We start from the raw sequence: 66,617 nt of genomic DNA, 5'->3' as shown, positions 1-66,617 counted from the left end.
CCGTGCCGAGCAGGAGGACGTTGAAGAGCGGGTTGCCGAAGCCCTTGAGGACATTGCGCTGCAATATGCCCTTCAGCAGCAGGGCGGTGGCCCCATAGAGCCCACACACCAGGATGACCAGCTCCAGAACGCCCGACACCACCAGCGCCCAGCGCCCCACCAGCCCCACGGCCTCGAACACCAGCGTCAAGGTGATGGCGCCAAACACGAAGGGCATGATGTAGTTGACCGTGGCGGAGCAGAAGGCCAGGATGAAGGAGATGAAGATGTAGGGGACCAGCCCGGAGATGGCGGATTCCTGGATGGCAGGAGCAGCCAAGCTGGAATTACTCAGCAAGGCGACTGAAGTGCTGGAATTAAGGCCAAGGCTGCCATTCGAGCTGTTAACTTTTAGGTCACTCAGCGGGGGGTTGGCACCCAGAACGATCCTGGTAGCACCATAGCTGGTCCAGAGAGCAGCGTAGGCAATGAATGATGTTCCACTCAAGTGGTCATACTTGCGAAAGGACAGCAGGCCAGCCAGCAGCTGAGTTACGCCTCCTATCACGATCAGGTGAACACCTGTGGAAATGACATGGGTCAGAGGTCAGGGGGTCAAGAGTCAGGGGTCAGAGATTGCTCTATTGCAATAATTCCTCCCGTTTTAAAGTAACAACATCAAGGGGGCATGCAGCGGAGCTGTGTAGCACAGAACTGTTAAATGTTTTAAATTTTTTGTTGAGATGACCCATAAAATACAGGAGTAAACTAAAGGTGCTTAAAAAAAACAACACGAGACACTTGAAATACAATTCTGATGGCCAGGCATAGTTTTGAAATCTTTTTGAGATACAGAACTAAAAAAGCCATTAAAGACACAGAACCAGCAGTATTCACGCAAGCGGCGGCTCGGGACGCGGTGTTTACCAGCTAGGATGTTCTCCACGCCCACAGCCGGGACGCCAGTGTGCGCTCCGTGGAAGTTCTGCAGAAGGACGAGGAAAGCGCTGATTCCATTCGCCAGGAGTCCCAAGACACCGGGCTCCCCGTAGAACACAGCAGCGAAGCCGTCTGTAGTCGCCATGTGGCCTGTTGTGTGTGCAGTATCTGTCCCTGGGAGAAACCGGAGAGCAGGATTCACGGTCAAGTCGCAAGCTTTCCTGGCTTTATATGCACTAGTTTCGTGATACCGAGCTCTACTTTGTGGATTAATTGCACTGTCTCAACAGAATAGATCTTTATTTTTCTAATTCACATTTCTGCGGGCAGAGCCAAAACCTACGGCACCGACTCTAAACAACAGAACAAAATCGCCCTTTGATTTTTATTTAATCACGTTGCCATCTAAAGTTGTGAATTGGCCATAGTTTAACGGACACATTTGAATGAGGACGGGGAAAAGGTTTAGCTCTAAGGTTTTTTTTTTGTTGTGAATTTACCGATACATGTATTGACCTAGAGAAAAGCGGTAAATTGCGACTATGCGCGCTCCACTAAAATAGCTGTACAGAACTGCGACTTCTGGAAGACAGCGCCCTCTGCGGACCCCCTGGAGAAAATTCTCTCTTCCTACCGCCGCTCAGATCACACCTGTCCCGTCAGCGGTTACACCTCCCTCTGAATAATTCTGTGCAGCTTTAAATCGAAGCATCATTTATTTATTATTTAATAATACACACTGCATGTTCAAGACTTTATTTCGACTGGTAAAACTTTGTCGGTGTAACAGTTCACTATATCGTTGCGTCAGTATTTATTACTCTGATCACACTGAAGAGGATTTTTTTTTGGTATGTGATGATACGGAGCGGCTTGTGTGACAATGTCCGCCAGACTTCACGAGTAAACGTGGCGCACGGCCTGGATTTGATCAGATGTGTAAAATACAACGCGTGTAAGATTACCATCGGTCTCCAAAACTGCAAAGGACCGGGCTCTACGGTTTGCCCTTGGACTGAGTCAACGGCTGAAGATGCCCGGACACAGACCCACGCTATTACTATTTAAACTTGAGCTCAGAAACAGCCGGATACTGGAATAAGACACCGTAGCTGGTAACTCATGGCGATTAAGAGTGTAGAGTGTAGTATTAATATTACAAAGCTTAAAATGTATCCAGCGGTCACTCGGTTCCTAATGACCACTAATTATTTACCATTAAACCTAAGACGTACTGCTTGGTGGACTATACAGAAGTTATCTATAACAATTGCACGGCTTCCAAAATGATCGAAAACTCGGCGATCTTGGGAAGAAAGTAATTTAAGACACTGTCTCTGTAAATACGCATCCATTAACCTCAGCGGATACAGTAGTATACAGTAGCACAACACATCGCATTTAGTTATTGCAGATGACGGGTTGGGGGAAATACTTATGTCAGTGAGCGTCAGTACTCCTTTCTGAAACTACATACTGCTGTATCTGTAATGTTCCCGCGGTTCAGAGCGCAATCAGAGTGGTTTTATCAGTCAGGTCTTCGCGCTCCCTGTTTCTCGCACCTTCGAGGCGAAAGCCTGACTTCTCTCCGAAAGGCGAGACTGGGCCCGAACTATCTTTAAGGGACAAATCTGTCCCCAACGCCGCCTGCAATGTCCGTTTTCCAGCAGGTAGCAGGTCCGAGCCTTTATTTGCTCCCGGGGATGCGGCGCACGCTGGCAACTACGGAGTTAAGCGGCTGGTGGCATCGATACAGAGCACCTGCTTGACCTGTGGACACCCGGGTCCCTGGCAGTCGCGTGGGAATGCTGTGCTCGACCTGTTTTGTAGGTTAGAATTCTAGCTTTCAAATCTCTCCATACCTCCTAACACAAAGAGATGGGAAGTTCTGGTCATAAAAAGTATGTAGTACTTTACCAAGCATGACCTGTTACTCAGAGTGGCTTTTCTCAGAACATGTAACGTGCTGTGTTCTTCTAGACTGAGACCTCTGATAAAAAAGCACACACTGGAAGTTAAAACACTACAGAGGCTATGGAGATATAGGAGAAGAATGGTATTTACCTGTCCAGAAGGCCCCGTTCCCAAAATTGCGAGCAGGCTGAGGGTGGTGTAAGTATATTCTTTATAAATGGAGGAGGGGGAGCAGGAGGAGTCTGTACAGTCCCTGCTTTTCTTGTTTCCTCCACCCTGCATTGATAACAGAAATGATATCACAGGCCCCCCACCTTCTTATGTAATACTTCCTTTTCAGATTCGGAGAAATCCCCCCCGAATACGTGCACGAAATACCTGTTTGGGTGGGGGGGGCAAGGGGTGTTTTTTGGAAGCCCCAGCCCAACCCACTCCCTTAGAATGGGGTGTATTGTTGTCTGCCGAGGGTCAGTGTGTATATAAGCAGTCAGCAGAGCCTCACCTGATTAACAGCTGCTCCTCACAGCAACACCAAGGCTCACAGAGACTCCTGAAGATCCTGCCAGCACAGCGGACACCATGCTCTCCACACTGCAGGTAAGCACAGCACCCAGGAGGGACTGCCACTCCTTGAGACTTTAATCACCGCTGGTGAAATGGAGCTATACTGTGATGTTCTGCTTTTGTGAAAGAGTCTGTTTAAGTGTTTTGTGATTTTTTTAAATCCTTTTCTTCAGTGTTTTGTGAAAATGTACAGAGTATGTCTTGCCAGAATGTCTCCCGAAACTGCAGTTAAATTATTTTTGTCAGTTTTTGCTTTTAGCATGTCTCTGTGAGGGTGTGTTATTTTTTATTTACTTTACCAAGGTTTTACTAGAAAGTCTAAAATGGCTTAAAGACTTGTCACTGCAGCATTAACGGCTGTGTTCATCATGCTGGCTCTTCTGTCTGAGTTTCTTCTGTGCCTGAGTTTCTTGTCGGCAAACTGAACAAGACGCTTTCTTTCAGCACCAGAGCAGGTCAAACAACTTTTAAAACTGAACTAGAAAAAAAGTGGTATGAACTGTAATTTTTTTTTTCAGTGTGTATCTTCTGAAAGTTCTTGCCTTTATTTTACCACTGGAGGGTCTTGTAAAAATATTTTGTCCTACTTTCCAGTATGCACAGGTAGTCTTCGCTTTACCAGACACCTGCAGGACCCCTAGTGGTTGGTTTGGTCAAACCGTCACTTTCCTCTGGCATATCAAAAGTTAAATCTTGTTGGGTTTTTTTTGCAGAGAACGTCAAGACGTGTTTGTGCCATCCGACAGCTTCACAAGCCTGCCCTGGAAGGTAAAGAGACTGTAAATTTCTCCAAAATCTGTCTCTTCATTTACTAGACCAGCAGTGAAAACTGATCAAGTCAATTCTATATTCCCAGGCTTTGCCCTTTTCCTATTTTTACCCTTTTACCAGTTTTAAGGGATTAATTAGGAAGGAGCTGTATGTTCTGTCGCTGCACAGGCTTCACTGCCCCAGCGGGTTTCTGCATGTTGCAAGTTCCTTGCGGATGTGCTCTCGCCATCTAATACTTAGTGATGGGTCCTGCGGGTTCAAGACCAGTTCCAGCTGAGGCAGAGTGGAGCAGCGGTCAGATTTCTGGACTTGTAACTGGAAGGTTGCAGGTTCAAATCTCACATAAGAGAGTGCTGGTGCACCCTTGAGCACGGTCAGGGTTCTGTATAAATGAAGGCAATGAAAGCCTCTTTAGGGGGGGAAAAAAGTCAAATATATAATATTGCCTGGAATATAGGTCCTTAACTCTATCTGGCCGGTAAAGAGTATGTCACCTCAGGACTGGTCAGCTGCTCATAAAAGCCTTAATGCAGGGCTGTAGGTCTTCTTTAGATACCTGGTCTGAAAAAGCCAGTCTCTTCTCTCTTCAGGTTCTCAGCCTCCACTCTCTGCAAGCGGCCGCAGTGAGAGCTGTGGCACCAGGCCAGCCCTGCTGTAGGGCGAGCCGGGTGTCAGCACCGTGTGTTCTGTGTGTCCTGCAGTGGCGGAGAGGCCTGCCCCAGAGGAGACGGTGACGGCCAGCTTCGGGGGCTTCATCCAGGCCGTGCAGCCGGAGCAGCTGACGCAGACGGTGCTGAGGCGCAGCAAGAGGATGGTGCTGGATAGTCTGGGCGTGGGGCTGCTGGGCAGCACCACCCAGGTGTTTGAGCTGGCGCTGCAGCACTGCCAGGTGAGCGGGCCGCACGAGGGGCACAGAACGACCGCTGATCAGGGCACGCTCCTTCACTTCAGCTGTCCTGATCGCCTTGGCGCCGATCTCATAATCAAGCATGGTCATGCCTTTCGGTAAACGTGATTGAAGCTTTGATTACCTTTCATACAGTACAGGCCATTGCTTCAGTCCTTATTTAAAATCCCACTGGCAAAATGGGGCTCTGGTCAGTGTCCAGTGGGGATGTGGCCCTAAGGCGTGAAAGTTTGCTGGTGGAGTTAGTGACCGACTGCTTCCTGTCTTTCCAGAACATGTACGCCCCCGATGACATCAGCTCCGTCTACGGCCGCAGCCAGACCAGGCTCTCCCCAACGCTGGCGGCCTTCGTCAATGGCGTGGCGGTAAGGTGGCGCTGTGGCGTGCCCGCTTTCTGTGATGAGCTGGGAGACGGATGGACAGAGGAATGCTCCTCTTCTCGTTACTCAGCCTTTCTCTCGCCTGCTACTCCAGGTCCACTCCATGGACTTCGATGACACCTGGCACCCTGCCACTCATCCCTCGGGGGCGGTCCTTCCTGCCCTCCTGGCTGTCAGTGACATGTTGCCTAGCAACAGCAAGCCCAGCGGGCTGGATTTCCTGTTGGCGTTCAACGTGGGCATCGAGGTCCAGGGCAGGCTGATGAGGTTCTCCAGTGAGGCGCACAACATCCCCAAGAGGTGAGACTCCAGCCCACCTTCTCTCGAGCCCGATCTGTCTCGGCTCAAAGTCTTCCCTCTGGCCTAACCCCAGCAGCTGCTGGGTTAATGGGTGTCTAGTGCCAACATGGGGATGGAAACAGGATTTAATCCGTGTAGAGAAGGAAACGGGGATAGTTATCTCATCATGTTGTAGAGCAGATAGTGAAGGCTCTATCAGCAGAAACACTTTCTATTATGTTTAGCCAGCGCAGGTAAAAATAACGCACAAATATTTCTTGGATAATGAAGGATGGTTTATTGGGTGAACTGGCCCATTAAAGAACATTCTGTGTTTTGGTTTGTTACTGTCAAAAAATAAATAAATAAAGGGCTATAAATGCATGAAAAGGACATCTACTCACTCACCAGCCAGTGAGTTGTTTCTTTTCTTTCATGGCTATTTGATGCAGACTGTGGTGTTAACCTCGCCCACATAACAATGTTCAAACGTGTCTTTCCATGAGGAAAGGACCAGAGCTTGAAGTCCTATTATTCCTTCAAGAAACTTGCTAAAATGAAAAATGCAATGAGCCATATTTGCATGCAGTGAGGATATTATTCATCGGATGCTTCACGTCATGCAAGTGATTTCTCATTAAAGAGAAATCAAGACGCATTATAATGTATCTCAGAATTCCTTCCCAATGCCAGCGTAAAGAGCCAGTATGGACTCATTTTGTTTTTAACACTACAGCTGTGCCTTTCCTCCTGCAGAACAACTGGCGGCCTTCTCATGGTGAATACTGGCCTTTCTGATGCCCCTCTCTCCTCTCCTTCTGCAGGTTCCACCCCCCCAGCGTGGTGGGCACCATGGGCAGTGCTGCCGCCTGCGCCAGGCTCCTGGCCCTGGAGCGCACCCAGTGCGCCCACGCCCTCGCCATCGCCGCCTCGCTGGCGGGCGCCCCCATGGCCAACGCCGCCACGGAGACCAAGCCCCTGCACATCGGCAACGCGGCGCGGCTGGGCCTGGAGGCGGCGCTGCTGGCCTCTCGCGGGCTGGAGGCCAGCCCGCTGGTGCTGGACGCCGTGCCAGGGGTGGCGGGCTTCAGCGCCTTCTACGAGGACTACGCGGCCCGGCCGCTGCCCTCGCCGGAGGAGGCCGAGCCCCGCTTCCTGCTGGAGGAGCAGGACGTGGCCTTCAAGCGGTTCCCGGCCCACCTGGGCATGCACTGGGTGGCGGACGCAGCGGCCCTGGTGCACGAGCAGCTGCCCGGCGCCCGCGGCGGCTCCTTCTCCCCGGGCCTGATCCGGGACATCCTGCTCCGCGTGCCCCGCTCCAAGTACATCAACCGGCCCTTCCCGGAGTCCGAGCACCAGGCCCGCCACTCCTTCCAGTTCAGCGCCTGCACGGCCCTGCTGGACGGGGAGGTGACGGTGCGCTCCTTCCTCCCCGCCGCCCGCCGCCGGCCCGAGCTGCAGGCCCTGCTGGCCCGGGTGCGAGTGGAGCACCCGGAGGACAACCCCGCCAACTTCGACCGCATGTACGGGGAGGTGCGAGTCACGCTGGCCGGCGGGGAGGAGCTGGGGGGCCGCTGCGACACCTTCTACGGGCACTGGCGCAACCCGCTGAGCGCCGAGGCCCTGCAGGGGAAGTTCCGGCACAACGCCGGCGCCGTGCTGCCCGGGGAGAAGGTGGAGGCGCTGATCGAGACGGTGGAGGGGCTGGACAGGCTGGGGGACTGCCGCCCCCTGCTGGAGCAGCTGCACTGAGCCGCGGCCCCCGGACCCCCGCCAGCATGTTGGTTTTAAGCTCTCTTCCCAGATTTACTGTCTATCCATCCTCTTCGGCGCTTTGCTTCGGGACGCGTGCACGGATCTGGGGCACTCACGCATCGGAGATTCTCGGGAGAGCGAGCTGCTCTTGCATTCTTGTCTGGGAGCTGAATCTCTTTGTTAAATAGTCATTTTTTAAAACCGATTACTGTACTTTCTGTTGAGGGCTTTATTTGAATGTCCGCGTGCCGGGAGCTGCGTGTGAATGAATGATACATGCCGAAGGTGAGCGAGGGGCTCCTGTCCCGGGGCCCACCTGTCCTGCGGTGATGACAAGGTCTCACCATGCCCGGTGCCGTTCTGATCCAAACTAGCCCGCTGGACTTGTCAGCTGCTGGCTGTGGAAGAACAATTCTGTAAATGCTGGAGAAAAAAAAATCAGGGTTTGTTGTTAATTTATTGCTACTTTTTATGTAAATGAATTAATAATTATGTATTTTTTAGCTTTTGATTATGACCTTTATGTGATGTAAAAATGGGCAATAAGAATTTTTGTTCTGACAAATAAATAAGATGAAATAAGCTCGGCTGCCTGTGTGTTTTCGCTCTGACACGTTGAGATCTTTGCATACTTGCATATAGTGCCTGCAGTTAGAGGACTGTAGCTGTTAAAAACAAAGTGCACCATTCAGTTTAAGTGTTCCCAATACTCAAAAATATTGTCAAAGTCCCTGCTAAGGACACAGCCTGGAACTGAAAGAAAATGCATTTTAAAACAGAAATCCAGAGGAGGCTACTTTACACAAAGGTGTGTGGGTGTTTGAAGCAAGGTGCCCAGTCATGCTCAGGTGAACGGACAAGGATTTTGGATTAGTTACTAGCAGCAGCTTGTACCCTACTAAGTACTCATAAAGCTACACATAGTTTTGAGCCCTGCATTTAAGTAGTTGTGCAAACACCTCCTCTTGTGGTGTTCAGCACCAATGCAATGGGCTTACCACGTTGAGCGATAACTTGGTCTTTAAATTTTTAGATGTTTGCTGTTGATATGCTATTAGGCCTAAAGAGTAATGCACTCTTTACACAATCTGCTTCTCAAACTTTCTTACCTCTTTATATCACAACCTCAATGATCGAGTCCAGCTTTAATCAGACTAGTAACCCTTAAACATCAGCACATCAGGTGCTATATAAACACAATCTGTAGTTTTAGTTCAGGTGGGTAGCTGCGTCACCTGAAGAAGGCTCCACAGCCAAAACGTGTTTGCTTTCTTCTCTTTTCAGCATGGAATAAACCTATGACTTGTTCATCTGTAGTTTTAGTTGCATACACATCTAACACAAAAACAAGCAACCTTATTTACTGTATCTCTTGCAGTAAATGCCCAGTCATCTACATTGGAGAAACAGGAAGGAGATTTGGAGACCGCTTCAGAGAACACGTCAGGGCTGTGAAGATTAAAGATCTCTCCAAGCCCATTGTTTCTCATTTCACCTCTGACGGCCACGACCACTTTAATCTCTCTGTGTTCTCAAAGACGGTTTTCCGAACTCATACATCAGAAAGACTACTGAAACCAAATTTATCCTGCAGCTAGGATCACACCCTTCACTTACCCCTTCTCTTAACGACAGACTACTCTTCTACTAAATTTTCTCCATTCATTGGAAGTTTCATTTCACACTTTTCTACACCTATCCTGATTCACACCTCTTGATTGGCCTCTCAATTCAATTCAATTCAATTCAAGGTGCTTTATTAGCATGACCGATGGGTACAATCAGTGTTGCCAAAGCAAATTAAAATAATAAAATTAACATGGAACAAAACAAAAAATAGAAGTAAAATAAAACCTACAGACATGTTACAGACATTTACAACAAAGACATATTATAAAATATTGAAATATACTGTAGGCGGCTGGAGCATTATTGGGAGACAGACTCACTGTTCCTCTGGCTGTGACAGGAGATCACATACTGGGCTGCCAGATCAACTGAGTTCCCTCCTCCCTCTCCCAGTAGGATTGGGACCCGTTGTGACTCTGGCAGGTGTGGGAACTCTGAGATTAGATTTCTGAATTTCGGGAAGAATGTTTCTCTAATCCCAGAGTATCTGTCACAGTGCAGTAGGAAGTGCACCTCTGTCTCTATTTCTCCCCGCTGGCAGTGGGAGCACAGCCTGTCCTCTCTGGGCAGCCAGGTCTGCCTGTGTCGCCCAGTTTCTATGGCCAGGCTCTGGTCACTGAGCCTGTACTTCGTCAGGGTCTGTTTTTGTTTGTTATTTTTTATTTGGTCAAATATTCAGCTAGTGTGTATTGTCTGTTTAGGGTTCTGTAGCATTCCAGTTTATGTTGTGTTTGTGTGTCCCAGTGTGTGAGATATTGCTGTTTGATCTGTGCTGTGATGTGGTTGAGTCTGGGTTGTGGTGCTCTAGCAGTGCTGTCCTGAGGCTGGTTAGTGTCGGTGTGGCTCAGGTCGGTGAGCCTCAGGACCAGCTGGCTCAGGGGGCTCTGTTTTGGGCTCAGCTCTTGGCTCAGCAGTGCTTTGTGGTGCTAGGAATTTTGGTCGCTGTTTTTTAGGTGTAGCCAATACTTTAATATTCTTTTCTGTATGTTTATCAATAGTGGGTACTGGCCTAATTCAGCCCTGCACCCTTGTTAGGAGTTTTCCTCTGCACACGGAGGATGTTTCTACAGATCTCCATGTGCAGAGTTTCTGTGGGGTGTTTGTCCCATTGGGTGTAATCCTGGTCTGTGAGGGGACCCCACACTTCACTGCCGTATAGGGCAATGGGTTGGATTACACTTTCAAATATTTGGAGCCAGATTCTTGTTGGTGGGTTGATGTTGTAGAGCTGCCTTCTTATTGCGTAGAAAGCCCTGAGTGCCTTCTCCCTCAGTGCCTTCACTGCCAGGTCAAAACTCCCGGAAGAGCTGATGGTGAGACCGAGATATGTGTAGCTGGATGTGTGCTCCAATGTGTTGTTGTTCAGTGTGAATTTGTACCTGTTTCTCTGAGGTCTGGCATTCTTCTGGAAAACCATATCTCTGGTCTTGTCCAGATTGACTGTCAGTGCCCAGGTCTGACAGTACTGCTCCAGCAGTGACAGGTTCTGCTGCAGCCCCTGTTCTGTGGGCGACAGCAGGACCAGGTCATCTGCGTAGAGGAGGAACTTGATTTCTGTGTCGTGTAGTGTGAGACCAGGAGCTGCAGACTGCTCCAACATTCCTGCTAATTCGTTGATATAGATATTGAACAGTGTTGGGCTCAGGCTTCAGCCCTGTCTCACCCCGTGGCCTTGGGTGAAGAATTTAGTCCTTTTGTTTCCAATTTTCACTGCACATTTGCTCTCTGAATACATTGATTTAATTATGTCATACACTTTGCCCCCTATGCCACTTTGGAGTAGTTTGTAAAACAATCGCTCATGCCAAATCGAGTCAAATGCTTTTTTGAGATCGACAAAGCAGGCAAAAATTTTTCCTTTGTGTTTTTGGTGGACGTGTTTGTCTATCAGTGTGTGTAGGGTGTAAATGTGATCAGATGTCCGGTGATCTGGCAAGAAGCCAATCTGACTCTTGCTCAGGACATTGTGTTCGGTAAGGAAGGCCTGTATTCGAAAGAGAGATCTCTCTACAGCTCAGTAGCTGTGGTCCTGCTATCTCTTTCTGTCCCCTGCTCCCACCTCTAACCCCTCCTCCCTCCCAGCCTTGTTCTCCCATTACATTACCTTTGCCTACTGCCTTGTCTCTCTCACACCTGAAGAAGGCTCCACGGCCGAAACGTTGTGTTCTCTTTCTTCTTCTTTTCAGCATGGAATAAACCTATTACTTGTTCCTTTGTAGACTACACCTAGTTTGCTAAGCTTCCCCTGCAATGGAGAGGTTGTCTGTATATTGCAGGCTGCAATTGCAGGAACAGTGAGTCTGTCTCCCAATAATGCTCCAGTCGCCTACAGTATATGTCAATATGTCTTTGTTGTAAATGTCTGTAACATGTCTGTAGGTTTTATTTTACTTCTATTTTTTGTTTTGTTCCATGTTAATTTTATTATTTTAATTTGCTTTGGCAACACTGATTGTACCCATCGGTCATGCTAATAAAGCACCTTGAATTGAATTGAATTGAATTGAGAGGCCAATCAAGAGGTGTGAAGTCAGGATAGGTGTAGAAAAGTGTGAAATGAAACTTCCAATGAATGGAGAAAATTTAGTAGAAGAGTAGTCTGTCGTTAAGAGAAGGGGTAAGTGAAGGGTGTGATCCTAGCTGCAGGATAAATTTGGTTTCAGTAGTCTTTCTGATGTATGAGTTCGGAAAACCGTCTTTGAGAACACAGAGAGATTAGAGTGGTCTTGGCCGTCAGAGGTGAAATGAGAAACAATGGGCTTGGAGAGATCTTTAATCTTCACAGCCCTGACGTGTTCTCTGAAGCGGTCTCCAAATCTCCTTCCTGTTTCTCCAATGTAGATGGCTGGGCATTTACTGCAAGAGATACAGTAAATAAGGTTGCTTGTTTTTGTGTTAGATGTGTATGCAACTAAAACTACAGATGAACAAGTCATAGGTTTATTCCATGCTGAAAAGAGAAGAAAGCAAACACGTTTTGGCTGTGGAGCCCTCTTCAGGTGACGCAGCTACCCACCTGAACTAAAACTACAGATTGTGTTTATATAGCATCTGATGTGCTGATGTTTAAGGGTTACTAGTCTGATTAAAGCTGGACTCGATCATTGAGGTTGTGATATAAAGAGGTAAGAAAGTTTGAGAAGCAGATTGTGTAAAGAGTGCATTACTCTTTAGGCCTAACAGCATATCAACAGCAAACATCTAAAAATATAAAGACCAAGTTATCGCTCAACGTGGTAAGCCATTGCATTGGTGCTGAACACCACAAGAGGAGGTGTTTGCACAACTACTTAAATGCAGGGCTCAAAACTATGTGTAGCTTAATGAGTACACAGTAGGGCACAAGTTGCTGCTAGTAACTAATCTAAAATCCTTGTCCGTTCACCTGAGCATGACTGGGCACCTTGCTTCAAACACCCACACACCTTTGTGTAAAGTAACCTCCTCTGGCTTTCTGTCCTTAGCAGAGGACTTTGACAATATTTTTTAGTATTGTGAACACTTCAACTAAATGGTGCACTTTGTTTTGAACAGCTACAGTCCTCTAACTGCAGGCACTATATGCAAGTATGCAAAGATCTCAACGTGTCAGAGCGAAAACACACAGGCAGCAGAGCTTATTTAATCTCATTTATTCGTCAGAACAAAAATTCTTATTGCTCATTTTTACATCACATTAAGGTCATAATCAAAAGCTAAAAAATACATCATTATTAATTCATTTACATAAAAAATAGCAATAAATTAACAACAAACCCTGATTTTTTTTTCTCCAGCATTTACAGAATTGGTCTTCCGCAGCCAGCAGCTGACAAGTCCAGCGGGCTAGTTTGGATCAGAACGGCACCGGGCATGGCGAGACCTTGTCATCACCGCAGGACAGGTGGGCCCCGGGACAGGAGCCCCTCGCTCACCTTCGGCATGTATCATTCATTCACACGCATCTCCCGGCACGCGGACATTCAAACAAAGCCCTCAACAGAAAGTACAGTAATCGGTTTTAAAAAATGACTATTTAACAAAGAGATTCAGCTCCCAGACAAGAATGTAAGAGCAGCTCGCTCTTCCGAGAATCTCCGATGCGTGAGTGCCCCAGATCCGTGCACGCGTCCCGAAGCAAAGCGCGGAAGAGGATGGATAGACAGTAAATCTGGGAAGAGAGCTTAAAACCAACATGCTGGCGGGGGTCCGGGGCCGCGGCTCAGTGCAGCTGCTCCAGCAGGGGGCGGCAGTCCCCCAGCCTGTCCAGCCCCTCCACCGTCTCGATCAGCGCCTCCATCTTCTCCCTGGGCAGCACGGCGCCGGCGTTGTGCCGGAACTTCCCTTGCAGGGCCTCGGCGCTCAGCGGGTTGCGCCAGTGCCCGTAGAAGGTGTCGCAGCGGCCCCCCAGCTCCTCCCCGCCGGCCAGCGTGACTCGCACCTCCCCGTACATGCGGTCGAAGTTGGTGGGGTTGTCCTCCGGGTGCTCCACTCGCACCCGGGCCAGCAGGGCCTGCAGCTCGGGCCGGCGGCGGGCGGCGTGGAGGAAGGAGCGCACCGTCACCTCCCCGTCCAGCAGGGCCGTGCAGGCGCTGAACTGGAAGGAGTGGCGGGCCTGGTGCTCGGACTCCGGGAAGGGCCGGTTGATGTACTTGGAGCGGGGCACGCGGAGCAGGATGTCCCGGATCAGGCCCGGGGAGAAGGAGCCGCCGCGGGCGCCGGGCAGCTGCTCGTGCACCAGGGCCGCTGCGTCCGCCACCCAGTGCATGCCCAGGTGGGCCGGGAACCGCTTGAAGGCCACGTCCTGCTCCTCCAGCAGGAAGCGGGGCTCGGCCTCCTCCGGCGAGGGCAGCGGCCGGGCCGCGTAGTCCTCGTAGAAGGCGCTGAAGCCCGCCACCCCTGGCACGGCGTCCAGCACCAGCGGGCTGGCCTCCAGCCCGCGAGAGGCCAGCAGCGCCGCCTCCAGGCCCAGCCGCGCCGCGTTGCCGATGTGCAGGGGCTTGGTCTCCGTGGCGGCGTTGGCCATGGGGGCGCCCGCCAGCGAGGCGGCGATGGCGAGGGCGTGGGCGCACTGGGTGCGCTCCAGGGCCAGGAGCCTGGCGCAGGCGGCAGCACTGCCCATGGTGCCCACCACGCTGGGGGGGTGGAACCTGCAGAAGGAGAGGAGAGAGGGGCATCAGAGAGGCCAGTATTCACCATGAGAAGGCCGCCAGTTGTTCTGCAGGAGGAAAAGCACAGCTGTAGTGTTAAAAACAAAATGAGTCCATACTGGCTCTTTACGCTGGCATTGGGAAGGAATTCTGAGATACATTATAATGCGTCTTGATTTCTCCTTAATGAGAAATCACTTGCATGACGTGAAGCATCCGATGAATAATATCCTCACTGCATGCAAATATGGCTCATTGCATTTTTCATTTTAGCAAGTTTCTTGAAGGAATAATAGGACTTCAAGCTCTGGTCCTTTCCTCATGGAAAGACACGTTTGAACATTGTTATGTGGGCGAGGTTAACACCACAGTCTGCATCAAATAGCCATGAAAGAAAAGAAACAACTCACTGGCTGGTGAGTGAGTAGATGTCCTTTTCATGCATTTATAGCCCTTTATTTATTTATTTATTTTTTGACAGTAACAAACCAAAACACAGAATGTTCTTTAATGGGCCAGTTCACCCAATAAACCATCCTTCATTATCCAAGAAATAATTGTGCGTTATTTTTACCTGCGCTGGCTAAACATAATAGAAAGTGTTTCTGCTGATAGAGCCTTCACTTTCTGCTCTACAACACGATGAGATAACTATCCCCGTTTCCTTCTAAATTAAATCCTGTTTCCATTCCCATGTTGGCACTAGACACCCATTAACCCAGCAGCTGCTGGGGTTAGGCCAGAGGGAAGACTTTGAGCCGAGACAGATCGGGCTCGAGAGAAGGTGGGCTGGAGTCTCACCTCTTGGGGATGTTGTGCGCCTCACTGGAGAACCTCATCAGCCTGCCCTGGACCTCGATGCCCACGTTGAACGCCAACAGGAAATCCAGCCCGCTGGGCTTGCTGTTGCTAGGCAACATGTCACTGACAGCCAGGAGGGCAGGAAGGACCGCCCCCGAGGGATGAGTGGCAGGGTGCCAGGTGTCATCGAAGTCCATGGAGTGGACCTGGAGTAGCAGGCGAGAGAAAGGCTGAGTAACGAGAAGAGGAGCATTCCTCTGTCCATCCGTCTCCCAGCTCATCACAGAAAGCGGGCACGCCACAGCGCCACCTTACCGCCACGCCATTGACGAAGGCCGCCAGCGTTGGGGAGAGCCTGGTCTGGCTGCGGCCGTAGACGGAGCTGATGTCATCGGGGGCGTACATGTGCTGGAAAGACAGGAAGCAGTCGGTCACTAACTCCACCAGCAAACTTTCACGCCTTAGGGCCACATCCCCACTGGACACTGACCAGAGCCCCATTTTGCCAGTGGGATTTTAAATAAGGACTGAAGCAATGGCCTGTACTGTATGAAAGGTAATCAAAGCTTCAATCACGTTTACCGAAAGGCATGACCATGCTTGATTATGAGATCGGCGCCAAGGCGATCAGGACAGCTGAAGTGAAGGAGCGTGCCCTGATCAGCGGTCGTTCTGTGCCCCTCGTGCGGCCCGCTCACCTGGCAGTGCTGCAGCGCCAGCTCAAACACCTGGGTGGTGCTGCCCAGCAGCCCCACGCCCAGGCTATCCAGCACCATCCTCTTGCTGCGCCTCAGCACCGTCTGCGTCAGCTGCTCCGGCTGCACGGCCTGGATGAAGCCCCCGAAGCTGGCCGTCACCGTCTCCTCTGGGGCAGGCCTCTCCGCCACTGCAGGACACACAGAACACACGGCGCTGACACCCGGCTCGCCCTACAGCAGGGCTGGCCTGGTGCCACAGCTCTCACTGCGGCCGCTTGCAGAGAGTGGAGGCTGAGAACCTGAAGAGAGAAGAGACTGGCTTTTCCAGACCAGGTATCTAAAGAAGACCTACAGCCCTGCATTAAGGCTTTTATGAGCAGCTGACCAGTCCTGAGGTGACATACTCTTTACCGGCCAGATAGAGTTAAGGACCTATATTCCAGGCAATATTATATATTTGACTTTTTTCCCCCCCTAAAGAGGCTTTCATTGCCCTGACCGTGCTCAAGGGTGCACCAGCACTCTCTTATGTGAAATTCGAACCTGCAACCTTCCAGTTACAAGTCCAGAAACCTGACCGCTGCTCCACACTGCCTCAGCTGAAACTGGTCTTGAACCCGCAGGACCCATCACTAAGTATTAGATGGCGAGAGCACATCCGCACGGAACTTGCAACATGCAGAAACCCGCTGGGGCAGTGAAGCCTGTGCAGCGACAGAACATACAGCTCCTACCTAATTAATCCCTTAAAACTGGTAAAAGGGTAAAAACAGGAAAAGGGCAAAGCCTGGGAATATAGAATTGACTTGATCAGTTTTCACTGCTGGTCTAGTAAAAGAGACAGATTTTGGAGAAATTTACAGTCTCTTTACCTTCCAGGGCAGGCTTGTGAAGCTGTCGGATGGCACAAACACGTCTTGACGTTCTCTGCAAAAAAAAACCCAACAAGATTTAACTTTTGATATGCCAGAGGAAAGTGACGGTTTGATCAAACCAACCACTAGGGGTCCTGCAGGTGTCTGGTAAAGCGAATACTAACTGTGCATACTGCAAAGTAGGACAAAATATTTTTACAAGACCCTCCAGTGGTAAAATGAAGGCAAGAACTTTCAGAAGATACACACTGAAAAAGAAAAAATTACAGTTCATACCACTTTTTTTCTAGTTCAGTTTTAAAAGTTGTTTGACCTGCTCTGGTGCTGAAAGAAAGCGTCTTGTTCAGTTTGCCGACAAGAAACTCAGGCACAGAAGAAACTCAGACAGAAGAGCCAGCATGATGAACACAACCATTAATTCTGCAGTGACAAGTCTTTAAGCCATGTTAGACTTTCTAGTAAAACCTTGGTAAAGTAAAAAAAAAAATAACACACCCTTACAGAGACATGCTAAAAGCAAAAACTGACAAAAATAATTTAACCGCAGTTTCGGGAGACATTCTGGCAAGACATACTCTGTACATTTTCACAAAACACTGAAGAAAAGGATTTAAAAAAAAATCACAAAACACTTAAACAGACTCTTTCACAAAAGCAGAACATCACAGTAAACCTCCATTTCACCAGCGGTGATTAAAGTCTCAAGGAGTGGCAGTCCCTCCTGGGTGTTGTGCTTACCTGCAGTGTGGAGAGCATGGTGTCCGCTGTGCTGGCAGGATCTTCAGGAGTCTCTGTGAGCCTTGGTGTTGCTGTGAGGAGCAGCTGTTAATCAGGTGAGGCTCTGCTGACTGCTTATATACACACTGACCCTCGGCAGACAACAATACACCCCATTCTAAGGGGGTGGGTTGGGCTGGGGCTTCCAAAATACACCCCTTGCCCCCCCCCACCCAAACAGGTATTTCGTGCCAGTATTCAGGGGTGGATTTCTCCGAATCTGAAAAGGAAGTATTATATAAGAAGGTGGGGGGCCTGTGATATCATTTCTGTTATCAATGCAGGGTGGAGGAAACAAGAAAAGCAGGGACTGTACAGACTCCTCCTGCTCCCCCTCCTCCATTTATAAAGAATATACTTACACCACCATCAGCCTGCTCACAATTTTGGGAACGGAGCCTTCTGGACAGGTAAATACCATTCTTCTCCTATATCTCCATAGCCTCTGTAGTGTTTTTTCCAGTGTGTGCTATTTTATCAGAGGTCTTAGTCTAGAAGAACACAGCACGTTACATGTTCTGAGAAAAGCCACTCTGAGTAACAGGTCATGCTTGGTAAAGTACTACATACTTTTTATGACCAGAACTTCCCATCTCTTTGTGTTAGGAGGTATGGAGAGATTTGAAAGCTAGAATTCTAACCTACAAAACAGGTCGAGCACAGCATTCCCACGCGACTGCCAGGGACCCGGGTGTCCACAGGTCAAGCAGGTGCTCTGGATCGATGCCACCAGCCGCTTAAATCCGTAGTTGCCAGCGTGCGCCGCATCCCCGGGAGCAAATAAAGGCTCGGACCTGCTACCTGCTGGAAAAGGGACATTGCAGGCGGCGTTGGGGACAGATTTGTTCCTTAAAGATAGTTCGGGCCCAGTCTCGCCTTTCGGAGAGAAGTCAGGCTTTCGCCTCGAAGGTGCGAGAAACAGGGAGCGCGAAGACCTGACTGATAAAACCACTCTGATTGCGCTCTGAACCGCGGGAACATTACAGATACAGCAGTATGTAGTTTCAGACAGGAGTACTGACGCTCACTGTCATAAGTATTTCCCCCAACCCGTCATCTGCAATAACTAAATGCGATGTGTTGTGCTACTGTATACTACTGTATCCGCTGAGGTTAATGGATGCGTATTTACAGAGACAGTGTCTTAAATTACTTTCTTCCCAAGATCGCCGAGTTTTCGATCATTTTGGAAGCCGTGCAATTGTTATAGATAACTTCTGTATAGTCCACCAAGCAGTACGTCTTAGGTTTAATGGTAAATAATTAGTGGTCATTAGGAACCGAGTGACCGCTGGATACATTTTAAGCTTTGTAATATTAAAACTACACTCTACACTCTTAATCGCCACGAGTTACCAGCTACGGTGTCTTATTCCAGTATCCGGCTGTTTCTGAGCTCAAGTTTAAATAGTAATAGCGTGGGTCTGTGTCCGGGCATCTTCAGCCGTTGACTCAGTCCAAGGGCAAACCGTAGAGCCCGGTCCTTTGCAGTTTTGGAGACCGATGGTAATCTTACACGCGTTGTATTTTACACATCTGATCAAATCCAGGCCGTGCGTCACGTTCACTCGTGAAGTCTGGCGGACATCGTCACACAAGCCGCTCCGTATCATCACATACTGTACCAAAAAAAAACCTCTTCAGTGTGATCAGAGTAATAACTTTAACTTTCAACTTTATTGTCATTAAACTTACACAGGTGCATAGTATAATGAAAAGTGTTTCTCATTAGTCACTCAGGTGCAGTACATAAATAGGACAGAAGATAAGACAATAGACAGTTACACAATAGCAATAACAGTAACATGTAATAACATAACATAAATAACACTGAGTAAATAACGAACAAAAAGCACCATTGTTTGAGAGCTAATGAAGCCGCTATAGATATAGTGAACTGTATAGTGAACTGTAACACCGACAAAGTTTTACCAGTCGAAATAAAGTCTTGAATATGCAATGTGTATTATTAAAAATTAAATAAATGATGCTTCGATTTAAAGCTGCACAGAATTATTCAGAGGGAGGTGTAACCGCTGACGGGACAGGTGTGATCTGAGCGGCGGTAGGAAGAGAGAATTTTCTCCAGGGGGTCCGCAGAGGGCGCTGTCTTCCAGAAGTCGCAGTTCTGTACAGCTATTTTAGTGGAGCGCGCATAGTCGCAATTTAACGCTTTTCTCTAGGTCAATACATGTATCGGTAAATTCACAACAAAAAAAAACCTTAGAGCTAAACCTTTTCCTCGTCCTCATTAAAATGTGCCCCTTAAAGTATGGCCAATTCGCAACTTTAGATGGCTACGTGATTAAATAAAAATCAAAGGGCGATTTTGTTCTGTTGTTTAGAGTCGGTGCCGTAGGTTTTGGCTTTGCCCGCAGAAATGTGACCAAATCTTAACAATACTTTCTTTTGGAATTGGTTTCACTTTCCTTTACTGCTTGGGACTAGATTTCACCCAGTGTTGAATTTTTCATGCAATATTTTTGGCTGCAGTATTGGTATTGTTCCCAAGTTTATTTTTTAGAAAGGCAAATGTCTCTGACAATCTATACAGTCTTGGTCCTGAAGGGCTGGTGTGTCTACAGGATTGCTAGATCACTTAAAAGTAGCAGATCAAGTGACCTAATCATGCCAATAATGAACTATTGGGGTAGTTAAGAGCTAAGATGTTCCTGAAAGACCAGGGATGATCAGAGCCATGTCTCTAAAATGGTGACTTAGGAGGTTGATTGCCAGTGATGTAGTAGGTTATACAGGTTCAAGTGCTCTCTTCATTCTCCTTCCACAGCCGGCTACAAGAACCTGGTGCTCCTGGCACTGACTACTGTGATGGAAGTCATCTTGGTCTGTTTCCTCCTCTCCACCTTGGACAGGCTGCCCTACAAACTTGAAAGTAAGACATTCCCCAGCTTTGTGAAATAAGCGCATCAACAGTCCTCTTTCCTTTCTCATTTGCCATAGTTCATTGCTGTCAGCAGTTAAATGCAATGTGCTGCAGGTCCGCAGGCGCTTTGAGGAAGAGGAGATGCTCTTTTGAGACGCAACTGATGGGCATCACCCGAGCAGTTCCTTCATTCTAGACTTGCCTCAGAAAGCTGAGAGTGATGTGCCACTCTCCTAACCTCCCTGGGTGTCTCTTGCAGTTGCCATGCTGGCGATATTCTCCATCATCTGCCTCTATGGCATGCTGGCCTCCCTGGCCAACGCCATCTTCCTCAAGGATCTGCTCCCCCTCGGGCCCCCTGTGCTGAAGGTGAGGCCCCCATCCGCCACTGCTTATACACTGCATACACACACTAGCTACCCACAGGTTCTTCTTTTCAGTCTAAAACGCGGTCTTCTCACCTCTTGGGATAAATCAGAATTATGTTGGATTCATATTTTAATCTTGATATTGACTTTACTCTATGCGTATGTCCCTTAAAATGAAAACCTGGATTCAGGGCAATGTGGAAAAATCAGGAAGCCTTTCCAAACAGTCATGCCACGTGGCCCAAGCCGAGAACTGCCCACTGACTAATTCAGCTCGTTACACCCAGGCTCAGAAGAAGGAATTGACCGAGAGGCCTCCTCCTCCTTGCCCCATTGCCAACTCTCGACTGACCAGCGGGTTGATAACCATCTCCAAGCTGTTGGACAGCAGTGGCGTATGTGGCATCCCTACTGACACAGTGTATGCCCTGGCCGCCTCCTGCAGACACCCCAAAGCCATAGAGAAGATCTACAACATCAAGGTAAGAACAGGCCCCTTTCTGTGTGTAGAAGCAGCCTTCATTCCCTTTGCTTTCCCTTTGTCAAGAGAAACCTCTCGACAAGCTCAGCAAACGTTCCTGCAAGCGAAGCCTCACACTATGCGACTGTACTGCAATGCATTTTCTAACACGGTGACCTACAGAATCTTGAACAGCTCAAATGAGCTTTCATTTTCACAACTGGTGATCCCTGAGCATCTGGCACTGCCTCCCAACAGGACCGCCCTGCAGAGAAGCCCATCTGCATCTGCATCTCGAACCTGGAGCAGCTGGCCGCCGTCAGGCCTCCCTTCAGCACCCTGCTGTGGGAGTTCATGAGGAATGTTTACCCAGGGGGCATCAGCTGCATCGTCAAGAAGGGCGAGTGGCTGTCCAGGCTGGGTGAGTGGGGTCTACTGCGATGCGGATGGATGTTGTGGGAATTGTGGTTAGCATTTTCCACTCGTGGTCTACTCTCAGCTCTGAGGTCCTTCACTCCAGTTCTGTGTCTTATTCTCAATGTAAAGCACTGCAGATTCAAAAATGAATCACTTGACACTGGACAAGCACAGCATTTAGGGATCCTCCTAGCCTGCCCCAGGAAAAAGTCTGGCTTGGCTGGCTATCCCAGTCCTTCCCTGTTACTGACAGTCCTCTGTTGGCTCGCTTCCAGGCGCTGGTCCTGCCTATGACCGGATGGGCACCAAGGACAGCATCATGATCCGGGTGCCTGACCACACGGTGACCGCACACCTGTGTAACATGACTGGCCCCCTCGCCATCACTTCTGCCAACCCCAGTGGAGAGCCGGACAGCACGCACCACGACATGGTCATCACGTGAGTCTCCGTTTGTCCGTAGAGCTCTTCTTTATGGGAATGGGCCAGATTTGAAACCTCCCTGATCTTTGGGAAGGAACTGCTGCTTCTTTCTTCTGACAGCAGCTCATATAGAAAGATCTGCCTAAATCCTGCATATAATATATCCTTTGAAATTGATACCATATTCCCAATTGATGCCATATTGAGGTGTGTTGCTTTGCCTTGAGTCTAAATCCACTTTTTATTCTTCTCCTCTAGGCGTCTTGGACACAAGCTGAACGGAGTTCTGTGTGATGGAGAATCGAATGAAGTCGTGGCATCCACTGTGGTCAACTGCTTGAAAATCGATGAAGGTACAGTACGTTCTGTTCTTTGCAAAACAGCTCTTACTTTCCAGGGCTGCCACCTCTGATCGGACATCACAGAAAAGGCCTCTTTGGGCTCTGTGTGGTCAGTCGGAGTTTGAGAGCTATACAGAGGGCCCTTGTTTGTAGGCAGCGAACGTGTCCTGTCATAGAGAAAAACCTAACTGTCCTTTTGTGTTTCAGGCATCATCACCATCATCAGAGAAGGCTGTGTTCCAGCTGTCAAAGTCAGGCAGATATTTGAGAAAGTGAAGACCAGTGTGGCATAAACACCAGGCCTCATCCCTTCGAACCTGAAATGCTCTCTCAGGAACAGCAAGCTTTGAAACCGAGTGGAGGAGCTTTAAACAATGCAGATATTTATTTGTATATTATTATTATTGTATTTTTTATATTAAAAAATAGCCATAGGTGGGAATGACTTTTGGGTTTATTTTCACCATTTTGTAAAAGGATTTTAAGATTCTGCAATGTACATAATGAAGGCCTCTTTTACTGTATCTGTTGGTGAACTACAGTACAGTTCTGTTGACTGCAATAAAGTGATTTATCAGACAACACCTTTATCTTTTGATTTTTGGCAAACAAAAGCATTTGTATTATAAGATAAGTAGATCTTTTCAGCCCTCCCTGTTGCCAAGAGATCTCAGATAAAGAGACTCCAATGGTATCTCCAGGTGTTCGGAGTGCTGTTACAGTAGCTCTGAAGGCACTATTCCAGCCCAGTGTTGCTCAACTATACTGAACTACACTTGCTTCCTCAAACACATTGGTTCTGCCGATTAGCATGTTTGCTTGTAAAGTATCTCTGCACTGGTGGTGTGGTGCGAAATATTATGTCTCTTAGTTTTTAAAATGCAAACTGTTACTGCTGTTTGTGGTGAATAGTGAAATTCATTGTTTGTACAGTATGTTGAAAGCTGAATCAGTTTGTGGGCTAGTGTACAATGCCATTCTGGGTGTAGATGTCCATTTCTTTTCCATTGGAGTCTCATGTTTATAATCCTAATGCATATTGTATTTGAGTACTGAAAACCCAAATAAAATCACCTGAATCAGTAAGCATTCTTTGATCTTTTGCCTTTTTTGCAAATCCAATAAGTGAATGTCTCACGAAAAGACAGCAGAAGCCTTTAAAAGAATGAAAAACACGGTCGCAGGCACTGCAGCCTGCAATATACAGACAACCTCTCCATTGCAGGGGAAGCCTAGCAAACTAGGTGTAGTCTACAAAGGAACAAGTAATAGGTTTATTCCATGCCGAAAAAAAGAAGAAAGAGAACACAACGTTTCGGCCGTGGAGCCTTCTTCAGGTGTGAGAGAGACAAGGCAGTAGGCAAAGGTAATGTAGTGGGAGAACAAGGCTGGGAGGGAGGGGGGGTTAGAGGTGGGAGCAGGGGACAGAAAGAGATAGCAGGACCACAGCTACTGAGCTGTGGAGAGATCTCTCTTTCAAATACTGGCCTTCCTTACCGAACACAATGTCCTGAGCAAGAGTCAGATTGGCTTCTTGCCAGATCACCGCACATCTGATCACATTTACACCCTACACACACTGATAGACAAACACGTCCACCAAAAACACAAAGGAAAAATTTTTGCCTGCTTTGTCGATCTCAAAAAAGCATTTGACTCGATTTGGCATGAGAGATTGTTTTACAAACTACTCCAAAGTGGCATAGGGGGCAAAGTGTACGACATAATTAAATCAATGTATTCAGAGAGCAAATGTGCAGTGAAAATTGGAAACAAAAGGACTAAATTCTTCACCCAAGGCCACGGGGTGAGACAGGGCTGCAGCCTGAGCCCAACACTGTTCAATATCTATATCAACGAATTAGCAGAGATGTTGGAGCAGTCTGCAGCTCCTGGTCTCACACTACACGACACAGAAATCAAGATCCTGCTCTACGCAGATGACCTGGTCCTGTTGTTGCCCACAGAACAGGGGCTGCGGCAGAACCTGGCACTGCTGGAGCAGTACTGTCAGACCTGGGCACTGACAGTCAATCTGGACAAGACCAGAGTTATGGTTTTCCAGAAGAAAGCCAGACCTCAGGGAAACAGGTACAAATTCACACTGAACAACAACACATTGGAGCACACATCCAGCTACACATATCTCGGTCTCACCATCAGCTCTTCCGGGAGTTTTGACCTGGCAGTGAAGGCACTGAGGGAGAAGGCACTCAGGGCTTTCTACGCAATAAGAAGGCAGCTCTACAACATCAACCCACCAACAAGAATCTGGCTCCAAATATTTGAAAGTGTAATCCAACCCATTGCCCAATACGGCAGTGAAGTGTGAGGTACCCTCACAGACCAGGATTACACCCAATGGGACAAACACCCCACAGAAACTCTGCACATGGAGATCTGTAGAAACATCCTCCGTGTGCAGAGGAAAACTCCTAACAAGGGTGCAGGGCCGAATTAGGCCAGTACCCACTATTGATAAACATACAGAAAACAATATTAAAGTATTGGCTACACCTAAAAAACAGCGACCAAAATTCCTAGCACCACAAAGCACTGCTAAGCCAAGAGCTGAGCCCAAAACAGAGCCCCCTGAGCCAGCTGGTCCTGAGGCTCACCGACCTGAGCCACACCGACACTAACCAGCCTCAGGACAGCACTGCTAGAACACCACAAACCAGACTCAACCACATCACAGCACAGATCAAACAGCAATATCTCACACATTGGGACACACACACACAAACACAACATAAACTGGAATGCTACAGAACCCTAAACAGACAATACACACTAGCTGAATATTTGACCAAAGTACAGGCTCAGTGACCACAGCCTGGCCATAGAAACTGGGCGACACAGGCAGACCTGGCTGCCCAGAGAGGACAGGCTGTGCTCCCACTGCCAGTTGGGAGAAATAGAGACAGAGGTGCACTTCCTACTGCACTGTGACAGATACTCTGGGATTAGAGAAACATTCTTCCCGAAATTCAGAAATCTAATCCCAGAGTTCCAACACCTGCCAGAGTCACATCGGGTCCCAATCCTACTGGGAGAGGGAGGAGGGAACTCTATTGATCTGGCAGCCCGGTATGTGATCTCCTGTCACAGCCTGAGGAACAGTGAGTCTGTCTCCCAATAATGCTCCAGCCATCTACAGTATATGTCAATATTTTATAATATGTCTTTGTTGTAAATGTCTGTAGATTTTATTTTACTTCTATTTTTTGTTTTGTTCCATGTTAATTTTATTATTTTTATTTGCTTTGGCAACACTGATTGTACCCATCGGTCATGCTAATAAAGCACCTTGAATTGAATTGAATTGAATTGAATTGAGAGGCCAATCAAGAGGTGTGAATCAGGATAGGTGTAGAATAGTGTGAAATGAAACTTCCAATGAATGGAGAAAATTTAGTAGAAGAGTAGTCTGTCGTTAAGAGAAGGGGTAAGTGAAGGGTGTGATCCTAGCTGCAGGATAAGTTTGGTTTCAGTAGTCTTTCTGATGTATGAGTTCGGATAACCATCTTTGAGAACACAGACAGAGAGATTAGAGTGGTCGTGGCCGTCAGAGGAGTCATGAGAAACAATGGGCTTGGAGAGATCTTTAATCTTCACAGCCCTGACGTGTTCTCTGAAGCGGTCTCCAAATCTCCTTCCTGTTTCTCCAATGTAGATGGCTGGGCATTTACTGCAAGAGATACAGTAAATCAGGTTGCTTGTTTTTGTGTTAGATGTGTATGCAACTAAAACTACAGATGAACAAGTCATAGGTTTATTCCATGCTGAAAAGAGAAGAAAGCAAACACGTTTTGGCTGTGGAGCCTTCTTCAGGTGACGCAGCTACCCACCTGAACTAAAACTACAGATTGTGTTTATATAACACCTGATGTGCTGATGTTTAAGGGTTACTAGTCTGATTAAAGCTGGACTCGATCATTGAGGTTGTGATATAAAGAGGTAAGAAAGTTTGAGAAGCAGATTGTGTAAAGAGTGCATTACTCTTTAGGCCTAATAGCATATCAACAGCAAACATCTAAAAATGTAAAGACCAAGTTATCGCTCAACGTGGTAAGCCATTGCATTGGTGCTGAACACCACAAGAGGAGGTGTTTGCACAACTACTTAAATGCAGGGCTCAAAACTATGTGTAGCTTAATGAGTACACAGTAGGGTACAAGTTGCTGCTAGTAACTAATCCAAAATCCTTGTCCGTTCACCTGAGCATGACTGGGCACCTTGCTTCAAACACCCACACACCTTTGTGTAAAGTAGCCTCCTCTGGCTTTCTGTTTTAAAATGCATTTTATTTCAGTTCCAGGCTGTGTCCTTAGCAGAGGACTTTGACAATATTTTTGAGTATTGTGAACACTTCAACTAAATGGTGCACTTTGTTTTTAACAGCTACAGTCCTCTAACTGCAGGCACTACATGCAAGTATGCAAAGATCTCAACGTGTCAGAGCGAAAACACACAGGCAGCAGAGCTTATTTCATCTTATTTATTTGTCAGAACAAAAATTCTTATTGCCCATTTTTACATCACATAAAGGTCATAATCAAAAGCTAAAAAATACATCATTCTTAATTCATTTACATAAAAAGTAGCAATAAATTAACAACAAACCCTGATTTTTTTTTCTCCAGCATTTACAGAATTGTTCTTCCACAGCCAGCAGCTGACAAGTCCAGCGGGCTAGTTTGGATCAGAACGGCACCGGGCATGGCGAGACCTTGTCATCACCGCAGGACAGGTGGGCCCCGGGACAGGAGCCCCTCGTTCACCTTCGGCATGTATCATTCATTCACACGCAGCTCCCGGCACGCGGACATTCAAACAAAGCCCTCAACAGAAAGTACAGTAATCGGTTTTAAAAAATGACTATTTAACAAAGAGATTCAGCTCCCAGACAAGAATGTAAGAGCAGCTCGCTCTTCCGAGAATCTCCGATGCGTGAGTGCCCCAGATCCGTGCACGCGTCCCGAAGCAAAGCGCGGAAGAGGATGGATATACAGTAAATCTGGGAAGAGAGCTTAAAACCAACATGCTGGCGGGGGTCCGGGGGCCGCGGCTCAGTGCAGCTGCTCCAGCAGGGGGCGGCAGTCCCCCAGCCTGTCCAGCCCCTCCACCGTCTCGATCAGCGCCTCCACCTTCTCCCCGGGCAGCACGGCGCCGGCGTTGTGCCGGAACTTCCCCTGCAGGGCCTCGGCGCTCAGCGGGTTACGCCAGTGTCCGTAGAAGGTGTCGCAGCGGCCCCCCAGCTCCTCCCCGCCGGCCAGCGTGACTCGCACCTCCCCGTACATGCGGTCGAAGTTGGCGGGGTTGTCCTCCGGGTGCTCCACTCGCACCCGGGCCAGCAGGGCCTGCAGCTCGGGCCGGCGGCGGGCGGCGGGGAGGAAGGAGCGCACCGTCACCTCCCCGTCCAGCAGGGCCGTGCAGGCGCTGAACTGGAAGGAGTGGCGGGCCTGGTGCTCGGACTCCGGGAAGGGCCGGTTGATGTACTTGGAGCGGGGCACGCGGAGCAGGATGTCCCGGATCAGGCCCGGGGAGAAGGAGCCGCCGCGGGCGCCGGGCAGCTGCTCGTGCACCAGGGCCGCTGCGTCCGCCACCCAGTGCATGCCCAGGTGGGCCGGGAACCGCTTGAAGGCCACGTCCTGCTCCTCCAGCAGGAAGCGGGGCTCGGCCTCCTCCGGCGAGGGCAGCGGCCGGGCCACGTAGTCCTCGTAGAAGGCGCTGAAGCCCGCCACCCCTGGCACGGCGTCCAGCACCAGCGGGCTGGCCTCCAGCCCGCGAGAGGCCAGCAGCGCCGCCTCCAGGCCCAGCCGCGCCGCGTTGCCGATGTGCAGGGGCTTGGTCTCCGTGGCGGCGTTGGCCATGGGGGCGCCCGCCAGCGAGGCGGCGATGGCGAGGGCGTGGGCGCACTGGGTGCGCTCCAGGGCCAGGAGCCTGGCGCAGGCGGCAGCACTGCCCATGGTGCCCACCACGCTGGGGGGGTGGAACCTGCAGAAGGAGAGGAGAGAGGGGCATCAGAGAGGCCAGTATTCACCATGAGAAGGCCGCCAGTTGTTCTGCAGGAGGAAAAGCACAGCTGTAGTGTTAAAAACAAAATGAGTCCATACTGGCTCTTTACGCTGGCATTGGGAAGGAATTCTGAGATACATTATAATGCGTCTTGATTTCTCCTTAATGAGAAATCACTTGCATGACGTGAAGCATCCGATGAATAATATCCTCACTGCATGCAAATATGGCTCATTGCATTTTTCATTTTAGCAAGTTTCTTGAAGGAATAATAGGACTTCAAGCTCTGGTCCTTTCCTCATGGAAAGACACGTTTGAACATTGTTATGTGGGCGAGGTTAACACCACAGTCTGCATCAAATCGCCATGAAAGAAAAGAAACAACTCACTGGCTGGTGAGTGAGTAGATGTCCTTTTCATGCATTTATAGCCCTTTATTTTTTTATTTTTTGACAGTAACAAACCAAAACAAAGAATGTTCTTTAATGGGCCAGTTCACCCAATAAACCATCCTTCATTATCCAAGAAATATTTGTGCGTTATTTTTACCTGCGCTGGCTAAACATAATAGAAAGTGTTTCTGCTGATAGAGCCTTCACTTTCTGCTCTACAACACGATGAGATAACTATCCCCGTTTCCTTCTAAATTAAATCCTGTTTCCATTCCCATGTTGGCACTAGACACCCATTAACCCAGCAGCTGCTGGGGTTAGGCCAGAGGGAAGACTTTGAGCCGAGACAGATCGGGCTCGAGAGAAGGTGGGCTGGAGTCTCACCTCTTGGGGATGTTGTGCGCCTCACTGGAGAACCTCATCAGCCTGCCCTGGACCTCGATGCCCACGTTGAACGCCAACAGGAAATCCAGCCCGCTGGGCTTGCTGTTGCTAGGCAACATGTCACTGATAGCCAAGAGGGCAGGAAGGACCGCCCCCGAGGGATGAGTGGCAGGGTGCCAGGTGTCATCGAAGTCCATGGAGTGGACCTGGAGTAGCAGGCGAGAGAAAGGCTGAGTAACGAGAAGAGGAGCATTCCTCTGTCCATCCGTCTCCCAGCTCATCACAGAAAGCGGGCACGCCACAGCGCCACCTTACCGCCACGCCATTGACGAAGGCCGCCAGCGTTGGGGAGAGCCTGGTCTGGCTGCGGCCGTAGACGGAGCTGATGTCATCGGGGGCGTACATGTGCTGGAAAGACAGGAAGCAGTCGGTCACTAACTCCACCAGCAAACTTTCACGCCTTAGGGCCACATCCCCACTGGACACTGACCAGAGCCCCATTTTGCCAGTGGGATTTTAAATAAGGACTGAAGCAATGGCCTGTACTGTATGAAAGGTAATCAAAGCTTCAATCACGTTTACCGAAAGGCATGACCATGCTTGATTATGAGATCGGCGCCAAGGCGATCAGGACAGCTGAAGTGAAGGAGCGTGCCCTGATCAGCGGTCGTTCTGTGCCCCTCGTGCGGCCCGCTCACCTGGCAGTGCTGCAGCGCCAGCTCAAACACCTGGGTGGTGCTGCCCAGCAGCCCCACGCCCAGACTATCCAGCACCATCCTCTTGCTGCGCCTCAGCACCGTCTGCGTCAGCTGCTCCGGCTGCACGGCCTGGATGAAGCCGCCGAAGCTGGCCGTCACCGTCTCCTCTGGGGCAGGCCTCTCCGCCACTGCAGGACACACAGAACACACGGCGCTGACACCCGGCTCGCCCTACAGCAGGGCTGGCCTGGTGCCACGGCTCTCACTGCGGCCGCTTGCAGAGAGTGGAGGCTGAGAACCTCAAGAGAGAAGAGACTGGCTTTTCCAGACCAGGTATCTAAAGAAGACCTACAGCCCTGCATTAAGGCTTTTATGAGCAGCTGACCAGTCCTGAGGTGACATACTCTTTACCGGCCAGATAGAGTTAAGGACCTATATTCCAGGCAATATTATATATTTGACTTTTTTCACCCCCTAAAGAGGCTTTCATTGCCTTCATTTATACAGAACCCTGACCGTGCTCAAGGGTGCACCAGCACTCTCTTATGTGAGATTCGAACCTGCAACCTTCCAGTTACAAGTCTAGAAACCTGACCGCTGCTCCACACTGCCTCAGCTGAAACTGGTCTTGAACCCGCAGGACCCATCACTAAGTATTAGATGGCGAGAGCACATCCGCACGGAACTTGCAACATGCAGAAACCCGCTGGGGCAGTGAAGCCTGTGCAGCGACAGAACATACAGCTCCTACCTAATTAATCCCTTAAAACTGGTAAAAGGGTAAAAACAGGAAAAGGGCAAAGCCTGGGAATATAGAATTGACTTGATCAGTTTTCACTGCTGGTCTAGTAAATGAAGAGACAGATTTTGGAGAAATTTACAGTCTCTTTACCTTCCAGGGCAGGCTTGTGAAGCTGTCGGATGGCACAAACACGTCTTGACGTTCTCTGCAAAAAAAAACCCAACAAGATTTAACTTTTGATATGCCAGAGGAAAGTGACGGTTTGATCAAACCAACCACTAGGGGTCCTGCAGGTGTCTGGTAAAGCGAATACTACCTGTGCATACTGCAAAGTAGGACAAAATATTTTTACAAGACCCTCCAGTGGTAAAATGAAGGCAAGAACTTTCAGAAGATACACACTGAAAAAGAAAAAATTACAGTTCATACCACTTTTTTTCTAGTTCAGTTTTAAAAGTTGTTTGACCTGCTCTGGTGCTGAAAGAAAGCGTCTTGTTCAGTTTGCCGACAAGAAACTCAGGCACAGAAGAAACTCAGACAGAAGAGCCAGCATGATGAACACAACCATTAATTCTGCAGTGACAAGTCTTTAAGCCATGTTAGACTTTCTAGTAAAACCTTGGTAAAGTAAAAAAAAAATAACACACCCTTACAGAGACATGCTAAAAGCAAAAACTGACAAAAATAATTTAACCGCAGTTTCGGGAGACATTCTGGCAAGACATACTCTGTACATTTTCACAAAACACTGAAGAAAAGGATTTTTTTTTTAAATCACAAAACACTTAAACAGACTCTTTCACAAAAGCAGAACATCACAGTAAACCTCCCTTTCACCAGCGGTGATTAAAGTCTCAAGGAGTGGCAGTCCCTCCTGGGTGTTGTGCTTACCTGCAGTGTGGAGAGCATGGTGTCCGCTGTGCTGGCAGGATCTTCAGGAGTCTCTGTGAGCCTTGGTGTTGCTGTGAGGAGCAGCTGTTAATCAGGTGAGGCTCTGCTGACTGCTTATATACACACTGACCCTCGGCAGACAACAATACACCCCATTCTAAGGGGGTGGGTTGGGCTGGGGCTTCCAAAAAACACCCCTTGCCCCCCCCACCCAAACAGGTATTTCGTGCACGTATTCGGGGGGGATTTCTCCGAATCTGAAAAGGAAGTATTATATAAGAAGGTGGGGGGCCTGTGATATCATTTCTGTTATCAATGCAGGGTGGAGGAAACAAGAAAAGCAGGGACTGTACAGACTCCTCCTGCTCCCCCTCCTCCATTTATAAAGAATATACTTACACCACCCTCAGCCTGCTCGCAATTTTGGGAACGGGGCCTTCTGGACAGGTAAATACCATTCTTCTCCTATATCTCCATAGGCTCTGTAGTGTTTTAACTTCCAGTGTGTGCTTTTTTATCAGAGGTCTCAGTCTAGAAGAACACAGCACGTTACAAGTTCTGAGAAAAGCCACTCTGAGTAACAGGTCATGCTTGGTAAAGTACTACATACTTTTTATGACCAGAACTTCCCATCTCTTTGTGTTAGGAGGTATGGAGAGATTTGAAAGCTAGAATTCTAACCTACAAAACAGGTCGAGCACAGCATTCCCACGCGACTGCCAGGGACCCGGGTGTCCACAGGTCAAGCAGGTGCTCTGGATCGATGCCACCAGCCGCTTAACTCCGTAGTTGCCAGCGTGCGCCGCATCCCCGGGAGCAAATAAAGGCTCGGACCTGCTACCTGCTGGAAAAGGGACATTGCAGGCGGCGTTGGGGACAGATTTGTCCCTTAAAGATAGTTCGGGCCCAGTCTCGCCTTTCGGAGAGAAGTCAGGCTTTCGCCTCGAAGGTGCGAGAAACAGGGAGCGCGAAGACCTGACTGATAAAACCACTCTGATTGCGCTCTGAACCGCGGGAACATTACAGATACAGCAGTATGTAGTTTCAGACAGGAGTACTGACGCTCACTGACATAGGTATTTCCCCCAACCCGTCATCTGCAATAACTAAATGCGATGTGTTGTGCTACTGTATACTACTGTATCCGCTGAGGTTAATGGATGCGTATTTACAGAGACAGTGTCTGAAATTACTTTCTTCCCAAGATCGCCGAGTTTTCGATCATTTTGGAAGCCGTGCAATTGTTATAGATAACTTCTGTATAGTCCACCAAGCAGTACGTCTTAGGTTTAATGGTAAATAATTAGTGGTCATTAGGAACCGAGTGACCGCTGGATACATTTTAAGCTTTGTAATATTAAAACTACACTCTACACTCTTAATCGCCACGAGTTACCAGCTACGGTGTCTTATTCCAGTATCCGGCTGTTTCTGAGCTCAAGTTTAAATAGTAATAGCGTGGGTCTGTGTCCGGGCATCTTCAGCTGTTGACTCAGTCCAAGGGCAAACCGTAGAGCCCGGTCCTTTGCAGTTTTGGAGACCGATGGTAATCTTACACGCGTTGTATTTTACACATCTGATCAAATCCAGGCCGTGCGTCACGTTCACTCGTGAAGTCTGGCGGACATCGTCACACAAGCCGCTCCGTATCATCACATACTGTACCAAAAAAAAACCTCTTCAGTGTGATCAGAGTAATAACTTTAACTTTCAACTTTATTGTCATTAAACTTACACAGGTGCATAGTGTAATGAAAAGTGTTTCTCATTAGTCACTCAGGTGCAGTACATAAATAGGACAGAAGATAAGACAATAGACAGTTACACAATAGCAATAACAGTAACATGTAATAACATAACATAAATAACACTGAGTAAATAACGAACAAAAAGCACCATTGTTTGAGAGCTAATGAAGCCGCTGCGTCCATGCGCGCCGCCATTTTACCAGATGAATACTAACGCAACGATATAGTGAACTGTAACACCGACAAAGTTTTACCAGTCGAAATAAAGTCTTGAATATGCAATGTGTATTATTAAAAATTAAATAAATGATGCTTCGATTTAAAGCTGCACAGAATTATTCAGAGGGAGGTGTAACCGCTGACGGGACAGGTGTGATCTGAGCGGCGGTAGGAAGAGAGAATTTTCTCCAGGGGGTCCGCAGAGGGCGCTGTCTTCCAGAAGTCGCAGATCTGTACAGCTATTTTAGTGGAGCGCGCATAGTCGCAATTTACCGCTCTTCTCTAGGTCAATACATGTATCGGTAAATTCACAACAAAAAAAAACCTTAGAGCTAAACCTTTTCCTCGTCCTCATTAAAATGTGTCCCTTAAAGTATGGCCAATTCGCAACTTTAGATGGCTACGTGATTAAATAAAAATCAAAGGGCGATTTTGTTCTGTTGTTTAGAGTCGGTGCCGTAGGTTTTGGCTTTGCCCGCAGAAATGTGACCAAATCTTAACAATACTTTCTTTTGGAATTGGTTTCACTTTCCTTTACTGCTTGGGACTAGATTTCACCCAGTGTTGAATTTTTCATGCAATATTTTTGGCTGCAGTATTGGTATTGTTCCCAAGTTTATTTTTTAGAAAGGCAAATGTCTCTGACAATCTATACAGTCTTGGTCCTGAAGGGCTGGTGTGTCTACAGGATTGCTAGATCACTTAAAAGTAGCAGATCAAGTGACCTAATCATGCCAATAATGAACTATTGGGGTAGTTAAGAGCTAAGATGTTCCTGAAAGACCAGGGATGATCAGAGCCATGTCTCTAAAATGGTGACTTAGGAGGTTGATTGCCAGTGATGTAGTAGGTTATACAGGTTCAAGTGCTCTCTTCATTCTCCTTCCACAGCCGGCTACAAGAACCTGGTGCTCCTGGCACTGACTACTGTGATGGAAGTCATCTTGGTCTGTTTCCTCCTCTCCACCTTGGACAGGCTGCCCTACAAACTTGAAAGTAAGACATTCCCCAGCTTTGTGAAATAAGCGCATCAACAGTCCTCTTTCCTTTCTCATTTGCCATAGTTCATTGCTGTCAGCAGTTAAACGCAATGTGCTGCAGGTCCGCAGGCGCTTTGAGGAAGAGGAGATGCTCTTTTGAGACGCAACTGATGGGCATCACCCGAGCAGTTCCTTCATTCTAGACTTGCCTCAGAAAGCTGAGAGTGATGTGCCACTCTCCTAACCTCCCTGGGTGTCTCTTGCAGTTGCCATGCTGGCGATATTCTCCATCATCTGCCTCTATGGCATGCTGGCCTCCCTGGCCAACGCCATCTTCCTCAAGGATCTGCTCCCCCTCGGGCCCCCTGTGCTGAAGGTGAGGCCCCCATCCGCCACTGCTTATACACTGCATACACACACTAGCTACCCACAGGTTCTTCTTTTCAGTCTAAAACGCGGTCTTCTCACCTCTTGGGATAAATCAGAATTATGTTGGATTCATATTTTAATCTTGATATTGACTTTACTCTATGCGTATGTCCCTTAAAATGAAAACCTGGATTCAGGGCAATGTGGAAAAATCAGGAAGCCTTTCCAAACAGTCATGCCACGTGGCCCAAGCCGAGAACTGCCCACTGACTAATTCAGCTCGTTACACCCAGGCTCAGAAGAAGGAATTGACCGAGAGGCCTCCTCCTCCTTGCCCCATTGCCAACTCTCGACTGACCAGCGGGTTGATAACCATCTCCAAGCTGTTGGACAGCAGTGGCGTATGTGGCATCCCTACTGACACAGTGTATGCCCTGGCCGCCTCCTGCAGACACCCCAAAGCCATAGAGAAGATCTACAACATCAAGGTAAGAACAGGCCCCTTTCTGTGTGTAGAAGCAGCCTTCATTCCCTTTGCTTTCCCTTTGTCAAGAGAAACCTCTCGACAAGCTCAGCAAACGTTCCTGCAAGCGAAGCCTCACACTATGCGACTGTACTGCAATGCATTTTCTAACACGGTGACCTACAGAATCTTGAACAGCTCAAATGAGCTTTCATTTTCACAACTGGTGATCCCTGAGCATCTGGCACTGCCTCCCAACAGGACCGCCCTGCAGAGAAGCCCATCTGCATCTGCATCTCGAACCTGGAGCAGCTGGCCGCCGTCAGGCCTCCCTTCAGCACCCTGCTGTGGGAGTTCATGAGGAATGTTTACCCAGGGGGCATCAGCTGCATCGTCAAGAAGGGCGAGTGGCTGTCCAGGCTGGGTGAGTGGGGTCTACTGCGATGCGGATGGATGTTGTGGGAATTGTGGTTAGCATTTTCCACTCGTGGTCTACTCTCAGCTCTGAGGTCCTTCACTCCAGTTCTGTGTCTTATTCTCAATGTAAAGCACTGCAGATTCAAAAATGAATCACTTGACACTGGACAAGCACAGCATTTAGGGATCCTCCTAGCCTGCCCCAGGAAAAAGTCTGGCTTGGCTGGCTATCCCAGTCCTTCCCTGTTACTGACAGTCCTCTGTTGGCTCGCTTCCAGGCGCTGGTCCTGCCTATGACCGGATGGGCACCAAGGACAGCATCATGATCCGGGTGCCTGACCACACGGTGACCGCACACCTGTGTAACATGACTGGCCCCCTCGCCATCACTTCTGCCAACCCCAGTGGAGAGCCGGACAGCACGCACCACGACATGGTCATCACGTGAGTCTCCGTTTGTCCGTAGAGCTCTTCTTTATGGGAATGGGCCAGATTTGAAACCTCCCTGATCTTTGGGAAGGAACTGCTGCTTCTTTCTTCCGACAGCAGCTCATATAGAAAGATCTGCCTAAATCCTGCATATAATATATCCTTTGAAATTGATACCATATTCCCAATTGATGCCATATTGAGGTGTGTTGCTTTGCCTTGAGTCTAAATCCACTTTTTATTCTTCTCCTCTAGGCGTCTTGGACACAAGCTGAACGGAGTTCTGTGTGATGGAGAATCGAATGAAGTCGTGGCATCCACTGTGGTCAACTGCTTGAAAATCGATGAAGGTACAGTACGTTCTGTTCTTTGCAAAACAGCTCTTACTTTCCAGGGCTGCCACCTCTGATCGGACATCACAGAAAAGGCCTCTTTGGGCTCTGTGTGGTCAGTCGGAGTTTGAGAGCTATACAGAGGGCCCTTGTTTGTAGGCAGCGAACGTGTCCTGTCATAGAGAAAAACCTAACTGTCCTTTTGTGTTTCAGGCATCATCACCATCATCAGAGAAGGCTGTGTTCCGGCTGTCAAAGTCAGGCAGATATTTGAGAAAGTGAAGACCAGTGTGGCATAAACACCAGGCCTCATCCCTTCGAACCTGAAATGCTCTCTCAGGAACAGCAAGCTTTGAAACCGAGTGGAGGAGCTTTAAACAATGCAGATATTTATTTGTATATTATTATTATTGTATTTTTTATATTAAAAAATAGCCATAGGTGGGAATGACTTTTGGGTTTATTTTCACCATTTTGTAAAAGGATTTTAAGATTCTGCAATGTACATAATGAAGGCCTCTTTTACTGTATCTGTTGGTGAACTACAGTACAGTTCTGTTGACTGCAATAAAGTGATTTATCAGACAACACCTTTATCTTTTGATTTTTGGCAAACAAAAGCATTTGTATTATAAGATAAGTAGATCTTTTCAGCCCTCCCTGTTGCCAAGAGATCTCAGATAAAGAGACTCCAATGGTATCTCCAGGTGTTCGGAGTGCTGTTACAGTAGCTCTGAAGGCACTATTCCAGCCCAGTGTTGCTCAACTATACTGAACTACACTTGCGTCCTCAAACACATTGGTTCTGCCGATTAGCATGTTTGCTTGTAAAGTATCTCTGCACTGGTGGTGTGGTGCGAAATATTATGTCTCTTAGTTTTTAAAATGCAAACTGTTACTGCTGTTTGTGGTGAATAGTGAAATTCATTGTTTGTACAGCATGTTGAAAGCTGAATCAGTTTGTGGGCTAGTGTACAATGCCATTCTGGGTGTAGATGTCCATTTCTTTTCCATTGGAGTCTCATGTTTATAATCCTAATGCATATTGTATTTGAGTACTGAAAACCCAAATAAAATCACCTGAATCAGTAAGCATTCTTTGATCTTTTGCCTTTTTTGCAAATCCAATAAGTGAATGTCTCACGAAAAGACAGCAGAAGCCTTTAAAAGAATGAAAAACACGGTCGCAGGCACTGCAGCCTGCAATATACAGACAACCTCTCCATTGCAGGGGAAGCCTAGCAAACTAGGTGTAGTCTACAAAGGAACAAGTAATAGGTTTATTCCATGCCGAAAAAAAGAAGAAAGAGAACACAACGTTTCGGCCGTGGAGCCTTCTTCAGGTGTGAGAGAGACAAGGCAGTAGGCAAAGGTAATGTAGTGGGAGAACAAGGCTGGGAGGGAGGGGGGGTTAGAGGTGGGAGCAGGGGACAGAAAGAGATAGCAGGACCACAGCTACTGAGCTGTGGAGAGATCTCTCTTTCAAATACTGGCCTTCCTTACCGAACACAATGTCCTGAGCAAGAGTCAGATTGGCTTCTTGCCAGATCACCGCACATCTGATCACATTTACACCCTACACACACTGATAGACAAACACGTCCACCAAAAACACAAAGGAAAAATTTTTGCCTGCTTTGTCGATCTCAAAAAAGCATTTGACTCGATTTGGCATGAGAGATTGTTTTACAAACTACTCCAAAGTGGCATAGGGGGCAAAGTGTACGACATAATTAAATCAATGTATTCAGAGAGCAAATGTGCAGTGAAAATTGGAAACAAAAGGACTAAATTCTTCACCCAAGGCCACGGGGTGAGACAGGGCTGCAGCCTGAGCCCAACACTGTTCAATATCTATATCAACGAATTAGCAGGGATGTTGGAGCAGTCTGCAGCTCCTGGTCTCACACTACACGACACAGAAATCAAGATCCTGCTCTACGCAGATGACCTGGTCCTGTTGTCGACCACAGAACAGGGGCTGCGGCAGAACCTGGCACTGCTGGAGCAGTACTGTCAGACCTGGGCACTGGCAGTCAATCTGGACAAGACCAGAGTTATGGTTTTCCAGAAGAAAGCCAGACCTCAGGGAAACAGGTACAAATTCACACTGAACAACAACACATTGGAGCACACATCCAGCTACACATATCTCGGTCTCACCATCAGCTCTTCCGGGAGTTTTGACCTGGCAGTGAAGGCACTGAGGGAGAAGGCACTCAGGGCTTTCTACGCAATAAGAAGGCAGCTCTACAACATCAACCCACCAACAAGAATCTGGCTCCAAATATTTGAAAGTGTAATCCAACCCATTGCCCTATACGGCAGTGAAGTGTGGGGTCCCCTCACAGACCAGGATTACACCCAATGGGACAAACACCCCACAGAAACTCTGCACATGGAGATCTGTAGAAACATCCTCCGTGTGCAGAGGAAAACTCCTAACAAGGGTGCAGGGCTGAATTAGGCCAGTACCCACTATTGATAAACAACAGAAAAGAATATTAAAGTATTGGCTACACCTAAAAAACAGCGACCAAAATTCCTAGCACCACAAAGCACTGCTGAGCCAAGAGCTGAGCCCAAAACAGAGCCCCCTGAGCCAGCTGGTCCTGAGGCTCACCGACCTGAGCCACACCGACACTAACCAGCCTCAGGACAGCACTGCTAGAACACCACAAACCAGACTCAACCACATCACAGCACAGACCAAACAGCAATATCTCACACATTGGGACACACACACACAAACACAACATAAACTGGAATGCTACAGAACCCTAAACAGACAATACACACTAGCTGAATATTTGACCGAAGTACAGGCTCAGTGACCACAGCCTGGCCATAGAAACTGGGCGACACAGGCAGACCTGGCTGCCCAGAGAGGACAGGCTGTGCTCCCACTGCCAGTTGGGAGAAATAGAGACAGAGGTGCACTTCCTACTGCACTGTGACAGATACTCTGGGATTAGAGAAACATTCTTCCCCAAATTCAGAAATCTAATCCCAGAGTTCCAACACCTGCCAGAGTCACATCGGGTCCCAATCCTACTGGGAGAGGGAGGAGGGAACTCTATTGATCTGGCAGCCCAGTATGTGATCTCCTGTCACAGCCTGAGGAACAGTGAGTCTGTCTCCCAATAATGCTCCAGCCATCTACAGTATATGTCAACATTTTATAATGTTTTATAATGTTTTGCCTACTGCCCTGTCTCTCTCACACCTGAAGAAGGCTCCACGGCCGAAACGTTGTGTTCTCTTTCTTCTTTTTTTCAGCATGGAATAAACCTCTTACTTGTTCCTTTGCAGCCTACGCATGCTGACGCAGCGACCCACCTGAACATTTTATAATATGTCTTTGTTGTAAATGTCTGTAACATGTCTGTAGATTTTATTTTACTTCTATTTTTTGTTTTGTTCCATGTTAATTTTATTATTTTTATTTGCTTTGGCAACACTGATTGTACCCATCGGTCATGCTAATAAAGCACCTTGAATTGAATTGAATTGAATTGAATTGAGAGGCCAATCAAGAGGTGTGAATCAGGATAGGTGTAGAATAGTGTGAAATGAAACTTCCAATGAATGGAGAAAATTTAGTAGAAGATTAGTCTGTCGTTAAGAGAAGGGAGAAGTGAAGGGTGTGATCCTAGCTGCAGGATAAATTTGGTTTCAGTAGTCTTTCTGATGTATGAGTTCGGAAAAAACGTCTTTGAGAGAGAGATTAGAGTGGTCGTGGCCGTCAGAGGTGAAATGAGAAACAATGGGTTTGGAGAGATCTTTAATCTTCACAGCCCTGACGTGTTCTCTGAAGCGGTCTCCAAATCTCCTTCCTGTTTCTCCAATGTAGATGGCTGGGCATTTACTGCAAGAGATACAGTAAATCAGGTTGCTTGTTTTTGTGTTAGATGTGTATGCAACTAAAACTACAGATGAACAAGTCATAGGTTTATTCCATGCTGAAAAGAGAAGAAAGCAAACACGTTTTGGCTGTGGAGCCTTCTTCAGGTGACGCAGCTACCCACCTGAACTAAAACTACAGATTGTGTTTATATAGCATCTGATGTGCTGATGTTTAAGGGTTACTAGTCTGATTAAAGCTGGAATCGATCATTGAGGTTGTGATATAAAGAGGTAAGAAAGTTTGAGAAGCAGATTGTGTAAAGAGTGCATTACTCTTAAGGCCTAATAGCATATCAACAGCAAACATCTAAAAATGTAGATTCAGCTCCCAGACAAGAATGCAAGAGCAGCTCGCTCTTCCGAGAATCTCCGATGCGTGAGTGCCCCAGATCCGTGCACGCGTCCCGAAGCAAAGCGCGGAAGAGGATGGATAGACAGTAAATCTGGGAAGAGAGCTTAAAACCAAGATGCTGGCGGGGGTCCGGGGGCCGCGGCTCAGTGCAGCTGCTCCAGCAGGGGGCGGCAGTCCCCCAGCCTATCCAGCCCCTCCACCGTCTCGATCAGTGCCTCCACCTTCTCCCCGGGCAGCACGGCGCCGGCGTTGTGCTGGAACTTCCCGTGCAGGGCCTCGGCGCTCAGCGGGTTGCGCCAGTGCCCGTAGAAGGTGTCGCAGCGGCCCCCCAGCTCCTCCCCGCCGGCCAGCGAGACTCGCACCTCCCCGTACATGCGGTCGAAGTTGGCGGGGTTGTCCTCCGGGTGCTCCACTCGCACCCGGGCCAGCAGGGCCTGCAGCTCGGGCCGGCGGCGGGCGGCGGGGAGGAAGGAGCGCACCGTCACCTCCCCGTCCAGCAGGGCCGTGCAGGCGCTGAACTGGAAGGAGTGGCGGGCCTGGTGCTCGGACTCCGGGAAGGGCCGGTTGATGTACTTGGAGCGGGGCACGCGGAGCAGGATGTCCCGGATCAGGCCCGGGGAGAAGGAGCCGCCGCGGGCGCCGGGCAGCTGCTCGTGCACCAGGGCCGCTGCGTCCGCCACCCAGTGCATGCCCAGGTGGGCCGGGAACCGCTTGAAGGCCACGTCCTGCTCCTCTAGCAGGAAGCGGGGCTCGGCCTCCTCCGGCGAGGGCAGCGGCCGGGCCGCGTAGTCCTCGTAGAAGGCGCTGAAGCCCGCCACCCCTGGCACGGCGTCCAGCACCAGCGGGCTGGCCTCCAGACCGCGAGAGGCCAGCAGCGCCGCCTCCAGGCCCAGCCGCGCCGCGTTGCCGATGTGCAGGGGCTTGGTCTCCGTGGCGGCGTTGGCCATGGGGGCGCCCGCCAGCGAGGCGGCGATGGCGAGGGCGTGGGCGCACTGGGTGCGCTCCAGGGCCAGGAGCCTGGCGCAGGCGGCAGCACTGCCCATGGTGCCCACCACGCTGGGGGGGTGGAACCTGCAGAAGGAGAGGAGAGAGGGGCATCAGAGAGGCCAGTATTCACCATGAGAAGGCCGCCAGTTGTTCTGCAGGAGGAAAAGCACAGCTGTAGTGTTAAAAACAAAATGAGTCCATACTGGCTCTTAACGTTGGCATTGGGAAGGAATTCTGGGATACATTATAATGCGTCTTGATTTCTCCTTAATGAGAAATCACTTGCATGACGTGAAGCATCCGATGAATAATATCCTCATTGTATGCAAATTTTGCTCATTGCATTTTTCATTTTTGCAAGTTTCTTGAAGGAATAATAGGAGTTCAAGCTCTGGTTCTTTCCTCATGGAAAGACACGTTTGAACATTGTTATGTGGGCGAGGTTAACACCACAGTCTGCATCAAATCGCCATGAAAGAAAAGAAACAACTCACTGGCTGGTGAGTGAGTAGATGTCCTTTTCATGCATTTATAGCCCTTTATTTATTTATTTTTTTACAGTAACAAACCAAAACACAGAATGTTCTTTAATGGGCCAGTTCCCCCAATAAACCATCCTTCATTATCCAAGAAATATTTGTGCGTTATTTTTACCTGCGCTGGCTAAACATAATAGAAAGTGTTTCTGCTGATAGAGCCTTCACTTTCTGCTCTACAACACGATGAGATAACTATCCCCGTTTCCTTCTCTACACGGATTAAATCCTGTTTCCATTCCCATGTTGGCACTAGACACCCATTAACCCAGCAGCTGCTGGGGTTAGGCCAGAGGGAAGACTTTGAGCCGAGACAGATCGGGCTCGAGAGAAGGTGGGCTGGAGTCTCACCTCTTGGGGATGTTGTGCGCCTCACTGGAGAACCTCATCAGCCTGCCCTGGACCTCGATGCCCACGTTGAACGCCAACAGGAAATCCAGCCCGCTGGGCTTGCTGTTGCTAGGCAACATGTCACTGACAGCCAGGAGGGCAGGAAGGACCGCCCCCGAGGGATGAGTGGCAGGGTGCCAGGTGTCATCGAAGTCCATGGAGTGGACCTGGAGTAGCAGGCGAGAGAAAGGCTGAGTAACGAGAAGAGGAGCATTCCTCTGTCCATCCGTCTCCCAGCTCATCACAGAAAGCGGGCACGCCACAGCGCCACCTTACCGCCACGCCATTGACGAAGGCCGCCAGCGTTGGGGAGAGCCTGGTCTGGCTGCGGCCGTAGACGGAGCTGATGTCATCGGGGGCGTACATGTGCTGGAAAGACAGGAAGCAGTCGGTCACTAACTCCACCAGCAAACTTTCACGCCTTAGGGCCACATCCCCACTGGACACTGACCAGAGCCCCATTTTGCCAGTGGGATTTTAAATAAGGACTGAAGCAATGGCCTGTACTGTATGAAAGGTAATCAAAGCTTCAATCACGTTTACCGAAAGGCATGACCATGCTTGATTATGAGATCGGCGCCAAGGCGATCAGGACAGCTGAAGTGAAGGATGTGCCCTGATCAGCGGTCGTTCTGTGCCCCTCGTGCGGCCCGCTCACCTGGCAGTGCTGCAGCGCCAGCTCAAACACCTGGGTGGTGCTGCCCAGCAGCCCCACGCCCAGGCTATCCAGCACCATCCTCTTGCTGCGCCTCAGCACCGTCTGCGTCAGCTGCTCCGGCTGCACGGCCTGGATGAAGCCCCCGAAGCTGGCCGTCACCGTCTCCTCTGGGGCAGGCCTCTCCGCCACTGCAGGACACACAGAACACACGGCGCTGACACCCGGCTCGCCCTACAGCAGGGATGGCCTGGTGCCCACAGCTCTCACTGCGGCCGCTTGCAGAGAGTGGAGGCTGAGAACCTGAAGAGAGAAGAGACTGGCTTTTCCAGACCAGGTATCTAAAGAAGACCTACAGCCCTGCATTAAGGCTTTTATGAGCAGCTGACCAGTCCTGAGGCGACATACTCTTTACCGGCCAGATAGAGTTAAGGACCTATATTCCAGGCAATATTATATATTTGATTTTTTTCCCCCCCTAAAGAGGCTTTCATTGCCTTCATTTATGCAGAACCCTGACCGTGCTCAAGGGTGCACCAGCACTCTCTTATGTGAGATTTGAACCTGCAACCTTCCCATTACAAGTCCAGAAATCTGACCGCTGCTCCACACTGCCTGAGCTGAAACTGGTCTTGAACCCGCAGGACCCATCACTAAGGATTAGAAGGGGAGAGCACATCCGCAAGGAACTTGCAACATGCAGAAACCCGCTGGGGCAGTGAAGCCTGTGCAGCGACAGAACATACAGCTCCTACCTAATTAATCCCTTAAAACTGGTAAAAGGGTAAAAACAGGAAAAGGGCAAAGCCTGGGAATATAGAATTGACTTGATCAGTTTTCACTACTGGTCTAGTAAATGAAGAGACAGATTTTGGAGAAATTTACAGTCTCTTTACCTTCCAGGGCAGGTTTGTGAAGCTGTCGGATGGCACAAACACGTCTTGACGTTCTCTGCAAAAAAAAAACCCAACAAGATTTAACTTTTGATATGCCAGAGGAAAGTGACGGTTTGATCAAACCAACCACTAGGGGTCCTGCAGGTGTCTGGTAAAGCGAATACTACCTGTGCATACTGTAAAGTAGGACAAAATATTTTTACAAGACCCTCCAGTGGTAAAATGAAGGCAAGAACTTTCAGAAGATACACACTGAAAAAAAAAATTACAGTTCATACCACTTTTTTTCTAGTTCAGTTTTAAAAGTTGTTTGACCTGCTCTGGTGCTGAAAGAAAGCGTCTTGTTCAGTTTGCCGACAAGAAACTCAGGCACAGAAGAAACTCAGACAGAAGAGCCAGCATGATGAACACAGCCTTTAATGCTGCAGTGACAAGACTTTAAGCCATGTTAGACTTTCTAGTAAAACCTTGGTAAACTAAAAAGAAAATAACACACCCTTACAGAGACATGCTAAAAGCAAAAACTGACAAAAATAATTTAACTGCAGTTTCGGGAGACATTCTGGCAAGACATACTCTGTACATTTTCACAAAACACTGAAGAAAAGGATTTAAAAAAAATCACAAAACACAATTTCTTTTTTTCTGGTGCAAATCACATTCTTAGTTAAACATGATAATGTTTCTCACAGTTTCTTGAGATATTGACCTATGCCCTCTATTTCCCACAGATTTTCTGCTTCCTCCCTCCCTTCTCTCCACAGATCTCTGAGGTAATAGTTCTCTCGGGTGATGGACAGGGCCAGGCTACCTGCTGCCTTGACTGGGACCTCGATGCCTTTGAACAGCCCCATGTTCCTCACTCTCCACAGGGCGTCTTTCCCACTGTTCACCACGGCCCAGATCCTGCCAAACACGTCAGGAGGAAGTTTGACAGGAGAGATGCCGTATATAACGAAAGCAGCGGTCAGGGAAAATTGGGGCGAGAGAGCTTGCAACCAATCTTCAAACTGTGCCCAGAAGGCCTTAGCAAAAAAGCAGGACCACAGGAGATGGGTCACAGTCTCCTCCTCGCCGCAGCCCACCCTAACGCAGCGAGGGCTGGGGGTGAGGTCCCTACGGTACAAGAAAGTTCGCACCGGTAAGCACTGGTGGACGACACTCCAGGCTAAATCTCTGTGAATGTTGCACAGAAACTTAGAGGATGTGTGTTTCCACACCTTCCTTGTTTGGGCTGATGTTAAAATGCCCACAGGGGCCTGCCTATTGTTCTGGGGTGCAACAAAATCTTCCAGGTTTTGGACACTGACATCTCGGGGGGGAATATGGCCAATTGGGTGAGATCTTAGAAAACTTTTAACTGTCCCATAAATTGCAGGGCATGTGTCAGAGAGTGGGATATCCAGCTTGGGTCTGACACCCCACACTCTGAACACCTCCCTACCTACCCAGAGCCTGGAAAAATAAGTCCAGGTACGCGCTGCAGGTGCTGTTGCAAAGCCTCTCAGCACAGAGGCCAGGAAAATGCACAGCAGCTTCGTAGCAATATCTGGGACAGACTTCCCCCCTGAGGGTAGCGGCCTGTACATTATTTCCCTTCTGAGTCTTTCCTGCTTCCCACCCCATAGAAATTGAAACATCAATCTCCTCAGCACCGCCACAACACGGTGTGGGATTGGGAAGGTAGAAGCCAGAAAATTCAAGACAGGCAAGAGCTCGGCTTTGATGACCAGCACCTTCCCTGTCATGGTGAGGTCTCGGTCCTTCCATTGCATCAGTTTTTTGGCAATTTGTTCTGCCAATTTACTGTTCCCATCTCTTCTCCAAAATACACCCCCAGGACCTTAATTCTCTTCTCTTGCAGCCTGAGAACATGTCGTTCTTTTGGTTCCCTCCAGTTCTGATAAAAAATCTCACTCTTAGATTTGTTAATTTTTGCGGAGGAAGCCAAAGAGAACTGATCACAGCACTGCAGAGCTCTGCTAATTGAGGCATTAGCCTCAGAGGAGCAGGGTGATGTCATCCATGTATAGAGATGTCTTTACCTCTCCTCCCCCACTTCCAGGCACTGGTATCCCATTAATGGCCTGATCCTGGCGCAAGGCACAGGCTAAGGGCTCCATAGCCAAAACGAATAACAAGGGGGATAATGGGCAGCCCTGCCTCACCCCTGAACATTCAAAGGGGCGTGATCTATTGCCATTAACCATTACTCTGCTGTTGCTACCTGTGTACAGCAGGTTAATCCACTTTCTCATGATGGGGCCAAACTTCATGTGCTCAAGTACCGATGTTAAGTACTGCCGGTTTAGACGGTCAAAGGCCTTTTCTAGGTCTACACCTAAAATGCACAGAGGGAGGGAGCGGTCCTCTGAGTACAGACAGACATCCCTCAACCAGGCCAGGTTGTCGCTCATCAGGCGTCCTGCTATCCCACAAGTCTGTTCTTTCCCTACCAGTGAGGCCACTACATTTTGTAGGCGCAGGAAAAGGGCTTTGGACAGGATCTTAGTGTCCACCCCTAACAGGCTGAGGGGTCTCCAGTTCTTTATGTCATTCTTTGCTCCTTTCTTAAACAAGAGAGAGATAGTGCCTTCTCTTAAGGAGTCAGGCAGCAATTCTGTCTTATAGCTTTCCTCGAATAGGAGCAGTAGCGGATCCTGAAGCAGATCCCAAAAGGTGCAATAAAATTCTTTAGGGAGCCCGTCAGCACCCGGAGTTTTCCCCTTCTGTAAGCTCTCCATAGCCTGTCTCAGCTCTTCTACTGTCAAATCCCTCTCAAGTACTTCCCTATCTTCTTCACTCAAAACGTTTTCTAGCTTTGAGGTAAAAAAATGAATTTCTTCATCCTTTACCTCTGTAGAGCTGTACAGTCTTGAGTAGAAGGCCTCGGTGCAGGAGAGGATAGCACCCGGCTCTGTTCTCTCTCTTCCCTCCTCATCAACTACACTTTCCATGACAGACTTAGAGCCTACCACTTTCCTGAAAAAGAAGCGAGTACACTTCTCATTTTCTTCCAAGAACTGCACTCTGCTTCTTAACAGCACTCCTCGACTACTTTCTTCGGCTATGCTCAGGATGTCCTTTTTTAAAAGGGTGATATCCTCGAGCACATCGAAGCCACTGTGCAGCATCGTGTAGAGACACTGCAGCTGCCTCAGTTTCCTGGCTAGCACTCCTCATCGTCTGGCAGCAGCCTTCCTTCCCTCAGCCATGAAAAAGGCCTTTGTCCTCACCTTCACCTCCTCCCACCACTCTCCTACTGACCCGTACAAACACTGCAAGGACAGCCACTGTGATAGTTTCTCCTTGTAGCAGGATACTACCCCCTCGTTCTCTAGCAGCTTTGTGTTGAGTTTCCAGAGGCCTGGGCCAAAGACAGTCCCGCCCTGGAGTTCCACTCTACACCCTAAAGCCTGATGATCTGAGAAGAAAACGGGCTGAAGAGTGACCCCAACAACTTTCACTCTCTCTGAGACAAAGCAATAGTCAATTCTGGAGCTGCTATTCCTCCCTGACCATGTATATCCTGCTGTTGTGGGATATATAGATCTATATGTGTCTGAGAGTTTAAAGTCTTGAACTAAGTTTTGCAGGGCCAGTGAGCTGGAATCCAATTTTATCGGAGAGCTAGACTGCCTGTCTGTGTGCTCTAAGATACAATTAAAATCCCCTCCCACTATTACATCTGTGCTACATAACAATAGGGGAGAGAGTCCCTTGAGTAGCTCCACCCTTCCTCCCATGTCAGTAGGACAACACATATTGATTAGACGCAGGTTAACGGTCCCCCATTCGACATCCACACACAGAAACCTGCCATCTTTGACCCTCTGAATACTTTTCAATTTGAAAGCCCATCCTTTGAAAAGAATGGCCACGCCAGAGGCTCTGTTGTTATTGTCCCCTGACCAAACAGAAGGCCCTTTATCCCATCTATCTTCAAAACTTTTATACCTCTCTTGATAGGCTAAAGCACACTCCTGCAACATCAACACATCTCCCTCTCTCTGCTGGAGGTAATCAAAGACAGACTGGCATTTAACTCTGTCATTGATACCTCTGGTGTTAAGAGAAATTATGTTTAGAGCCATATTACATAAGAAAGTGGAACCAGTCTTTACAAAACACATTTCTCATCTGTCTCACCTGTTACCTTCTTCTTTTTCTTTTTCTTCAGGTGAGGCTCTGCCCTCGGCAGACAACAATACACCCCATTCTAAGGGGGTGGGTTGGGCTGGGGCTTCCAAAATACACCCCTTGCCCCCCCCCACCCAAACAGGTATTTCGTGCACGTATTCAGGGGGGGATTTCTCCGAATCTGAAAAGGAAGTACTATATAAGAAGGTGGGGGGCCTGTGATATCATTTCTGTTATCAATGCAGGGTGGAGGTAACAAGAAAAGCAGGGACTGTACAGACTCCTCCTGCTCCCCCTCCTCCATTTATAAAGCATATACTTACACCACCCTCAGCCTGCTCGCAATTTTGGGAACGGAGCCTTCTGGACAGGTAAATACCATTCTTCTCCTACTGTATATCTCCATAGCCTCTGTAGTGTTTTTTCCAGTTTGTGCTATTTTATCAGAGGTCTCAGTCTAGAAGAACACAGCACGTTACAAGTTCTGAGAAAAGCCACTCTGAGTAACAGGTCATGCTTGGTAAAGTACTACATACTTTTTATGACCAGAACTTCCCATCTCTTTGTGTTAGGAGGTATGGAGAGATTTGAAAGCTAGAATTCTAACCTACAAAACAGTTCGAGCACAGCATTTCCACGTGACTGCCAGGGACCCGGGTGTCCACAGGTCAAGCAGGTGCTCTGTATCGATGCCACCAGCCGCTTAACTCCGTAGTTGCCAGCGTGCGCCGCATCCCCGGGAGCAAATAAAGGCTCGGACCTGCTACCTGCTGGAAAAGGGACATTGCAGGCGGCGTTGGGGACAGATTTGTTCCTTAAAGATAGTTCGGGCCCAGTCTCGCCTTTCGGAGAGAAGTCAGACTTTCGCCTCGAAGGTGCGAGAAACAGGGAGCGCGAAGACCTGACTGATAAAACCACTCTGATTCCGCTCTGAACCGCGGGAACATTACAGATACAGCAGTATGTAGTTTCAGAAAGGAGTACTGACGCTCACTGTCATAAGTATTTCCCCCAAACCGTCATCTGCAATAACTAAATGCGATGTGTTGTGCTACTGTATACTACTGTATCCGCTGAGGTTAATGGATGCGTATTTACAGAGACAGTGTCTTAAATTACTTTCTTCCCAAGATCGCCGAGTTTTCGATCATTTTGGAAGCCGTGCAATTGTTATAGATAACTTCTGTATAGTCCACCAAGCAGTACGTCTTAGGTTTAATGGTAAATAATTAGTGGTCATTAGGAACCGAGTGACCGCTGGATACATTTTAAGCTTTGTAATATTAATACTACACTCTACACTTTTAATCGCCACGAGTTACCAGCTACGGTGTCTTATTCCAGTATCCGGCTGTTTCTGAGCTCAAGTTTAAATAGTAATAGCGTGGGTCTGTGTCCGGGCATCTTCAGCCGTTGACTCAGTCCAAGGGCAAACCGTAGAGCCCGGTCCTTTGCAGTTTTGGAGACCGATGGTAATCTTACACGCGTTGTATTTTATACATCTGATCAAATCCAGGCCGTGCGTCACGTTCACTCGTGAAGTCTGGCGGACATCGTCACACAAGCCGCTCCGTATCATCACATACTGTACCAAAAAAAAACCTCTTCAGTGTGATCAGAGTAATAACTTTAACTTTCAACTTTATTGTCATTAAACTTACACAGGTGCATAGTGTAATGAAAAGTGTTTCTCATTAGTCACTCAGGTGCAGTACATAAATAGGACAGAAGATAAGACAATAGACAGTTACACAATAGCAATAACAGTAACATGTAATAACATAACATAAATAACACTGAGTAAATAACGAACAAAAAGCACCATTGTTTGAGAGCTAATGAAGCCGCTGCGTCCATGCGCACTGCCATTTTACTAGATGAATACTAACGCAACGATATAGTGAACTGTAACACCGACAAAGTTTTACCAGTCGAAATAAAGTCTTGAATATGCAATGTGTATTATTAAAAATTAAAGAAATGATGTTTCGATTTAAAGCTGCACAGAATTATTCAGAGGGAGGTGTAACCGCTGACGGGACAGGTGTGATCTGAGCGGCGGTAGGAAGAGAGAATTTTCTCCAGGGGGTCCGCAGAGGGCGCTGTCTTCCAGAAGTCGCAGTTCTGTACAGCTATTTTAGTGGAGCGCGCATAGTCGCAATTTACCGCTTTTCTCTAGGTCAATAAATGTATCGGTAAATTAACAACAACAACAAAAAAAAAACCTTAGAGCTAAACCTTTTCCCCGTCCTCATTCAAATGTGTCCGTTAAACTATGGCAAATTCACAACTTTAGATGGCAACGTGATTAAATACAAATCAAAGGGCGATTTTGTTCTGTTGTTTAGAGTCGGTGCCGTAGGTTTTGGCTCTGCCCGCAGAAATGTGAATTAGAAAAATAAAGATCTATTCTGTTGAGACAGTGCAATTAATCCACAAAGTAGAGCTCGGTATCACGAAACTAGTGCATATAAAGCCAGGAAAGCTTGCGACTTGACCGTGAATCGTGCTCTCTGGTTTCTCCCAGGGACAGATACTGCACACACAACAGGCCACATGGCGACTACAGACGGCTTCGCTGCTGTGTTCTACGGGGAGCCCGGTGTCTTGGGACTCCTGGCGAATGGAATCAGCGCTTTCCTCGTCCTTCTGCAGAACTTCCACGGAGCGCACACTGGCGTCCCGGCTGTGGGCGTGGAGAACATCCTAGCTGGTAAACACCGCGTCCCGAGCCGCCGCTTGCGTGAATACTGCTGGTTCTGTGTCTTTAATGGCTTTTTTAGTTCTGTATCTCAAAAAGATTTCAAAACTATGCCTGGCCATCAGAATTGTATTTCAAGTGTCTCGTGTTGTTTTTTTTAAGCACCTTTAGTTTACTCCTGTATTTTATGGGTCATCTCAACAAAAAATTTAAAACATTTAACAGTTCTGTGCTACACAGCTCCGCTGCATGCCCCCTTGATGTTGTTACTTTAAAACGGGAGGAATTATTGCAATAGAGCAATCTCTGACCCCTGACTCTTGACCCCCTGACCTCTGACCCATGTCATTTCCACAGGTGTTCACCTGATCCTGATAGGAGGCGTAACTCAGCTGCTGGCTGGCCTGCTGTCCTTTCGCAAGTATGACCACTTGAGTGGAACATCCTTCATTGCCTACGCTGCTCTCTGGACCAGCTATGGTGCTACCAGGATCGTTCTGGGTGCCAACCCCCCACTGAGTGACCTAAAAGCTAACAGCTCGAATGGCAGCCTTGGCCTTAATTCCAGCACTTCAGTCGCCTTGCTGAGTAATTCCAGCTTGGCTGCTCCTGCCATCCAGGAATCCGCCATCTCCGGGCTGGTCCCCTACATCTTCATCTCCTTCATCCTGGCCTTCTGCTCCGCCACGGTCAACTACATCATGCCCTTCGTGTTTGGCGCCATCACCTTGACGCTGGTGTTCGAGGCCGTGGGGCTGGTGGGGCGCTGGGCGCTGGTGGTGTCGGGCGTTCTGGAGCTGGTCATCCTGGTGTGTGGGCTCTATGGGGCCACCGCCCTGCTGCTGAAGGGCATATTGCAGCGCAATGTCCTCAAGGGCTTCGGCAACCCGCTCTTCAACGTCCTCCTGCTCGGCACGGCCAACAAGAGCAGCTCCCAGAGCCTGGGCCAGGAGAAGAAGAAGAACACCAAGTACGCCGAGCCCATGGCCCTGGGCTACATCTCCGATACTGTCTCCCCCTTCATATTCGCCTTCTACTGCTTTGGCTACATGCCCAACTTCTTTGTGGGAGCCATCTGGGTCTCCATCACCTCCTTCGCCCAGCTCTTCTCCAGCTACTACGCCTATCTGCGTGAGGACTGCTACCACACCACCAAGTTTGGGCTGCACTGCTCCTACTGGCTGATGAAGGCGTGGGAGGAGTTTGTGCTGTCCGTGATGGTGGGCAAGGAGGAGGTTGGGGGAGCCAGAGACGGCATGGTCGGGGACTGGTTCTTCCTGGCCGCGGCCATCGTCCTCTGCCTGCTGTCTCTGAACACGGACACCTTGGAGCTGCTTCACAACGCCCTTTTTCTCCTCCTCACCATCTCCACCATCTCCCAGATCCCACTGCAGCGGTACTACATCTTTTTTGGGGTGGCCTGCTGCCTGTTCCTGGCCCTCTCCCTCTATGCCACCTTCGCCAGGCAAGTCAACAGCATAGCGGAGAAAGCCCTGATCCCGGTGGGGCCACAGCCTCTCTCCACTGACACTCTCCAGAGCGTGCTGAGCGTCCTCAAGAGGTCTTGGGTGAAACCTCAGGATCTTCCACCCAGCTCCGCCTCCCAGCTGCCCGATGCCCTCTTCTTCCTCTGCAACGGGGTGGCGGCCATGTCCGCCATCCACAACAGCGGCCCGGGCGACTCTTTCCTGCACCTCGCCCTCCCCTGGGTGCTGATCACAGGAGCCATCATGCAGCTTTATGTGAGCAGGCTGGCGGTCCAAGGAGGCCACAGGTTCGGACCCATCATCCCCATCTCCTATGCCGCCATCTGGGCAACCTGGACCTGGTACCGGTTTGCAGGTAATTTGGCCAGCTAAGCTCAGGTGTTTAATACACCAACAGAATAGAACATACTGACTAGTCCCAGTTCTAGACAATTGCCACTTTCACACAATCTGATACGCCAGTTCCCAGGATCTCACTCCTTGCTCTCTTGTGTGTTTTTGTTAGGTTTTCTGCTTGACATCACTCCAGGTTCAGCTGGGGGATTTACAGCAGGAGCCATTGCGTTCCTTGTGTTGAATGGTTTCCTCATGCTTACTGGTAAGTAAAGTCAAGTTCTAAAGGATTTGGATTTTGGCCAAATCTTAACAATACTTTCTTTTGGAATTGGTTTCACTTTCCTTTACTGCTTGGGACTAGATTTCACCCAGTGTTGAATTTTTCATGCAATATTTTTGGCTGCAGTATTGGTATTGTTCCCAAGTTTATTTTTTAGAAAGACAAATGTCTCTGACAATCTATACAGTCTTGGTCCTGAAGGGCTGGTGTGTCTACAGGATTGCTAGATCACTTAAAAGTAGCAGATCAAGTGACCTAATCATGCCAATAATGAACTATTGGGGTAGTTAAGAGCTAAGATGTTCCTGAAAGACCAGGGATGATCAGAGCCATGTCTCTAAAATGGTGACTTAGGAGGTTGATTGCCAGTGATGTAGTAGGTTATACAGGTTCAAGTGCTCTCTTCATTCTCCTTCCACAGCTGGCTACAGGAACCTGGTGCTCCTGGCACTGACTACTGTGATGGAAGTCATCTTGGTCTGTTTCCTCCTCTCCACCTTGGACAGGCTGCCCTACAAACTGGAAAGTAAGACATTCCCCAGCTTTGTGAAATAAGCGCATCAACAGTCCTCTTTCCTTTCTCATTTGCCATAGTTCATTGCTGTCAGCAGTTAAATGCAATGTGCTGCAGGTCCGCAGGCGCTTTGAGGAAGAGGAGATGCTCTTTTGAGACCCAACTGATGGGCATCACCCGAGCAGTTCCTTCATTCTAGACTTGCCTCAGAATGTGCCACTCTCCTAACCTCCCTGGGTGTCTCTTGCAGTTGCCATGCTGGCGATATTCTCCATCATCTGCCTCTATGGCATGCTGGCCTCCCTGGCCAACTCCATCTTCCTCAAGGATCTGCTCCCCCTCGGGCCCCCTGTGCTGAAGGTGAGGCCCCCATCCGCCACTGCTTATACACTGCATACACACACTAGCTACCCACAGGTTCTTCTTTTCAGTCCAGAACGCGGTCTTCTCACCTCATGGGATAAATCAGAATTATGTTGGATTCATATTTTAATCTTGATATTGACTTTACTCTATGCGTATGTCCCTTAAAATGAAAACCTGGATTCAGGGCAATGTGGAAAAATCAGGAAGCCTTTCCAAACAGTCATGCCACGTGGCCCAAGCCGAGAACTGCCCACTGACTAATTCAGCTCGTTACACCCAGGCTCAGAAGAAGGAATTGACCGAGAGGCCTCCTCCTCCTTGCCCCATTGCCAACTCTCGACTGACCAGCGGGTTGATAACCATCTCCAAGCTGTTGGACAGCAGTGGCGTATGTGGCATCCCTACTGACACAGTGTATGCCCTGGCCGCCTCCTGCAGACACCCCAAAGCCATAGAGAAGATCTACAACATCAAGGTAAGAACAGGCCCCTTTCTGTGTGTAGAAGCAGCCTTCATTCCCTTTGCTTTCCCTTTGTCAAGAGAAACCTCTCGACAAGCTCAGTAGCAAACGTTCCTGCAAGCGAAGCCTCACACTATGCGACTGTACTGCAGTGCATTTTCTAACACGGTGACCTACAGAATCTTGAACAGCTCAAATGAGCTTTCATTTTCACAACTGGTGATCCCTGAGCATCTGGCACTGCCTCCCAACAGGACCGCCCTGCAGAGAAGCCCATCTGCATCTGCATCTCGAACCTGGAGCAGCTGGCCGCCGTCAGGCCTCCCTTCAGCACCCTGCTGTGGGAGTTCATGAGGAATGTTTACCCAGGGGGCATCAGCTGCATCGTCAAGAAGGGCGAGTGGCTGTCCAGGCTGGGTGAGTGGGGTCTACTGCGATGCGGAGGGATGTTGTGGGAATTGTGGTTAGCATTTTCCACTCGTGGTCTACTCTCAGCTCTGAGGTCCTTCACTCCAGTTCTGTGTCTTATTCTCAATGTAAAGCACTGCAGATTCAAAAATGAATCACTTGACACTGGACAAGCACAGCATTTAGGGATCCTCCTAGCCTGCCCCAGGAAAAAGTCTGGCTTGGCTGGCTATCCCAGTCCTTCCCTGTTACTGACAGTCCTCTGTTGGCTCGCTTCCAGGCGTCGGTCCTGCCTATGACCGCGTGGGCACCAAGGACAGCATCATGATCCGGGTGCCTGACCACACGGTGACTGCACACCTGTGTAACATGACTGGCCCCCTCGCCATCACTTCTGCCAACCCCAGTGGAGAGCCGGACAGCACGCACCACGACATGGTCATCACGTGAGTCTCCGTTTGTCCGTAGAGCTCTTCTTTATGGGAATGGGCCAGATTTGAAACCTCCCTGATCTTTGGGAAGGAACTGCTGCTTCTTTCTTCCGACAGCAGCTCATATAGAAAGATCTGCCTAAATCCTGCATATAATATATCCTTTGAAATTGATACCATATTCCCAATTGATGCCATATTGAGGTGTGTTGCTTTGCCTTGAGTCTAAATCCCCTTTTTATTCTTCTCCTCTAGGCGTCTTGGACACAAGCTGAACGGAGTTCTGTGTGATGGAGAATCAAATGAAGTCGTGGCATCCACTGTGGTCAACTGCTTGAAAATCGATGAAGGTACAGTACGTTCTGTTCTTTGCAAAACAGCTCTTACTTTCCAGGGCTGCCACCTCTGATCGGACATCACAGAAAAGGCCTCTTTGAGCTCTGTGTGGTCAGTCGGAGTTTGAGAGCTATACAGAGGGCCCTTGTTTGTAGGCAGCGAACGTGTCCTGTCATAGGACCTAACTGTCCTTTTGTGTTTCAGGCATCATCACCATCATCAGAGAAGGCTGTGTTCCGGCTGTCAAAGTCAGGCAGATATTTGAGAAAGTGAAGACCAGTGTGGCATAAACACCAGGCCTCATCCCTTCGAACCTGAAATACTCTCTCAGGAACAGCAAGCTTTGAAACCACGTGGAGGAGCTTTAAACAATGCAGATATTTATTTGTATATTATTATTATTGTATTTTTTATATTAAAAAATAGCCATAGGTGGGAATGACTTTTGGGTTTATTTTCACCATTTTTAAAAGGATTTTAAGATTCTGCAATGTACATAATGAAGGCCTCTTCTACTGTATCTGTTGGTGAACTACAGTACAGTTCTTTTGAATGCAATGAAGTGATTTATCAGACAACACCTTTATCTTTTGATTTTTGGCAAACAATGGCATTTGTATTATAAGATAAGTAGATCTTTTCAGCCCTCCCTGTTGCCAAGAGATCTCAGATAAAGAGACTCCAATGGTATCTCCAGGTGTTCGGAGTGCTGTTACAGTAGCTCTGAAGGCACTATTCCAGCCCAGTGTTGCTCAACTATACTGAACTACACTTGCGTCCTCAAACACATTGGTTCTGCCGATTAGCATGTTTGCTTGTACAGTATCTCTTCACTGGTGGTGTGGTGCGAAATATTATGTCTCTTAGTTTTTAAAATGCAAACTGTTACTGCTGTTTGTGGTGAATAGTGAAATTCATTGCTTGTACAGTATGTTGAAAGCTGAATCAGTTTGTGGGCTAGTGTACAATGGCATTCTGGGTGTAGATGTCCATTTCTTTTCCATTGGAGTCTCAAGTTTATAATCCTAATGCATATTGTATTTGACTACTGAAAACCCAAATAAAATCACCTGAATCAGTAAGCATTCTTTGATCTTTTGCCTTTTTTGCAAATCCAATAAGTGAATGTCTCACGAAAAGACAGCAGAAGCCTTTAAAAGATTGAAAAACACGGTCGCAGGCACTGCAGCCTGCAATATACAGACAACCTCTCCATTGCAGGGGAAGCTTAGCAAACTAGGTGTAGTCTACAAAGGAACAAGTAATAGGTTTATTCCATGCTGAAAAAAAGAAGAAAGAGAACACAACGTTTCGGCCGTGGAGCCTTCTTCAGGTGTGAGAGAGACAAGGCAGTAAGCAAAGGTAATGTAGTGGGAGAACAAGGCTGGGAGGGAGGAGGGGTTAGAGGTGGGAGCAGGGGACAGAAAGAGATAGCAGGACCACAGCTACTGAGCTGTGGAGAGATCTCTCTTTCGAATACTGGCCTTTCTTACCGAACACAATGTCCTGAGCAAGAGTCAGATTGGCTTCTTGCCAGATCACCGCACATCTGATCACATTTACACCCTACACACACTGATAGACAAACACGTCCACCAAAAACACAAAGGAAAAATTTTTTGCCTGCTTTGTCGATTTCAAAAAAGCATTTGACTCGATTTGGCATGAGAGATTGTTTTACAAACTACTCCAAAGTGGCATAGGGGGCAAAGTGTACGACATAATTAAATCAATGTATTCAGAGAGCAAATGTGCAGTGAAAATTGGAAACAAAAGGACTAAATTCTTCACCCAAGGCCACGGGGTGAGACAGGGCTGCAGCCTGAGCCCAACACTGTTCAATATCTATATCAACGAATTAGCAGGAATGTTGGAGCAGTCTGCAGCTCCTGGTCTCACACTACACGACACAGAAATCAAGTTCCTGCTCTACGCAGATGACCTGGTCCTGCTGTCGCCCACAGAACAGGGGCTGCAGCAGAACTTGGCACTGCTGGAGCAGTACTGTCAGACCTGGGCATCTACAGTCCTGGACAAGACCAGAGTTATGGTTTTCCAGAAGAAAGCCAGACCTCAGGGAAACAGGTACAAATTCACACTGAACAACAACACATTGGAGCAAACATCCAGCTACACATATCTCGGTCTCACCATCAGGGTGTTTTGACCTGGCAGTGAAGGCACTGAGGGAGAAGGCACTCAGGGCTTTCTACGCAATAAGAAGGAGGCTCTTCAACATCAACCCACCAACAAGAATCTGGCTCCAAATATTTCAAAGTGTAATCCAACCCATTGCCCTATACGGCAGTGAAGTGTGGGGTCCCCTCACAGACCAGGATTACACCCAATGGGACAAACACCCCACAGAAACTCTGCACATGGAGATCTGTAGAAACATCCTCCGTGTGCAGAGAAAAACTCCTAACAACGGGTGCAGGGCCGAATTAGGCCAGTACCCACTATTGATAAACATACAGAAAAGAATATTAAAGTATTGGCTACACCTATAAAACAGCGACCAAAATTCCTAGCACCACAAAGCCCTGCTGAGCCAAGAGCTGAGCCAAAAACAGAGCCCCCTGAGCCAGCTGGTCCTGAGGCTCACCGACCTGCGTCACACCAACCCTAACCAGCCTCAGGACAGCACTGCTAGAGCACCACAACCCAGACTCAACCACATCACAGCACAGATCAAACAGCAATATCTCACACACTGGGACACACACACACAAACACAACATAAACTGGAATGCTACAGAACCCTAAACAGACAATACACTAGCTGAATATTTGACCAAAATAAAAAATAACAAACAAAAACAGACCCTGACGAAGTACAGGCTCAGTGACCATAGAAACTGGGCGACACAGGCAGACCTGGCTGCCCAGAGAGTACAGGCTGTGCTCCCACTGCCAGTGGGGAGAAATAGAGACAGAGGTGCACTTCCTACTGCACTGTGACAGATACTCTGGGATTAGAGAAACATTCTTCCCGAAATTCAGAAATCTAATCTCAGAGTTCCCACACCTGCCAGAGTCATTAGGGTCCCAATCCTACTGGGAGAGGGAGGAGGGAACTCAGTTGATCTGGCAGCCCAGTATGTGATCTCCTGTCACAGCCAGAGGAACAGTGAGTCTGTCTCCCAATAATGCTCCAGCCGCCTACAGTATATGTCAATATTTTAAAATATGTCTTTGTTGTAAATGTCTGTAACATCTCTGTAGGTTTTATTTTACTTCTATTTTTTGTTTTGTTCCATGTTAATTTTATTATTTTAATTTGCTTTGGCAACACTGATTGTATCCATCGGTCATGCTAATAAAGCACCTTGAATTGAATTGAATTGAATTGAGAGGCCAATCAAGAGGTGTGAATCAGGATAGGTGTAGAAAAGTGTGAAATGAAACTTCCAATGAATGGAGAAAATTTAGTAGAAGAGTAGTCTGTCGTTAAGAGAAGGGGTAAGTGAAGGGTGTGATCCTAGCTGCAGGATAAGTTTGGTTTCAGTAGTCTTTCTGATGTATGAGTTCGGAAAACTGTCTTTGAGAACACAGACAGAGAGATTAGAGTGGTCGTGGCCGTCAGAGGAGTCATGAGAAAAAATGGGCTTGTAGAGATCTTTAATCTTCACAGCCCTGACGTGTTCTCTGAAGCGGTCTCCAAGTCTCCTTCCTGTTTCTCCAATGTAGATGGCTGGGCATTTACTGCAAGAGATACAGTAAATAAGGTTGCTTGTTTTTGTGTTAGATGTGTATGCAACTAAAACTACAGATGAACAAGTCATAGGTTTATTCCATGCTGAAAAGAGAAGAAAGCAAACTCGTTTTGGCTGTGGAGCCTTCTTCAGGTGACGCAGCTACCCACCTGAACTAAAACTACAGATTGTGTTTATATAGCATCTGATGTGCTGATGTTTAAGGGTTACTAGACTGATTAAAGCTGGACTCGATCATTGAGGTTGTGATATAAAGAGGTAAGAAAGTTTGAGAAGCAGATTGTGTAAAGAGTGCATTACTCTTTAGGCCTAATAGCATATCAACAGCAAACATCTAAAAATGTAAAGACCAAGTTATCGCTCAACGTGGTAAGCCATTGCATTGGTGCTGAACACCACAAGAGGAGGTGTTTGCACAACTACTTAAATGCAGGGCTCAAAACTATGTGTAGCTTAATGAGTACACAGTAGGGTACAAGTTGCTGCTAGTAACTAATCCAAAATCCTTGTCCGTTCACCTGAGCATGACTGGGCACCTTGCTTCAAACACCCACACACCTTTGTGTAAAGTAGCCTCCTCTGGCTTTCTGTTTTAAAATGCATTTTCTTTCAGTTCCAGGCTGTGTCCTTAGCAGAGGACTTTGACAATATTTTTTGAGTATTGTGAACACTTCAACTAAATGGTGCACTTTGTTTTTAACAGCTACAGTCCTCTAACTGCAGGCACTATATGCAAGTATGCAAAGATCTCAACGTGTCAGAGCGAAAACACACAGGCAGCAGAGCTTATTTAATCTCATTTATTTGTCAGAACAAAAATTCTTATTGCCCATTTTTACATCAAATAAAGGTCATAATCAAAAGCTAAAAAATACATCATTATTAATTCATTTCATGTCTTCCGCAGCCAGCAGCTGACAAGTCCAGCGGGCTAGTTTGGATCAGAACGGCACCGGGCATGGCGAGACCTTGTCATCACCGCAGGACAGGTGGGCCCCGGGACAGGAGCCCCTCGCTCACCTTCGGCATGTATCATTCATTCACACGCAGCTCCCGGCACGCGGACATTCAAACAAAGCCCTCAACAGAAAGTACAGTAATCGGTTTTAAAAAATGACTATTTAACAAAGAGATTCAGCTCCCAGACAAGAATGCAAGAGCAGCTCGCTCTCCCGAGAATCTCCGATGCGTGAGTGCCCCAGATCCGTGCACGCGTCCCGAAGCAAAGCGCGGAAGAGGATGGATAGACAGTAAATCTGGGAAGAGAGCTTAAAACCAACATGCTGGCGGGGGTCCGGGGGCCGCGGCTCAGTGCAGCTGCTCCAGCAGGGGGCGGCAGTCCCCCAGCCTGTCCAGCCCCTCCACCGTCTCGATCAGCGCCTCCACCTTCTCCCCGGGCAGCACGGCGCCGGCGTTGTGCCGGAACTTCCCTTGCAGGGCCTCGGCGCTCAGCGGGTTGCGCCAGTGCCCGTAGAAGGTGTCGCAGCGGCCCCCCAGCTCCTCCCCGCCGGCCAGCGTGACTCGCACCTCCCCGTACATGCGGGCGAAGTTGGCGGGGTTGTCCTCCGGGTGCTCCACTCGCACCCGGGCCAGCAGGGCCTGCAGCTCGGGCCGGCGGCGGGCGGCGGGGAGGAAGGAGCGCACCGTCACCTCCCCGTCCAGCAGGGCCGTGCAGGCGCTGAACTGGAAGGAGTGGCGGGCCTGGTGCTCGGACTCCGGGAAGGGCCGGTTGATGTACTTGGGCAGGACCCATCACTAAGTATTAGATGGCGAGAGCACATCCGCAAGGAACTTGCAACATGCAGAAACCCGCTGGGGCAGTGAAGCCTGTGCAGCGACAGAACATACAGCTCCTACCTAATTAATCCCTTAAAACTGGTAAAAGGGTAAAAACAGGAAAAGGGCAAAGCCTGGGAATATAGAATTGACTTGATCAGTTTTCACTGCTGGTCTAGTAAATGAAGAGACAGATTTTGGAGAAATTTACAGTCTCTTTACCTTCCAGGGCAGGTTTGTGAAGCTGTCGGATGGCACAAACACGTCTTGACGTTCTCTGCAAAAAAAAAACCAAACAAGATTTAACTTTTGATATGCCAGAGGAAAGTGACGGTTTGATCAAACCAACCACTAGGGGTCCTGCAGGTGTCTGGTAAAGCGAAGACTACCTGTGCATACTGCAAAGTAGGACAAAATATTTTTACAAGACCCTCCAGTGGTAAAATGAAGGCAAGAACTTTCAGAAGATACACACTGAAAAAAAAAATTACAGTTCATACCACTTTTTTTCTAGTTCAGTTTTAAAAGTTGTTTGACCTGCTCTGGTGCTGAAAGAAAGCGTCTTGTTCAGTTTGCCGACAAGAAACTCAGGCACAGAAGAAACTCAGACAGAAGAGCCAGCATGATGAACACAGCCGTTAATGCTGCAGTGACAAGACTTTAAGCCATGTTAGACTTTCTAGTAAAACCTTGGTAAAGTAAAAAGAAAATAACACACCCTTACAGAGACATGCTAAAAGCAAAAACTGACAAAAATAATTAAACTGCAGTTTCGGGAGACATTCTGGCAAGACATACTCTGTACATTTTCACAAAACACTGAAGAAAAGGATTTAAAAAAAATCACAAAACACAATTTCTTTTTTTCTGGTGCAAATCACATTCTTAGTTAAACATGATAATGTTTCTCACAGTTTCTTGAGATATTGACCTATGCTCTCTATTTCCCACAGATTTTCTGCTTCCTCCCTCCCTTCTCTCCACAGATCTCTGAGGTAATAGTTCTCTCGGGTGATGAACAGGGCCAGGCTACCTGCTGCCTTGACTGGGACCTCGGTGCCTGAACAGCCCCATGTTCCTCACTCTCCACAGGGCGTCTTTCCCACTGTTCACCACGGCCCAGATCCTGTCGAACACGTCAGGAGGAAGTTTGACAGGAGAGATGCCGTATATAACGAAAGCAGCGGTCAGGAAAAATTGGGGCGAGAGAGCTTGCAACCAATCTTCAAACTGTGCCCAGAAGGCCTTAGCAAAAAAGCAGGACCACAGGAGATGGGTCACAGTCTCCTCCTCGCCGCAGCCCACCCTAACGCAGCAAGGGCTGGGGGTGAGGCCCCTACGGTACAAGAAAGTTCGCACCGGTAAGCACTGGTGGACGACACTCCAGGCTAAATCTCTGTGAATGTTGCACAGAAACTTAGAGGATGTGTGTTTCCACACCTTCCTTGTTTGGGCTGATGTTAAAATGCCCACAGGGGCCTGCCTATTGTTCTGGGGTGCAACGAAATCTTCCAGGTTTTGGACGCTGACATCTCGGGGGGGAATATGGCCAATTGGGTGAGATCTTAGAAAACTTTTAACTGTCCCATAAATTGCAGGGCATGTGTCAGAGAGTGGGATATCCAGCTTGGGTCTGACACCACACACTCTGAACACCTCCCTACCTACCCAGAGCCTGGCACAATAAGTCCAGGTACGCGCTGCAGGTGCTGTTGCAAAGCCTCTCAGCACAGAGGCTAGGAAAATGCACAGCAGCTTCGTAGCAATATCTGGGACAGACTTCCCTCCTGAGAGTAGCGGCCTGTACATTATTTCTCTTCTGAGTCTTTCCTGCTTCCCACCCCATAGAAATTGAAACATCAATCTCCTCAGCACCGCCACAACACGGTGTGGGATTGGGAAGGTAGAAGCCAGAAAATTCAAGACAGGCAAGAGCTCGGCTTTGATGACCAGCACCTTCCCTGTCATGGTGAGGTCTCGGTCCTTCCATTGCATCAGTTTTGTTTAAGATTGGCAATTTGTTCTGCCAATTTACTGTTCCCATCTCTTCTCCAAAATACACCCCCAGGACCTTAATTTTCTTCTCTTGCAACCTGAGATCATGTCCTTCTTTTGGTTCCCTCCAGTTCTGATAAAAAATCTCACTCTTAGATTTGTTAATTTTTGCGGAGGAAGCCAAAGAGAACCGATCACAGCACTGCAGAGCTCTGCTAATTGAGGCATTGTCAGAGAGGAGCAGGGTGATGTCATCCATGTATAGAGATGTCTTTACCTCTCCTCCCCCACTTCCAGGCACTGGTATCCCATTAATGGCCTGATCCTGGCGCAAGGCACAGGCTAAGGGCTTCATAGCCAAAACGAATAACAAGGGGGATAATGGGCAGCCCTGCCTCACCCCTGAACATTCAAAGGGGCGTTATCTATTGCCATTAACCATTACTCTGCTGTTGCTACCTGTGTACAGCAGGTTAATCCACTTTCTCATGATGGGGCCAAACTTCATGTGCTCAAGTACCGATGTTAAGTACTGCCGGTTTAGACGGTCAAAGGCCTTTTCTAGGTCTACACCTAAAATGCACAGAGGGAGGGAGCGGTCCTCTGAGTACAGACAGACATCCCTCAACCAGGCCAGGTTGTCGCTCATCAGGCGTCCTGCTATCCCACAAGTCTGTTCTTTCCCTACCAGTGAGGCCACTACATTTTGTAGGCGCAGGAAAAGGGCTTTGGACAGGATCTTAGTGTCCACACCTAACAGGCTGAGGGGTCTCCAGTTCTTTATGTCATTCTTTGCTCCTTTCTTAAACAAGAGAGAGATAGTGCCTTCTCTTAAGGAGTCAGGCAGCAATTCTGTCTTATAGCTTTCCTCGAATAGGAGCAGTAGCGGATCCTGAAGCAGATCCCAAAAGGTGCAATAAAATTCTTTAGGGAGCCCGTCAGCACCCGGAATTTTCCCCTTCTGTAAGCTCTCCATAGCCTGTCTCAGCTCTTCTACTGTCAAATCCCTCTCAAGTACTTCCCTATCTTCTTCACTCAAAACGTTTTCTAGCTTTGAGGTAAAAAAATGAATTTCTTCATCCTTTACCTCTGTAGAGCTGTACAGTCTTGAGTAGAAGGCCTCGGTGCAGGAGAGGATAGCACCCGGCTCTGTTCTCTCTCTTCCCTCCTCATCAACTACACTTTCCATGACAGACTTGGAGCCTACCACTTTCCTGAAAAAGAAGCGAGTACACTTCTCATTTTCTTACAAGAACTGCACTCTGCTTCTTAACAGCACTCCTCGACTACTTTCTTCGGCTATGCGCCGGATGTCCTTTTTTAAAAGGGTGATATCCCCGAGCACATCGAAGCCACTGTGCAGCATCGTGTAGAGACGCTGCAGCTGCCTCTGTTTCCTGGCTAGCACTCCTCTCCGTCTGGCAGCAGCCTTCCTTCCCTCAGTCATGAAAAAGGCCTTTGTCCTCACCTTCACCTCCTCCCACCACTCTCCTACTGACCCGTACAGACACTGCAAGGACAGCCATTGTGATAGTTTCTCCTTGTAGCGGGATACTACCCCCTCGTTCTCTAGCAGCTTTGTGTTGAGTTTCCAGAGGCCTGGGCCAAAGACAGTCCCGCCCTGGAGTTCCACTCTACACCCTAAAGCCTGATGATCTGAGAAGAAAACGGGCTGAAGAGTGACCCCAACAACTTTCACTCTCTCTGAGACAAAGCAATAGTCAATTCTGGAGCTGCTATTCCTCCCTGACCATGTATATCCTGCTGTTGTGGGATATATAGATCTATATGTGTCTGAGAGTTTAAAGTCTTGAACTAAGTTTTGCAGGGCCAGTGAGCTGGAATCCAATTTTATCGGAGAGCTAGACTGCCTGTCTGTGTGCTCTAAGATACAATTAAAATCCCCTCCCACTATTACATCTGTGCTACATAACAATAGGGGAGAGAGTCCCTTGAGTAGCTCCACCCTTCCTCCCATGTCAGTAGGACAACACATATTGATTAGACGCAGGTTAACGGTCCCCCATTCGACATCCACACACAGAAACCTGCCATCTTTGACCCTCTGAATACTTTTCAATTTGAAAGCCCATCCTTTGAAAAGAATGGCCACGCCAGAGGCTCTGTTGTTATTGTCCCCTGACCAAACAGAAGGCCCTTTATCCCACCTATCTTCAAAACTTTTATACCTCTCTTGATAGGCTAAAGCACACTCCTGCAACATCAACACATCTCCCTCTCTCTGCTGGAGGTAATCAAAGACAGACTGGCATTTAACTCTGTCATTGATACCTCTGGTGTTAAGAGAAATTATGTTTAGAGCCATATTACATAAGAAAGTGGAACCAGTCTTTACAAAACACATTTCTCTTCTGTCTCACCTGTTACCTTCTTCTTTTTCTTTTTCTTCAGGTGAGGCTCTGCCCTCGGCAGACAACAATACACCCCATTCTAAGGGGGTGGGTTGGGCTGGGGCTTCCAAAATACACCCCTTGCCCCCCCCACCCAAACAGGTATTTCGTGCCAGTATTCAGGGGGGGATTTCTCCAAATCTGAAAAGGAAGTATTATATAAGAAGGTGGGGGGCCTGTGATATCATTTCTGTTATCAATGCAGGGTGGAGGAAACAAGAAAAGCAGGGACTGTACAGACTCCTCCTGCTCCCCCTCCTCCATTTATAAAGCATATACTTACACCACCTTCAGCCTGCTTGCAATTTTGGGAACGGACCCTTCTGGACAGGTAAATACCATTCTTCTCCTATATCTCCATAGCCTCTGAAGTGTTTTAACTTCCAGTGTGTGCTATTTTATCAGAGGTCTCAGTCTAGAAGAACACAGCACGTTACATGTTCTGAGAAAAGCCACTCTGAGTAACAGGTCATGCTTGGTAAAGTACTACATACTTTTTATGACCAGAACTTCCCATCTCTTTGTGTTAGGAGGTATGGAGAGATTTGAAAGCTAGAATTCTAACCTACAAAAAAGGTCGAGCACAGCATTCCCACGCGACTGCCAGGGACCCGGGTGTCCACAGGTCAAGCAGGTGCTCTGTATCGATGCCACCAGCCGCTTAACTCCGTAGTTGCCAGCGTGCGCCGCATCCCCGGGAGCAAATAAAGGCTCGGACCTGCTACCTGCTGGAAAAGGGACATTGCAGGCGGCGTTGGGGACAGATTTGTTGCTTAAAGATAGTTCGGGCCCTGTCTCGCCTTTCGGAGAGAAGTCAGGCTTTCGCCTCGAAGGTGCGAGAAACAGGGAGCGCGAAGACCTGACTGATAAAACCGCTCTGATTGCGCTCTGAACCGCGGGAACATTACAGATACAGCAGTATGTAGTTTCAGACAGGAGTACTGACGCTCACTGTCATAAGTATTTCCCCCAAACCGTCATCTGCAATAACTAAATGCGATGTGTTGTGCTACTGTATACTACTGTATCCGCTGAGGTTAATGGATGCGTATTTACAGAGACAGTGTCTTAAATTACTTTCTTCCCAAGATCGCCGAGTTTTCGATCATTTTGGAAGCCGTGCAATTGTTATAGATAACTTCTGTATAGTCCACCAAGCAGTA

General features: G+C 48.3%; 9 protein-coding genes across 26 annotated transcripts in view; 5 read left to right on the top strand and 4 right to left on the bottom strand.

The window, feature by feature from the left end:
• Positions 1-3,069, bottom strand: part of LOC138241053 (uncharacterized) — an 8,429-nt gene extending 5,360 nt beyond the window's left edge. Inside the window, exons 1-3 of the mRNA XM_069193575.1 lie at positions 2,983-3,069; positions 907-1,092; positions 1-561 (exon numbers count right to left, since the gene is read on the bottom strand). The exon at positions 1-561 is cut by the window's left edge and continues 924 nt beyond it. Coding sequence (XP_069049676.1) covers positions 1-561; positions 907-1,063 — 718 coding nt within the window. The 5' untranslated portion in view covers positions 1,064-1,092; positions 2,983-3,069. The remainder of the gene's footprint in view (positions 562-906; positions 1,093-2,982) is intronic.
• On the top strand, positions 1,848-8,070 carry LOC138241054 (cis-aconitate decarboxylase-like). 10 transcript variants are annotated; one of them, XM_069193579.1, is made up of 9 exons: positions 1,848-2,033; positions 2,586-2,744; positions 2,899-3,030; positions 3,173-3,429; positions 4,110-4,164; positions 4,869-5,056; positions 5,347-5,439; positions 5,549-5,754; positions 6,558-8,070. In XM_069193579.1, the coding sequence occupies exons 4-9, from the start codon at positions 3,412-3,414 to the stop codon at positions 7,483-7,485; spliced, it is 1,488 nt and encodes a 495-aa protein (XP_069049680.1). In that variant the 5' UTR covers positions 1,848-2,033; positions 2,586-2,744; positions 2,899-3,030; positions 3,173-3,411; the 3' UTR covers positions 7,486-8,070. The 10 variants fall into 10 exon arrangements, with proteins under 10 accessions (XP_069049680.1, XP_069049685.1, XP_069049681.1 ...); XM_069193584.1 differs by having other exon boundaries at positions 2,586-2,748; positions 3,359-3,429; XM_069193580.1 differs by having other exon boundaries at positions 2,586-2,748; positions 3,305-3,429.
• Positions 8,071-12,768: 4,698 nt separating this feature from the next.
• On the bottom strand, positions 12,769-19,092 carry LOC138241052 (cis-aconitate decarboxylase-like). Of its 2 annotated transcripts, none has more exons than XM_069193574.1 (7): positions 18,754-19,092; positions 17,359-17,429; positions 16,618-16,672; positions 15,746-15,933; positions 15,363-15,455; positions 15,048-15,253; positions 12,769-14,246 (listed from the first exon to the last, which is right to left on the bottom strand). In XM_069193574.1, the coding sequence occupies exons 2-7, from the start codon at positions 17,374-17,376 to the stop codon at positions 13,319-13,321; spliced, it is 1,488 nt and encodes a 495-aa protein (XP_069049675.1). In that variant the 5' UTR covers positions 17,377-17,429; positions 18,754-19,092; the 3' UTR covers positions 12,769-13,318. The 2 variants fall into 2 exon arrangements, with proteins under 2 accessions (XP_069049675.1, XP_069049674.1); XM_069193573.1 differs by lacking the exon at positions 18,754-19,092 and adding an exon at positions 18,039-18,114.
• A 1,134-nt stretch (positions 19,093-20,226) lies between these two features.
• LOC138241105 (threonylcarbamoyl-AMP synthase-like) lies at positions 20,227-22,583 on the top strand. Its single transcript, XM_069193851.1, has 7 exons — positions 20,227-20,290; positions 20,541-20,650; positions 20,937-21,131; positions 21,368-21,530; positions 21,802-21,967; positions 22,208-22,302; positions 22,498-22,583. Exons 1-7 carry the CDS (start codon positions 20,227-20,229, stop codon positions 22,581-22,583), a joined length of 879 nt encoding a protein of 292 aa, XP_069049952.1.
• A 4,726-nt stretch (positions 22,584-27,309) lies between these two features.
• On the bottom strand, positions 27,310-32,918 carry LOC138241051 (cis-aconitate decarboxylase-like). Of its 8 annotated transcripts, none has more exons than XM_069193566.1 (9): positions 32,815-32,918; positions 32,100-32,262; positions 31,818-31,949; positions 31,419-31,675; positions 30,678-30,732; positions 29,786-29,973; positions 29,403-29,495; positions 29,088-29,293; positions 27,310-28,290 (listed from the first exon to the last, which is right to left on the bottom strand). In XM_069193566.1, the coding sequence occupies exons 4-9, from the start codon at positions 31,434-31,436 to the stop codon at positions 27,363-27,365; spliced, it is 1,488 nt and encodes a 495-aa protein (XP_069049667.1). In that variant the 5' UTR covers positions 31,437-31,675; positions 31,818-31,949; positions 32,100-32,262; positions 32,815-32,918; the 3' UTR covers positions 27,310-27,362. The 8 variants fall into 8 exon arrangements, with proteins under 8 accessions (XP_069049667.1, XP_069049670.1, XP_069049668.1 ...); XM_069193569.1 differs by having other exon boundaries at positions 31,419-31,489; XM_069193567.1 differs by having other exon boundaries at positions 32,104-32,262.
• Positions 32,919-34,317: 1,399 nt separating this feature from the next.
• Positions 34,318-35,911, top strand: LOC138241104 (threonylcarbamoyl-AMP synthase-like). Its single transcript, XM_069193850.1, has 5 exons — positions 34,318-34,381; positions 34,632-34,741; positions 35,028-35,222; positions 35,459-35,625; positions 35,893-35,911. Exons 1-5 carry the CDS (start codon positions 34,318-34,320, stop codon positions 35,909-35,911), a joined length of 555 nt encoding a protein of 184 aa, XP_069049951.1.
• A 13-nt stretch (positions 35,912-35,924) lies between these two features.
• Positions 35,925-36,732, top strand: LOC138240981 (putative threonylcarbamoyl-AMP synthase). Its single transcript, XM_069192955.1, has 3 exons — positions 35,925-36,058; positions 36,299-36,393; positions 36,589-36,732. The coding sequence occupies exons 1-3, from the start codon at positions 35,937-35,939 to the stop codon at positions 36,672-36,674; spliced, it is 303 nt and encodes a 100-aa protein (XP_069049056.1). The 5' UTR covers positions 35,925-35,936; the 3' UTR covers positions 36,675-36,732.
• A 3,520-nt stretch (positions 36,733-40,252) lies between these two features.
• Positions 40,253-43,567, bottom strand: LOC138241103 (cis-aconitate decarboxylase-like). Its single transcript, XM_069193849.1, has 5 exons — positions 43,558-43,567; positions 43,205-43,392; positions 42,823-42,915; positions 42,508-42,713; positions 40,253-41,704 (listed from the first exon to the last, which is right to left on the bottom strand). Exons 1-5 carry the CDS (start codon positions 43,565-43,567, stop codon positions 40,777-40,779), a joined length of 1,425 nt encoding a protein of 474 aa, XP_069049950.1. The 3' UTR covers positions 40,253-40,776.
• A 7,002-nt stretch (positions 43,568-50,569) lies between these two features.
• LOC138240980 (uncharacterized) lies at positions 50,570-55,927 on the top strand. Its single transcript, XM_069192954.1, has 10 exons — positions 50,570-50,950; positions 51,296-52,780; positions 52,931-53,023; positions 53,463-53,567; positions 53,806-53,915; positions 54,202-54,396; positions 54,636-54,798; positions 55,070-55,235; positions 55,476-55,570; positions 55,761-55,927. Exons 1-10 carry the CDS (start codon positions 50,794-50,796, stop codon positions 55,844-55,846), a joined length of 2,655 nt encoding a protein of 884 aa, XP_069049055.1. The 5' UTR covers positions 50,570-50,793; the 3' UTR covers positions 55,847-55,927.
• The last annotated feature ends 10,690 nt before the right edge of the window (positions 55,928-66,617 follow it).

This window comes from Lepisosteus oculatus, chromosome 8 (assembly GCF_040954835.1).
Source record: "Lepisosteus oculatus isolate fLepOcu1 chromosome 8, fLepOcu1.hap2, whole genome shotgun sequence".
NCBI classification, from domain to species: domain Eukaryota; kingdom Metazoa; phylum Chordata; class Actinopteri; order Semionotiformes; family Lepisosteidae; genus Lepisosteus; species Lepisosteus oculatus.
The sequence above is the reverse complement of the archived record's forward strand: the minus strand, read 5'-3'. Positions and strand labels throughout refer to the sequence as shown.

Bases quoted from the DNA above. Each gene is read 5' to 3' on its own strand.
- LOC138241054 (XM_069193577.1), top strand. From the start codon at position 2,724: ATGCTGTGCTCGACCTGTTTTGTAG. The intron at 3,430-4,109 runs GTAAGCACAGCA...TTTTTTTTGCAG, and splicing joins CCATGCTCTCCACACTGCAG to AGAACGTCAAGACGTGTTTG. The intron at 4,165-4,868 runs GTAAAGAGACTG...TGTGTCCTGCAG, and splicing joins TCACAAGCCTGCCCTGGAAG to TGGCGGAGAGGCCTGCCCCA.
- LOC138241105 (XM_069193851.1), top strand. From the start codon at position 20,227: ATGGAAGTCATCTTGGTCTGTTTCCTCCTCTCCACCTTGGACAGGCTG. The intron at 20,291-20,540 runs GTAAGACATTCC...TGTCTCTTGCAG, and splicing joins GCTGCCCTACAAACTTGAAA to TTGCCATGCTGGCGATATTC. The intron at 22,303-22,497 runs GTACAGTACGTT...TTTGTGTTTCAG, and splicing joins CTGCTTGAAAATCGATGAAG to GCATCATCACCATCATCAGA.
- LOC138240981 (XM_069192955.1), top strand. From the start codon at position 35,937: ATGATCCGGGTGCCTGACCACACGGTGACCGCACACCTGTGTAACATG. The intron at 36,059-36,298 runs GTGAGTCTCCGT...CTTCTCCTCTAG, and splicing joins CACCACGACATGGTCATCAC to GCGTCTTGGACACAAGCTGA. The intron at 36,394-36,588 runs GTACAGTACGTT...TTTGTGTTTCAG, and splicing joins CTGCTTGAAAATCGATGAAG to GCATCATCACCATCATCAGA.
- LOC138240980 (XM_069192954.1), top strand. From the start codon at position 50,794: ATGGCGACTACAGACGGCTTCGCTGCTGTGTTCTACGGGGAGCCCGGT. The intron at 50,951-51,295 runs GTAAACACCGCG...TCATTTCCACAG, and splicing joins CGTGGAGAACATCCTAGCTG to GTGTTCACCTGATCCTGATA. The intron at 54,397-54,635 runs GTAAGAACAGGC...GCCTCCCAACAG, and splicing joins AGAAGATCTACAACATCAAG to GACCGCCCTGCAGAGAAGCC.
- LOC138241052 (XM_069193573.1), bottom strand. From the start codon at position 18,063: ATGCTGTGCTCGACCTGTTTTGTAG. The intron at 16,673-17,358 runs GTAAGCACAACA...TTTTTTTTGCAG, and splicing joins CCATGCTCTCCACACTGCAG to AGAACGTCAAGACGTGTTTG. The intron at 14,247-15,047 runs GTGAGACTCCAG...CTCCTTCTGCAG, and splicing joins GCGCACAACATCCCCAAGAG to GTTCCACCCCCCCAGCGTGG.
- LOC138241103 (XM_069193849.1), bottom strand. The intron at 42,916-43,204 runs GTGAGCGGGCCG...CTGTCTTTCCAG, and splicing joins TGGCGCTGCAGCACTGCCAG to CACATGTACGCCCCCGATGA. The intron at 41,705-42,507 runs GTGAGACTCCAG...CTCCTTCTGCAG, and splicing joins GCGCACAACATCCCCAAGAG to GTTCCACCCCCCCAGCGTGG.
- LOC138241051 (XM_069193564.1), bottom strand. From the start codon at position 32,124: ATGCTGTGCTCGACCTGTTTTGTAG. The intron at 30,733-31,418 runs GTAAGCACAACA...TTTTTTTTGCAG, and splicing joins CCATGCTCTCCACACTGCAG to AGAACGTCAAGACGTGTTTG. The intron at 28,291-29,087 runs GTGAGACTCCAG...CTCCTTCTGCAG, and splicing joins GCGCACAACATCCCCAAGAG to GTTCCACCCCCCCAGCGTGG.
- LOC138241104 (XM_069193850.1), top strand. From the start codon at position 34,318: ATGGAAGTCATCTTGGTCTGTTTCCTCCTCTCCACCTTGGACAGGCTG. The intron at 34,382-34,631 runs GTAAGACATTCC...TGTCTCTTGCAG, and splicing joins GCTGCCCTACAAACTTGAAA to TTGCCATGCTGGCGATATTC. The intron at 35,223-35,458 runs GTAAGAACAGGC...GCCTCCCAACAG, and splicing joins AGAAGATCTACAACATCAAG to GACCGCCCTGCAGAGAAGCC.